The sequence below is a fragment of the Acanthopagrus latus genome, chromosome 17 (genome assembly GCF_904848185.1).
Source record: "Acanthopagrus latus isolate v.2019 chromosome 17, fAcaLat1.1, whole genome shotgun sequence".
In the NCBI taxonomy this organism is placed as follows: Eukaryota; Metazoa; Chordata; class Actinopteri; order Spariformes; family Sparidae; genus Acanthopagrus; species Acanthopagrus latus.
This window is the reverse complement of record NC_051055.1, coordinates 30,009,882-30,070,829: the sequence shown is the minus strand read 5'-3', so window position 1 is coordinate 30,070,829 and position 60,948 is coordinate 30,009,882. Positions and strand designations below refer to the sequence as shown.

Below are 60,948 nucleotides of genomic sequence, written 5' to 3'. Positions count from 1 at the left end.
TAGAGCCTAAATAAAAGAACATTAATGAGTTTTCAACGCAGCTCATCAGATTTTTCATTTGTTCTCATAAAACTGTCGACTGCGTCTCATCAGAGGACCATGATTGCGTCTTTTCCATTTGATCTGATAAGATTACGAAGCTTTTAATGTGTGTTCTGACAGCTCATCACTTCATTAACTTCAGCGGTTCAGAGGTCAGAGGTCACAGAAACATTACCTGAGGTGTAATTACACACTGAGCAGCAGCAGCAGTTGGTTTGAATCTACACCTGTGGACTTTAGTCTGACCACAGTTTGAAGTGGCTCTGTGTGAGAACGCCGTTTTTTCTCGAAGGCTTGTTGTTTTAGGTGAAACCTGTAACTCTAACTGACGAGATGAAGCGATGAGGAGCGAGAACAGTTCAGTGGAAATGACAGGATGAGACTTGCAGACGTGTGTGAACAGGTGAAGATGTTCCAGGTTCCTGTGATCAGCCCAGAACATAAGTGACATGAGCTAATGGGTTTCATCCAAAAGACAAGACTGCGCCTGCATGAGTCGACTCCTCCCCTTCAGAGTACAATAGATCGATTCATTATAATTTTTAGGGTCATACTTTTTTATGCAAAGTTGAAACAAAAGAATACGACCTTCTGAAAACTGGCCCCTCTTCAAAAGGAGCGCAAGAGAACTTTTATTAGTAAACTTCATGCAGACTAAAGTCTGAACTCCTCTGAATGGAAACAGAAGGTTGTTTTTTTACTTCACGTTAAAGTTATTAATCTTTTCAACCAGACCGACAATATTTATTATTTTAGCTTCTAGTCACAGCTACAGTAAAGTAAAGTAAACAATAAGACATCTAAAGGATGACGTAGTAATATTTACACCGCTGATGATAAACAGCTCAGCAGGAGAGAGTCGGTGCAGATCCAGACCTTCTGGAGGAATAAACACCTGGAGCCTCATCAGGTTCTGCTCTGATCCGACAGGATGAGAGCTCAGAGATTATTTTATAACTTCTGGGATTAACAGGGTGATTTATCACTTCTGGGTTTTTCTGTTCTGTAAAGTCGACTGCTGACTGGAGCTGGAGGTGAAATGGACTTTACTTCATGAATGTAGCGTTACAGAGAGAGACAGAAAACCAGAACCAGAACCAGAGTCTCTGTTGAGTAAGTATTCAAACACTTGCTATTTTGAAGTTAAGGGACGGTAAAGCAATCCGGCTGTTTGAGGTGAATAAACACAACTAATCTTTGCCAACTTCCTTCCTTAAATCTCTGACTCTCTCCTGGAAGTTCTAGCGAATGAAATGCACTAAATAACAACATTTGACATTTGAAAACATGAGTGAAAAAGAAAGCACATCATTTTCAAATCAGAGTTTAAGGCCTCATATTTCTGTGTTTTTGTCCTGTGTCCCGACACTAATGAATCAAAAAATCATGACAGTTTATTTCACAACAAAAATCCTGAAACATAGACGCTGACGTCCTCATGAGGTGAATAAAACACATTTTAGTATGAAAACAGTTCTTCAAAAAACAAAAATCAGAAGCCTCCAAATGCCAAAGAATTGATTTATAACCAATAATGACACTTTTGGTTGGTGGACGTTGACATCTACCAACCCAGAGCGTCAGTATTTGATAAGTTGAGAATGAGACATCAACTTTCTAACAAATTGGACCTTTCTAAAGGAAAAGTGTGATGTCACTATATTTTTGTAATTGTAGACAGATCCTGCAGGAAAGAAGATGTGTCAGTACTTGGTGTGACTTCTCTAACCTGTCTGTTGCTAACGCTGAGCTAATGCTCCCTAAATCTTTAAGAACCTCTCACAAATGTATGGTTTCACTTTTTAAGAAGGTCGGCAAATTTCCATTGTAGAATTTATCAAGAGAACAGGAGGAAAAAGTGCATTTGTTGGTGACTCAGTAGCAGATTAATCCACATCTCTTGACAGTAACAACAAATGATAGAATATGTGGTTTTTTTTATCCTTTTTTACTGGTGACAGGTGGTGAAGCAGACTTGAAGACCTTCGTTCATGTCTTCTCTGTGACGCCTCTGGTTTCAAGTGCGAATAGTTAAAATTCTCTAAAATCAAAACAACATTCCTTCCAGTTCCTTCACCTCTCAGTTAAAAGCCGTTGCTGTCGATGGAGGATGCAGATACAGGTGTGAGTGACGCGTCTTATCAGAGTTTACAGCAGGAAGAGGAGGAGCAAAGAAAAAGTGGACCTCAGCTTTAACCCAAACACCCAGACCCAGCGGTTATAATACGCTTCTGATATTTTTACATCAGCGATGGGGTGAAGCAGTTTCAACTGAACTGAATGAGGACCAGAACGAAGACACACACATGGGAGGCAGGAGTGGGAGAACAAAACACAAGCTTTGATAAACGCAAAGATGAAATACATAAAAAAAAAAACAACAGGGAAACTAGACAAACCAAACAAACACAAGGACCACAAACAAAGCATCAACTAAATGCTAAAACAAAGTGCAAAGTACAAATCAAACGAGAAACAAGAAGCCAAAATCACAAACATACCAAGTGGATTAACAGGAAACATCTCAGAGATGAAACAAACGAGGGCATGGTTTCAAAATAAATCCGAAATACAACAACGAAACCAACCAAGGATCATGACAAAAGCGTTAGCTGGTAATATGTGTTATATTGGTTATGACCCATATTTGCGTTTCTTGTCAGACGACGACCTCAGGTTGAAGTCAGTCAGTCAAACAGGCACACAGGTGTTGATTTATCACCTGCAGCTGGATCCAGGTAATTAACAGAGAACAAAGAAAAACTCCTCTGACTGACAGAAATAACTGCTGCTGCCAAACAGTGAAGCAATCACACACGTGACACTGTGGTCTTGGTACAACTGACAACACACTCACGTATTTAAAACTAAAGACTTCCTATCATACAGTAATGGACTATGACTGATTATTGATCTGTCAGGTGAGCTGCAGCACCTCAGACCACCTTAAAAAAGTACAGTATCAGAGGGGGCGGGGCTAAAAGTGAGCCTGCATTATTCATGGGGGAGGCAGATCCGGTAGGTGTGACCCAGCAGAAGAAAAACACACATGAACAGCAGCTCGTCTGTCTCCCACCCTCACACACACTCACACACACACACCAGCCTCCTGTCTCCCCCCTCGGGTGTGTGTGAGAGAGGCAGAGTGTGTCCAACTTATCTGTGCTGGACCTTTAATCCCTTTTCCACCCTCAGCTCCACGAGAGAGAGCCTCATTCATCCTCCCCTCTGCTCGTCTCACTGTGGGAAGACAACATGACGGACGCGGCCACCAACATGCGGCTGAAGCTGCCGATCACCTGCTTCATCCTGGAGATCATCCTCATCATCCTCTTCGGCACGTTGGTGCAGTACGACCGCGAGACGGATGCAAAGCAGTGGCATAACCAGAGTCATGAAGACTATGAGAACGACTTCTATTTCCGCTACCCAAGTGAGTGTCAGAGGTTACGCCGAGGGTCAGGGGTCAGGATGCACTGGATCCTGATCTGTAGCCTGTTTAGATGAAACATCAGGGGGGTTTCTCAGTCACACTTCGCTCACAATGCATTTTCTTGTCAGAATGTATTTGATTGCTTCTGTAGATTACTTTCTTGTTTTATTGGAGGAAAAAAGAAGCTGACTACAATCCCCACGATGCCGTTCTGCCTCTACCTTCTTCAGGACATGCAGTGACTGTCAGGATTAGGAATACAGGAACATAATCAAGACAAAAAAATGTAAATACAGTTTGAAAAGTCAGAATTGTTTTGAAATGATTTGGTCGCCATAAACATAACTGGAGATATCCCAAGGTTTCTTGTAAAAAGAGAAAAAGAAAAAATCCAATGATGTCGTGTTTACAAATGTTGAGACGCAGACTTGAACAGTGGTCAGTGGTTTGCCAGCTCTCTGGCCTGTAACTCCACCACTGTCACCTCCACCTCTTGACGTGCACATTTTTGCAACTTGGCTGAAATTTTCTGAAATTGAAACTCATCGAAACAAATAAACACTTTTCCTCAGTATTTAGACGCTTTCTTTGAAACAGAGCGCACTAATTTCAGGCTGATGTGTCTCGTAACTGAATTCTGACAAAAATCTCCAAAGCCGCCGAACTTAAACCTTTTATTTAATGTTTTAACTCTCTTCGATGTTTTAAACTGAGAGCCCAGTCATAGTAAGACAGCAATTAACAGTTTTTAAGATACCGCTTCTAAGAATAAACAAGTTTATTTGAAAAAGCAATGTTTAAAATCCAGAGATAATTAACTTTTTTCATGCCTGAAGCTTGAATTCTTTGCGTGTCATAAAACAGTATTAACTTTTGTCCTTCAGGTTTGGACTCTTGACTTTCTAATGCTGCCTAACGTTTCTCTTTCTATCTTATCTTATATGCTTCCTCAGTGACTTTTACACACCTGTAAGTAATGCGCCAGTATTTGCACGATACATCTTCATTATATTTGTGTCTTTGGTCAAACTGAGTTGTCTAATTAATCTCTTCAGGGACACGTTATGTATTCTGTGTGACGTGATGTGAAGCTGCTGAGTCCTCTGGTTTTCTCCCTAATTGGACGGGTCTCATTCTTTCTGAGGGGACCCGTTTGTAGAGATGTGTTCCACTCCGCTGCTGATCCATGCAGGCAGATCCATTGATCGCTAATTTCCTAATTTAGATGGATTGATGGTGTAGAATAAAAGCTCTCTTCCTTTTCACAGACTGAAGAGAAAACACAGGCTGCTGATTACAGACTGTAAAATGCTCATTACTTTAAAAAAAACCCAAAAAACAACACATTTTCTGAGTCTTTCAGCATTGATTTATCTTTTCAAGTCTACAGTTTAATGTGAATAAGTGGTTGGTTTACAAATTTGTGTTTGAATTCCAGACATCAGAAAAGTATTTAGGGGACAACATCAGTAAACCCTGCTCTTTAAAAAATTATGGTTTATGTACGAAATAGAAAATACCTGCCACAGAAAGTCATTAGCAGTAAGAAAATTAGTTATAAGAAGAATTCACAAATAGCATGAATAAGAAAAAAACAGAGACAACACGAAACATCAGATTTCATAACTGAATAATGGAATTCAAAATTTTAACGTGCAGTTTTCTTTCTCTTTGCATTTCCATTTTCATGCTGGTTTGTCATTTAGTTTCCCTTTAGCCTTTCTGAGACACTTCAGGCCTTGTGCTTGTAATGAGATGTACCGAGCTCTCTGATTGGTGAGAGGGACACGCCTCTAGAGTTATCTCTTGGATAAATTTAATGTATCATGGAAGGCTCGACAGGGAATCTAAAAAGAGAAGCTAACAGAAAATTAATTAAATACTTCATTAGTTTCGTGATGCCTCTCGTCCTCCATATTTTTTTGTTTTCCATTTTGATTTGCAGTTGCTGCAGAAACTTTACAGTCTGCTCCAATCATCGTCCTCACAGTTCCACCTTAACAAATGAACCTTAAGTAACATGACTGAGGGCTGGTGGGCGGGTCTTAACAAGTCAGACACGTTCTCGCTCAGGTGTGTGATTTACGTCCTGGGGCAGAGCAGAGTGATGAGATTGCCATCTTCCCACTTAAAGCTTTTTAAATCTCCACATATGTATCCTTCGTCCTGCAGGCAGCTGACAGTACAGGTAACTCCACCCTCCTCCCGTCAGTCACTGAACTGTTCACCTGAAACTTCAGCGTCCGGCCTGAGGCTGGTCTCACCCAGCACTGGGAAACTGACGCAGCTCACGGCCAATATTTTGTGCCAACTCTCATTGTGTTTATGTGTGATTGTTTTGGATTCGGGCCCTTTCCTGCAAACATGAACTTATTTGTTTGATACCAGGAAATATCAGTGATGTGAACTCTGGATGTGAAGTGTGTTATCTTCAACATGTTAGCTTCAACATCAGATCGATTATCAGGTATGGGTACCATCTCACAGTGAAAATCCAGTTTGTAATTGAATAAGGGTCGTCAAGGTTAACATGAGAAGTCATTTGAAGCCTCTCATGTTGGTATGCAGACTGCTGAAGTGCCCTTGAGCAAATGCACTTGAGGTGATGCTGGTCTGTGCCTGAGCGTGAGCTGAACAAAGCATGCAAAATGTTACAGACTGAACTAAAGCAGCAGCTTCTGTTGTGAGTTCAAACTCCTTCAAAGTGTTTGATTTTGTTCAGTGCTGTTATGGGAAATAGTGAGACATTGTTAAAATCTTCTGTCCCACAAACTGCCTGACTTTCACCTTGGAGAGTTTAACTGTGTGACGGATCAGAAAATGTTCTTTAGCTGTTTTTGGAGGCGAGTTTGATGCTTCTATTGATTGTCTTTACATTACAAAACTGTAAATTGTTGTTTACAGCAACTAAAACTTGGTCAAGGTTAGAGAGGGACGATTGTCACGGTTAAAAGAAACCAATGTCAGTTTGTCAAAGACAGGATTTGACCTGCCGCTGGTCCAATATTTACTTAAACTCTCCATGCCAGCCCTTTACATATGGACCCTGACAGACTGGGACAAGGTCTGCTGTTGGTCAATGTTGGGGCCATCTGTGAGCATCTGTGGCCCCTGGCTTTTGCAGTGAGTCAACCCTTATCAGCAGCAGAGCCTGATGGGGAGATACGTCACTGTGGTTGGCTGTTCTGCTGCCATTTAGTGTGTTTTTTCCCTCATTTTTTTTTCTTTTACCTCCGTCTCCTCACCGGTGCCCTTTGCATCCTTGAATCAAACAAGTTCTCGATCAGTCCAGAGTCGTCCTGTGTCCTTGTTTGAGCGATGAATACAGACTACTGCCACCTGGTGGTATGGAGAGTTATTTCCTCTCACACAGGTGCATAATGTATGAGTTGTCCGCTGTAGTCTCTGTGGTGTGTTCAGGTCCAGTTTTTTGGCACTTGTCGATGCTGGTCCTTATATTCAGTTAGGTGTGTCTATACCCAAAGTCGTGGTGCTACTTCTGCCTTTACTGTTACATGGGAAAACACAATGGATATTGATCTATTGTCTCCACAGGTGTATATTAAAACCAGACAAGGTGTCTGAGGTTAGAGAGTAAAGGTCCATTAGATTTAATGGCTTCAGATAATCTTTAACCTGACACCTTCAAACTGAAGTTCACCGTCATGTTTCAGTGCTGTGTGTACACAAACTTCATCCTCCCTCCTTCATGCATCAGAACAATAAACAGCCAAGTTCACACCTGCAGGTTAGACACAGGACACACACCTGACCGTTGTGTAACCTAAAGCAGGATCAAGCAGCAGCTTGTAAATCCATCATGTGTTGGTGGTCTTACAGTTGACGCGTCGTCTGTTCTATACGGTCTTGAGAGATAAGGATGGTATGTAAACTGAAGATATGCCTCAGGAGTCTGTCTGTTGTGCAACAGATCACCTGAATGGGAACGAGGCAGAAGAGTGATGAGAAAGTTCTCAGAAGTCACAGGTTTGATCCCTACAGCGAAAAATGTACCTGTTTAGGTTTAACTGATTGAGAAGTCGACAGGAAGATCTTCTGGTGTTGAAAATGGCTTTATGAACAATAAATAGCTATAGTTATTCTCTGTGTGCTGCTCAATAACATCAGCTGTATTTGGATTGGATTACTGTCAAATTATCTTTATGACTCACACTAAGATGAGAGGGGCGAGGACGTTAGCAGCCTGGCTACTGTTTAAAGCAAAAAACATCCCTAACAAGCCCAGTTTGACCTAGAAACCTTGATCCTAGTGCTGTGGAAAGACCGAGTAGAACCGGTTGTATTAATGAGTAGGCAAGTTTTGTTTAGTCACTGTTCTAGTAAACAGAACGGCGGTTTTTAAAGCGTCTCAAGTCCCAGTGGTAAGAAGAAACCCTCATCAACAGACAAGACGTTGACAAAACACCAGAGCGCCCGCGAGCCAGTGAATGTCCGTCCGTTCACTCTTGTTTGACCTCTTTGCCTCCTCCATCAGTTCCATCGTCTCTTGTTCTTCTGCAGTGTAGCAATGCTGCAGTTATTCCAGTTGCTCCACTGTTACCTGGGGATGATGACCAGGGAAAACGGAAAATGGGAAAATGTCTCCTCCTGTTTCGATGCACTACTTTTGTGTGTTAAGTGAGACTTAAGGGCCAAACACACAAAAAGCATCACAGTTCGCAGTACACTTATTGTTTTAAATGGCTGAATGTGCACCAGAAGCATTATCAGGTGTGTCAAACTGTCATGATGCCTGTTCCCTGACCTCCACCTCCAAATTCTTAGTTGCAAGAAGTGTATACCTCTGTCCCAAAGTGGTGTCCAGCTGTGCTTTTCAGCTTTATTAGCTAATTTCAACTTTATTAGCTGACTTTTTAAGTGTTTTTAAAACCCACAGCTGTTTTTGAGATTTAGTTTAATTTTTTATTTACTTTTTTCAAAGAGATTCACCTCCTTGATGGTATTAATGAGCTTAGAGTATTTTTTTCTCTGAAAATACATGAAAAAACAATAGCGTCTGTGGATCAGCAGGTTGAGTGACTTGGCGACTGAGGTTCGATCCCCACCGCCTCTTGTCCACCTGTTGAAGTGTCGTTGGACGAGACACTGAACCCCAAATTCCTCCCACATCTACTTGAATTCTTTGCAAAAAACATTTTTAAAGCACATTCTACAGGTAGCGATTCATGATGTGTCTAGACCTTGTAAAATTGTAAATAACGGATCTTCTAAAATTGTCTATAACCTCTGGAGAAAGTATAAATTTAGCTTCAACAGAAGTGAGACGAATTCTACCCAGCAGAACCTCCTGTCACTGCTTTGATTGTATGGTGTCCTCCTGGATGTCTGTTTGTGTATCTGGGCCAAAATGCCAACGGGGACACTGGCAACACCTCCGCCCAGCAATGCCAATGGACCGTCACCATGGCAACAGTAGACACAGCACAGTACAATATTGTGTGTATGTGTGTGTGTGAGTCTGGGACAAATAAAGAGTTAGAAAGCGGCGCTCACAAAGTGTGTGTGAACCGAGACAATGAAGGTCGGAAGGACACAACCGGCTGCGAGTTGAGAGAGTTCATTATCCTGAGAGATCTTCTTCTTTTTACACAGTGGAGAGTCATATTAAAAGTTTTAAAGTATTGAGTTTTCTAAACATGATAATCACTGAAGAAGACCACTTTACTGAATGGCCTGAGTCACAACCGGATCTAAAGTCCCTGTTAACTAAAGCTTATGTAACCGTGCTCGTTCACAGGGTGATTTCCATGACAAAGCCCTCAAGTTGTTGGCAGTGATTGGTTGTTTTTGTTGAGGCTTTTTGAGGAGCAGATGTGACGTTGATCTAAACGACTGGTTGTCCTCGCTGAAGAGCTTTTAGCACGATCATACGAGGCTCTTCACTGACGAGGTATAAACGAAACATTAGGGAAAAAAAAAGACACAGATGGAGGAAGAAAAAGTTTTACACCTGTTGCTAAAAAGGTGATAATTGTGTACAATTATTACTTGACAAATTGTTAAATGTTACTTTTTTATTTGTAACTGAAAGGTTACATGAGATTAGATGTGTAATGACCAGTTGAAATTAACCAAAATGATCAACAAAACATTGAGGGATAACAGTTTTGACCTTGTGACATTGTTGGATGTATCCAACAAAGTTTGCTAACCAGCTAGCACCCATATTTTGTTTAACCTATCAAGAACCCTGACAACTGAAGTAACAGAAGGAACAACATTTTTTATCACTGCAGTTTGATCTCTGTACATTGCTCAGAAAGCACGTAACTTTTCAATTAATAATGTTTTGTATAACAAGTCTGTCTACCTTCTTTGTCTGCTGTAGACCATTCAACCATCTCCTTCCATTTAAGCTCTCCACCACATAAAACAAAAGACGCCACAAAAGATTGTTTTCTCCAAGCTCATAATCTCTGGTGCTCTTTAAAGCCAATCTTCTCTAAATTATGCAGGTTTCCAGGATGTTCACGTGATGATCTTCATCGGTTTCGGCTTCCTCATGACCTTCCTGCAGCGCTATGGCTTCAGCAGCGTGGGCTTCAACTTCTTGATCGCCGCCTTCGCCCTGCAGTGGGCCACGCTCATGCAGGGCTTCTTCCACGGTCTGCATGGAGGCAAGATCCACATCGGAGTGGAGAGGTATGTGCTAAACATACTGTGCATGTACAGCAACAGATAAATCATTTGGCGAACATACAAAATCTAAAAACCTGTTTGTGTGAAGGTCTCAACACTCTCACTTGATTGTTTTGTCCAAGTCCAGACCAAACTACTGCACTAATGACCTTCATCAAACTGTTTTCTTTCAGTATGATCAATGCTGATTTCTGCACCGGCTCCGTGCTCATCTCATTTGGAGCGGTTCTGGGTAAAACCAGCCCGGTCCAGCTGCTGATCATGGCGATGTTCGAGGTCACACTGTTTGCAGTCAACGAGTTCATCCTGCTGTCTATTCTGGGGGTGAGTCACAAAAAACACTCATCTTATCTGAAGATCTCCATTCAACAATACATGAGCCATCTCTGAAAGTCATGAGTAGCAGCACAGCAATGATGACGTTAACTCAACTTTATTAAATCAGGTTGTGGTTAATTTTGTTTCAGACCAGGGATGCTGGAGGCTCCATGACCATCCACACGTTTGGAGCCTATTTCGGACTCATGGTGACCCGAGTCCTGTACCGACCCAACCTGGACAAGAGCAAACACAAGAACTGCTCCGTGTACCACTCTGACCTCTTTGCTATGATCGGTAAACATCTTTCAGTGCTGGAGCATTATTGTTTTCAGAAGAGTAACTTATTTTCAGTTTAAAGGGAATTTATTATTAACCTATGCAAAAGTTAGCATTGTATAAAGTTTGCTAGTTTTTACAGACTGATGACACAATTCTGTTCATTGCCAATAACAACAGTGACGCCTGTATGAGCCCAGATCTCACTGATGGGTGTGGTGTGTGATTGACAGGTAGAGGCAGCGCTGTAATCTCAAACACAGCGATTCTTATTTTAAAATGTAATATATTTAGCTGATGACTAACAGCTTTATATCAAAGATAAATCGTTATCATTGTTTCAACTTCCCATGAAAAGGCTGGAAGTCATTTTTGTTGTCTAAATAATTGCAGAACAGTGACTTTGGATCAGCTCTGTTATCAAATACAAATACAAAAATCTCAGACTGGGATTTGCCTAAATCAAGTCCCAATTTCTTCTGTAAACCTGTGAAAAACAAGTTTTCTACCTGAACAGCAGCATGTTCTCCATCCTGACACGACTGGATTCCCTGTATTCGCCCTTTACTCATCCCAGTAACTGTTGTTCTTCTCAGGTACCATCTACCTGTGGATGTTCTGGCCCAGCTTCAACTCTGCCATCACGGCACACGGAGACGACCAGCACCGCACAGCCATGAACACCTACTACTCCCTGGCAGCCTGCACTCTGTCCACCTACGGCATGTCGGCCCTCACCGCACACGACGGCAAGCTGGACATGGTGAGGACACTGGAGCGACCTTTGAATCAAAAATCAATTCTTCAGAAAGTGATTCACAGCTGCAGATTCAACAGCTGAACAGCGGGTGCTATAAATTTTGTCGCTGGCTCACAAGTGTTCAAGTAAAGACAAGACTCCAAGAGAACGTTTTGCAACTTCTTGAATTCCTGTCAGCACGGAGGATCTCAAACTCACGACAGAGTCACTCAAAAGATAAAAGCTGATGAATGTGTCACCTGGAGACACACACACACACACACACACACACACACACACACACACACACACACACACACACACACACACCTCCCACCAAAAAAATGTGAGTTGTGCTTCAGTCACATGACAGTCAAACACAGTATCGTCGCTGTCAGGCTCAGCTGTCAGCTGTAAATCACGCTGAAATCAAGATGGGACATTCCTGTGCTGATATAGATCAAACTGTAGAGAGAATCAGGGGGGTGGACATAGCACAGAGCCTGTTCATAGTAAAGACATGCTAATCAGCTGATGGAGTCAGCTTGTCACTGATGCATTGTTGTAACTTATCTCCTTCACACTATATGCAGGCGTGACAGCAAATAGACTCATTGTTGCGTCTCATCTGTTCATTTTCTAAACTCACTCCCTCTACAGCTGTGCAGATCCATTCATGTCACATGGTGGTCTCCTGCAGATTTAGAAATGTAAAGTTTTCGAAGTGTTAGAAGAGTTAGACCAGTTAACTGGAGACAAAGCTCTTCCCCCATTTAAGACAACAACTGTGTCCACAAACGGAAATAAGCTGATTTGTGTGTCAGTGATTGAGGTTAGGGTAAGTCTCCGAGAAATTAATGTAAGTCCATAAAGTGTGAGGACATATATTTACTCATTTTATGGAGACAGAAATCTGTGTACACAGTCACGTTGTGGGGACCCTCCGTCCTTATGGGGACAACATGTTTGCACAGTCACGTTGTGGGGACCCTCCGTCCTTATGGGGACAAAATGTCAAGATGCAAGTCTCTATAACATCGTCATTACATTTTAGGGTGAAAACTTGTTTAAGGGTTAGGGTAAGAATATGTTTACGTTAAGTTCAGTGTATCCAAGGGGAAATTTGATTTCAGTTTTACACCTTGGGACTGGGGACATCGAGACTCATCCTCACTTTTGGATTGACCTTTTATATGTGATATTATATGTGTATGAGGGCTGTCATGGCATCAGATGTTTAATCCTAGCAATCAAGTCTTTCTTTAACTCAGTGTATTGTGTGTTTTGTCTTATATCTGACCAATAAATTCCCCTCAAAATACAAAAGAGTAGGGAGGTGAAGAGAGTCTGTACCCACAAGAGTTAATAAAATAACCTGAAACAACATTCAGCATTCATTAAAAATAAGTCTCGCACCTTTCCCTCCTCTTTTAGGTCCACATCCAAAACGCTGCTCTGGCTGGTGGAGTCGCTGTGGGAACCGCGGGCGAAATGATGCTGACTCCTTTCGGCTCCATGATTGTTGGTTTCCTGGCCGGCATCATCTCCGTGCTGGGCTTCAAGTACCTCTCAGTAAGGATGAGCATTTAATATTTTTAAGACTGAGCCAGTGAAGATTTTGTACTTATTAGGAGCTTTCTAATCCATTATAAGTAAAAAAAACAAACAAACAACAAAAACACGTCTGCAAGTGTTTTTAACTGTTCCCGATGTCAAATAGCTGTGAAATGATCAAACAGCACCTGGAGAGCCTGTTTATGTGAACAGATGTGGGATATTTTAGAGAGCAGATGTGATCATATGTTTCATTTCTTCTGTAATCAAACCAAACACAATCTATTACATTGAACCATCTCAGAGAAGACAGTTACGTGGGTATAATGTGGCATTTGATTTCCACTGAGAGTCACCTTTTTATAAATAATATCAGTGTTCATGAAACTGTATAAATTAAGCGGGTAGACAATTCTCTTTTAATCAGAACAAAACCACATGATCTGTTCCTTCTTTCAGCCAATCTTGGAGGAAAAACTGAAGATCCAAGACACCTGCGGGGTTCACAACCTGCACGGCATGCCTGGCGTCCTGGGTGCTATTGTTGGAGCGGTGACTGCTGCCTTGGCATCCGCGGATGTTTATGGAGGAGGGTAAGCACTTTAATACATGCTACTGTGGCCACAAACACCTGATGCGTGCATAATTACCCCAGAGACGAGGTTAGAAGAACTCAAACCCAGACAGAAAAAAATCCATGAAGGTTGTCTGTAAGCAAGGCACTAGTTTATCACACCAAAATGTGGATTTGTGTATTAATATGACTGCAAGAGAAGCAGTTATAATCAGTAAAACATGAAGATACATGTAAAGTGAATTCAACAAGCTGTAACTTGACTGTTTTTCAGCTGACAGACCGTAAACATCAGCACTGGTTTGTCCTGAATTTCGACATTTCTCATCTGTGTGAGGGTTGGACTGCAGGAGTGTGTTGTGCTTACAGATAACAGCACTGACAGATATCAGCTTTCCTCACAGTCCTCATTAAGTGCAAAGTCAGCTTGCAAAGACAATGTTAACAGGACGAATCCTGAATCATGTGTTTTTTGTTTTGTGTGTTTCAGTTTGGAAGACGTCTTCCCCGATGTGGCGAGCGGAGATGTTACGGCTACTAAACAGGGCGGTATTCAGGCCGCTTCCCTCGCCGTCACCCTCGGCATCGCCCTGCTGGGAGGCCTTATTGTCGGTATGTGTCACGTCCTCCTCAGTTGTTCTGATAAAGCACTCGCTGCACTCTCAAACTGGACCAGTCGGTTCAGCAACGAAGAAGATGTATTGATGAAAAATGGGGCTTAAACTAGTGTGAAGTTTGAGAAATCTTTGGGACATTAGAAGTAAGAAATGTTACACAAGAGGGCGTGTTTATGCAGCTTTACTACCAAAATACAATCTACAATCACAGTGTTTTTGAGCAAAAAAAAAAACAACAACTTTAGCATTATGTCACTTTTAATAGAAATGGGGTCTGACTAATAACTGGAAAACAATCGATCATGTCTATTGATACCTAAATGTTATAAAATGCACTTCCTACAGTACCAGAGCAATTAAGCTGATCCTTAATAACGACCTAGCAACACAGACTTGATCCAGCCTCTGTTGAGTTAGTCAGCCTATATTGAGTTGGTTTGATAAAATTTAAATTGATGAATCACTGACATAAATACATGTTTTCTACATTACCCTTAAAATACAAGGGGTCTGACGTAAAACTGGGAAACAATCAGTCACGTCAGAAAACTCGTCAGTGTGGAAACCGTATTTATCGAGTTGGGCAACAACAACTGAGCAACACAAATGTATCTAGAAGTGTAAAATGAGACTCTCTCTTTGTTGTCTTCACAAGCCTGTGGATGATTTGTTGTAGCTGCTTGACTCTGCTGGATTCTTTGTGAAGTACTCGGGTCAGAATTTCTGCGACAGTCAGTCAGTCCAGTTCATCTCAGTGCCTCGTCTCTCCGCTCTGCTAACAGAAAGCTAGCAGAGCTCCACAGAGCAGAAAGTTGATTTAATCACAAAAATAAGAAAAGTTAATTTATTCTTGTTTGTTTGAACAGCATTGCAATAGCTGTATTTCACTGCGTAGCCGATAACGACACCACATTTAGATAAAGTCCCTGACATGATGTCCACAAGACTCAAAAACTTTCCTTTTCAAAACAAGTATAATTAACTAGGACGTCCAGACAAATTACTGCTCCCTGAGACGACTCATTAAAAGTGGATAAAAAGTAAGATTTTTTCCTGCCCTTCATCATATAATGAGCATGCAGGTGCTGGGTGGGTTAATTATAAACACCAGTGACTGACTCAATAATTAACGTTCTCAGCTGCTTGGAAACTCAACAAACTGTGTTGTTGAAAGTTACAGAAGCACATTTTTGTGTGGTTAGGTGTGTAATTATCATTTCTTGTACCAGAGTGATCTTAAAACCCAGTTTGGTTTCTGAACTGTTGACTCAGTTTCTCTAGTCAAGCTTCAGCACTAGAAGATTTTCAGAGATTGCAGATGTAACTCGAGGTGAAGAAACACCTGCAGCACAGAGAATGAACAGCAATGATTTATGTTTTCTGTATATACATATTTTTCCCTATGATTAATGTCTCTGATGATTCTGAATGCATACATCAGTAACAAGGTGTCTTCTCTTGCGGCAGGATTCATTTTGAAGCTGCCCATCTTCGGCGCTCCTCCCGACACCATCTGCTTTGAGGACAGCATCTACTGGGAGGTGAGTTGTGAAATAATTCTTTTTTTCAGTCCGACGGTAAAATGTTAAGTATGCACATTAGAACAATTCCTATTTATTTTTGAATACCACAGAAACTTGAATTTATCCCTACGAATAAAACCGAACATACATATTTCTTTCTGAAAATGCACTATTTCACAGGTCTATGTTTTTCTAATATTTGAATTAAATGGAAGGTAGGAACAGTTTTCAATCGATTCCAATTAAATGTAACACAACTGAGAAAGTCTTTTTGTCTCAGCAGTTCGGAGGATTGTGCCAAAATGCAGACAAATGTAGAAAACAACATATAGAAACTTTCTAATCATAAATCAAAGAGGAATTAATATTTATTTGGGTTCAATCGGAGCAAGGAAACCCACATCTACCTTCTGAGGAGTAATTAAATTACATAGTTTTCCAGGAAACTTCTCAGAAAAATGAACATTATGGCCCCCCAAAATAAATCTATCACTAAGACATTTTCTATACATGACCACAAGATGGCGACGTCTCACCTGTAGTCACATAATCAGCAGCTGTGACGCTGCTGCGGTCTGACCACCAGGTGGAGCAAATGCACCATCACACCCAGTTATCAATCAGGTGGATTAAAACAAAATGATGTCACACCTTTTAACTTTGGGCTGACGTCATTCATATTTCTCCCACAATGCACTGTGGCTCATCACCCTTTTGTTTCATGTGTATGTGAGAGCAGGTTTATAAATGCAAATGTTATTAAGTACTTGTAGTAGAATTACTCACAGATTTGTGCCTCTTCTTGTGGTTTATTTTATCATTTTACAAACAAAAAATATGTTTTGTATATTTTATTAGATTAAAAACATTTAACAAATTGTTCTTTAAGTTGTAATTCACAAATGCAGTGTGAGCGTCATTTTAGACATTAAAGATGCAAAATGTTTTATAGTTTCATAACCCCTTGAAGTATTTTTTTGAAACTGATATTTGATTATCTCTCCTCTTTGCGCACAAATGACATCCAATAATAACTAATTTGCTGCTGTTTTTCAGTCATAACTCCATACAGCCATTTTAATCTGCATCTATTTTTCTTTCTATCTTTTCAAAATAAATCTGAGGTGGAATGAAAAGACAAATGCACACATCACGCCGAGCCTGCTGCAGGACGGTGACATTTAACAGACACATTAATGATATAAAAACCAGGACGCAGCTCCTTAATGTGCACCTCAAAAAGCAACAATTAGACTGTGTTTAGTCAGCAGAACGGAGGGTGTTTGAAACCAGACGAGGTCAGAAAAGTCTAGAAACTCAATCATCTCGTTCTCTTTTCTTTCTTTCCCTGTCCGTGTGCGTCAGGTGCCTGGAGAGGAGGAACACCACGACGGCCAGCTGACCGCAGTGAGGACGGAGGAGTCGGAGAAGCTCAACAGTTAGACACCGAGACAGAACACACACACACACACACACACACACACACACACACACACACTGAGGTTTTAACGTCCTAGCACTTGAGTATTACACCCTTTTAGGTCTTAAGAAAATAAAAATGTACGTGCATCGTGCTCATGTCAGCTGCCAAATGTTTGTGAATGAATAAACACATAAATACATAAAATGATAAATAAATGAATAAAAAAAATTTTATTCTGCACAAATTAAAATAAAATCCGCCCCCTCCCTTTTTTTCACATGTTATTGACGACTGTGCCCACTAGAGGTCGATCTCGAGCTGTGTCGCTCTGTGCTAGAGGCCCGTGAGAACACTGCATTGGGAAATGATGTGTCTATTTGATGAAAGATGCTGTCTAATTGTCCCCTAAAACCGAGCCAAGACACGGCTACAGAATTTAATTTCAGCAGCCGCCACCGAACCAAAGACGAACACGACTCCTTTCAGAGCCAGAAACCTCCATCCAACACCAAGAGGCCTCAGTGAGTCCTGGGAAATATATTGAAATGAAAAAAAAAGATCACATTTTCACAAGCAACACTTTTTTTTTTTTTTTTTTTTCGTTTTTACCGTTTTCTTTATTTGAATAAAGGATTTTCATGCAAAACAATGCAGAGACGTAAGGATTTTTATACGTGTGTGTTATCTCCTGATACTTTAGCTTTGGGATTTTACGTGATTTTTATTTTTCATATCAAAATGATTAGTTAGAATAGAGATATCACTGTTATGTACCTTTTTTTTTATATATTAACTGTATATTTCAGATCAGGCTTAAATCCATTTGGTAAAACGATGACAGCTGCATTCAGTGTTGGAAGCAATTCGATGTGAACTGGAAGTATTTTAAATACTATTGGATTAGTTTTTTTGGCAAATAAATTGTTCAAGTGTGTGTGTGTGTGTGTGTCTCATTTAACATGTTTTATTGAACTTTATTTATTGTGTTAGAAGGAAACATCAACATAGAAGCAAAGAAATGACATTTTCAAGAAATAATTAATCGACTTTTTGTTGTTTCTTTCTATTTTTTCTTTCTTAATGATTTAATTATTTTATAAAATATGTGAGAGGCATTCAGGTGTGCTTGTTATGATGAAGGACAGTCATCATTAGTCCTTATTTTTAATGACTGTGTAGCAACCACAGCAGAAAGGGTTCAGTCCAGATGGGGTTTGTCTCTCTATCAGTGTAATTTATACACTTTTACTTTTGAGGATCAAACGGCAGAAGAAAGAAGAGCGTCCTTCTTAGATATGGTCTCCTCAGGGCCCGAGTACAAGGGGTGATTACTGCCACTGAGGAAGAGGAGGAGGAGGAAGAGGATTAAGCATCATCAACATGACCAAATTGATGGACTGAATTTCTGCAGACTGAGGATTGGCATAACGTTACATTTCTTTACATTACAACTTTACGTTTCTACAAAATCACTTAGTGAGGGATGGAAAACATCATACTTTCTGTTCTGTTGCCACAAAAATGACTTAAAAACATCCCAACTTCAAAACTCTGTCTAGGAGACCAGTTTTCTGTCACTCCACCACCATCCCCCGAAATGATATGATGCAAATGATCCAAACAAATTTGAATGAATCTTTGCAGAAATGAAAAATGCCAATATTTTAATGGATCCAGAAGAAAAAACAAAACAAAAAAACACCTCCAGTTGATCACTTCATCTTACCTTACCTGGTGGGAGGAGCCATCCTTCTCTCTCTGTTGTTCCACTGCTTGATCTCCACACTTTACTGAGATGCCGATAAACAATTTCATATCCTTAGTTCATGTATGTTGTGTAGATTTACGTAAATACAAGTTCACCTGTGTGCATTTGCCACGGAAAGCAGGCTGAAATATTTTATTCCCTCACACACCTCTGATCATCAAAGCTGACAGGTAACAAATCACCAGTTGCAGATCAGAGAGAAGTGCAGCCTGTGGTCCGGACAGGGAGCCTGGAGCATCATGGTTCTGTTGGTGTTGAGCACAGGAGCTTTGGACCTGGATATATTAAGTAGATATCTCTGCAGCACAGTACATGAGAACTCACAGTTGGTCATCTAGTGGATCAGCAGGTCTGTTACGTCCTCCCGCCCTCTTTTTCTGGTGTTCCCTCCTCTCTCAGGTGCTCCTGATCAGGTGATTAGGTCCTGCCCATATTTAAGGGCGGTTGGAGGAGAAGGGTTAGTATTTCTGTCTTTGAGGTCTGGTGGTGCTGTTTTTGTGTTAGCATGCTGTTTTCAGAAATTCTGGCCCAAACTTCCCCCATTATTTTCTTCATTTTTACAGATTTTTAATGTTATTATCTCTCTCTCTTTTTTTTTTGTTCTTGGCAAAGATTACATGATTCTGATGTGAGACTGGGCTGAACGGACCAGAACCAAGCACCGTGTGGCACCGTACTGGACCAGGTGCAGCACAGTGCATTCTGATTGTTGCAGGTTTTCTACCATCTCTGTTTTCTCCACTCACGTTACACCAGTTTAAAAAATATCTCCGTCTGTCAGTTTGATTTTTGCAAGATAAATTATTATTATTATTATTATTATTATTATTATTATTATTATTATTATTATTATTATTTTATCATCATCTTAAACATCATTATTACATCTTTACAAGTGCAATAGGAATTTAAATCTGGCATTCTCCATACAAGTATTGTTAATAAAAGGCCAGCACATTTGTTTTTCCTCGTGTAGTTTCCACAGATGATTCATTTTAATCTGTTTTCCATTAATTTATTTACGTTTTAACTCTGGTGGCTATTAGCATACTTAATGACGTCCTTCCTCTCCACGGCATTGATCGCCCCTCATGCTGAGGGCCCCTTGCAGGCTGCAGGGGCCTCCTCTGACCCCCCCTCCACCCGGTTTGGTGATGGTACCTCGGCGTGAACAGGCTCCGCAGCCTTTTCCCAGGAACCAGAAGACAGGTGGACAGCTGTTTAGTGAATAGGCGCTCGTACTGAAGAGCTTAATTGAGCTTCATAGGGCTAATTAAAATGCAAAAAATAATCATGATTATGGTAATTATTCTTTTGTCTAATACGTCTTCCGGAGATGTGCCTGTTTGTCACCATACCTGCAATATGTCGGTGGATAAAAATAGAAAGTCTTTTCTGTGGTCCGAGCCACAGCTATCATTATATTAGAAGGAATTTTTAATTGTTTTGATTTTTCATTGTTTAGGATATGAAGTGAGGGGAGTATAATAACTGCATAATAACATGTAATTAAAAGCTGCAGAGCTAATTGTCTCTGAGTTTGACCTAAATTATCACTCAGTGTGGAGCTTTTACTATAAGTTAACTGTACTTAAAGCAACAATATGTAACTATTACCTTAATCATTATCATGGTACAGTGACATGTAATGTGCGTGTGTGTGTTGTCTTTGTCTCATGCATGCCCTACAGCTCTGTTAATTACAGAGTTTCCTGAAAGCATCATGTAACTGCTGTAGCTGCCCGTTAGCTCTGTTAGCTGACTCTGCTAGCTCTGTGTTTACAGCGCTATCACAGCAGCTTTGGACAGCCAGGAGGAGGAGGCGGTTCTCCGGACCAGGTCTCAGACCAGATTTTTGTCGCTGCTGCTCGCTTTTATGTCTTTTCATGTCTCATTTCCACAGCCAGGTGTTGTCGTCTCCGGTTCAGGTGACGTTCGCCTGCCGTGCTGCTGCTGCTGTGTGCAGCGCCTGTGCAAACTTCGACTGCCGCACAGCAAGTTTTCAAGACATACAGCTGTTACGACGTGCTGAGTTCTGTTTGTGTTTCTGACAAACGGTTACAGAAACCTGCAATTTTATTATTTTGTGACAGCTGTGTCGCACTCTGAAAACCTTGGGGCCGCCAAAGCACACAAAATACATATTACACAGTGTCTTTGTTGTTCTGACTTTGTCACAGCATGTGGAGGTTATGCATGATGTTTTGTGTCTCATCCGCAGCTCATCAAATACTGACGCTTTGAGATTGTAGGTCACATCAGCTGCCATCCCAGAGCGTCAGACTTTGATGAGTTGTGAATTATTACAAGGCCATAAAACAGCTAAAGTAATTTAGTAGTTCTTTTTGTACACTTTTATACAGTTATCGTTACACCCTCTCTCCACCTCCACACACTTGTGTTATCAGATAAAACACACAATAAAGAAATTCAGAGAAGGATTTGTCTGGGCATTTTTTTTCCTGACACTTACTTTTATAAAAGAAGCCTGAAAATTACTGTCATTTGTAGAAAATCCTGGCTGTGACCCTGCTTGATTACACTGTTATTATACATGATTTCCTTCCTTTTCTTCAATGGAATATGAAATGTAAATCCAAGAGGCCATATTACACTCTTGACCTCATCACCTAACGTCTCTACATGTGGCCCTTGAGCAACAACACGGCATGGGAATGGTGCTGATCGGCGCCTCGGGCTACACGGGGTTGTTCTCAGCAGCTGTAGCCGCCTGTGGCTCAGCCTCCAGCTTGTATGTGATTGTTGTCCGTAACACTGCTCTGGAGGTGGACATAATGGGTTAATAGGCTCCCTCAGGACCTCCCGGGCCCCCGTGGGACCTCTCAGCCGGCTCACTGCAAAGTGGAGGCCATAATGGGTCGCAGCTAAAACCACCGTGGGGATCTGATACGCTGACAGGACGTCAGAGTCTGATAAGATTGATATTGTGTAAAAAATTCATCTTTTTATTGCTACATGTGGCGATTATTGTGATCCGCGTGGACTAAAGTGATGATTAGCCTTAAGTCTGACCACTAAAGTATCGTTGAATCATCACCATAAAGCCATGAAATAGATGTTTATATCTAAATATAGTGGAGTAAACTGTAAAAATCCCCAATAGTTGAGAGTCTTACAAAACCTACATAAATAAGAACTAAACTTTGAGAAAAATATCCTTCGTGACTTTACATCTTTGCATCCATAAAATAATCTTTTGATTGTGTAATTATACCGTATGCTCCTGTTTTTGCGCCCAGTATGTAAATATCAACACTTTGGCTTCTCATCTGGAAGCACACAACTCCTCAGAGTTAATTTAACACTCGTTATAGTTTCCAACAATCATCCCAACTCTCCAATCAACTCTGAATCATCATCACTGACATAATATAAATCTGGAGCTGCTGCTGCTGCTGATGTCTGTTCAGGTAGCAGATCTGCACAGGAAACAGAATACGAGAACTTAAAGCTGCATTTTGAGCTCTGATTTTCAGATTTGATCCCAGAATGTGGTCACAATCGCACCGGAGCAGCGACCCTGCTGAGACGTCGAGACTCGATGCCACCCGAGCAGGGCGATGATGATGGGGTGGGGGGTGTCGGATTCGGGGGGACGCTGACTAAATGCAGGAAGTTGTTCAGCTGGAGAGGGTTTCAGCCACTTGACTGAGGGGAAATTGCCTTCAGTGTTGCATGAGTACTTGGGAGTGCTTCACTTGAATTTCCTCCCTGGTAAAAAATGGCATGCCGTGTGAATGGCAAATCAACAAAAGTAGCGGCAGTGTTCATGTTCGGGCCTCTTTCACTGCTACAAATCCTTCGTGTGAAAGCAGAGTGTGACCCGACGGGCCTGGACCTCCCCTCATGAGCAGCATGGGAGAATACGGATTATTATGATGTGATGCTTATTACAAACCTTTAATCTCCTCAGAACGTGCTGTCCAAAATCATAAACAGAGGTGTGTAGAAAATGATCACTTTTAGGAGGTTTTGAGCAAATCATATTTACATAATTTGTTGTCAGGGACTGTATGAAAATGAATAGGAGAGGAGAAGGTGTAAACAAGCGGGGGAAGGTTTTGTTAAAGAGAGACACCAGGGAAGGTCCTTTAAAATGTCTCGCAGCCCAGATTTATATTTTATTTCCACCTTCCTTTGAGCTGCAAAGAGCTGAGAAATTATTGTTCCGTCTACACATTTACACACTTTAAATGTTTAAGATTGATTTGAGTCAACACATTTGTATTTTGAGGAAGGAGGATGCAAGTCCAAGGAAAGGTCAATTAAACTTTAACAGAACATTTAGTAAAATCCTGAAGCAGGAACATTTTTTTGTTACTGAATTAGGTGCAGAAATATTGAAAGTTGCTTGTTTTTTTTCATCTGTGTTTTGTGGCTGAAAAATGCCACACCTGAATTAACTTCTCCTGATTGGCACACCTGATATAAGAGGGCTGATTAACTCCCTCTGTGTTTCTTTGTTTCCTGAGCTCCTGACCAGCAGGGTTTTAGTTTGGTTGTGTTTGATTTAGTTACTCATGTGGCTCATCTTGATTTTATCAAATATTCTTTGAAATGTTTTTAGTTTTTGCCTTCTTGTTTTGTAGTCCACAAAACATTTTGTTTAGCATAATCCAAGTCTCCAGAAGTCTTGAGATCACAAATTAATTTTGAAAGACCTTATTTATAATCTTTTCTAAGCTGAAATCTTCACTGCAGCTGCTGAGCTAAAAGTGTTAGCATGTACCCCTTCTGAAGTGGCTGTACGAGCTCAACCGCTGGTTTAGGGTTTAGATATCATGTTTTCATTTTCAATTATGGATCTCAGGGTTTCTGGATTTTACACTGGACGAGAGAACTGAAGTTAATTTTTCCTTATTTAAAGTTTCGAGGCAAAAACACAGCCAACATCTCATCGTGCATCCAAAGACACGTCAAGTCTCGTTCCTCCACTTTCTTCATTAAGCAGCTTTCCTCAGAATCCCTCTGTGGTTCTCTGTTGCTTTAATTCCTTCTGGTCATTATATCAGTGATGTGCCACTTTCTCTCTTTATCCTCACTCACACTGCATCCTGGGCCTTTAACTCTGCTTTTGATGACTAAGCAAACCCAAATTTAAGACCCCTTACATAGAAAAACAACAACAACAAGAAAAGCTTTGCAATTAGGAAGATCTGAGGAATTTTTTTTTTTTTTTTTTTTTTTTATCCGCTGGCTGAATGTCCATTGTGACAGCAGAGGATCACAGTTAGGGCCGAATGGGGCAGCCTCTAATCCCAGAGTTCCTGCGAGGTCCCCTGGCTTAGCACCCCGCGCACTAACAAGGCCTCCCACTGGACCCATTACAAGAGGGAAAACCAACAAAGGCAGTTATTACACACTCCTTATGAAAGCCACCAGGGGTGAGGGGGGGCACGCTGGTCACCACCGGAACAAAAGAGCACTGACCGACCCCCCTCTTCACAACCACCACCACCACCACCGCCACCGCTTGTCCCCTCACACCCTCACCTCCACCCAGAATAACCCCCGCCTCAGACCCAGCCACACGCATGCCTCCGTGGTGCGTGACTCAAGGGGGTCGGTGGAGGTCGGGGGGCTTCATGGCCTGTTAATTGAGTGAGTCCATTGAAGGAGCATGTGGCGCAGCGGGGCCTCACCGGGGGCCGAGGCTGAGCTGCGAGCAGCCAGGAAGTCACGCAAGGCTCGCCGGGAGGACGCAGGAAGAGCTCAGAGAGACGCTTTGAAGACGTTTCCTTCACTTATACAGAGACGAGTTTACAGTCGCTGCTGCTCAGGTTCCAACATAGACACAAAAAACCTGAACACATCACAGTGTCAGGCCTCTTCTCAGAGTCAGTCGGCCTCTGCAGTAATCTAGCTGAACACCAAGCTAAAGACAGCTCATTTATTGATCTAACAAAGTGTAAAATGTGCATCTGCAATATTCTTCTCCGTGTGTTTAATCTATATATTCACTGTTCACTGGATGCAGACTGTGTCGTCCCAAATTATCCAGCGAGATGTGAAGAATCTGATTATTTTTTGGACGTTCTGATTTTATTCTGCTGTAGGCACATCATATCTTTAACATTTTTTTTTCTTTGCTGATGCTGTTAATTAGCCTAAGAGACTGTATGAAAATCATTAGGAGAGGAGGGTTGTGGATTTGTTTTATTTTGCTTCAGGGAGAGGCCGGAGAGGTTCTTAAATTTCTTTCACCCCAAACATATATTTCTGTTTTTCCCTCGAGCTGCAAAATGTTTTGTTACATTTACACATTTATGCACTTTAATAATGTGCTTCTTTGGCTCTGAATGTAATCCGCAAAGTAACCAGTAAGTAAGTTATCACGTAAATGTAGTCAAGTAGAAAATATAATATTTGCATCTACAAAATGTAGTGAAATATAAAGAGGCAAAAAAAAAATGGAAACATTCAAGTAAAGCACAACATCCTCACGTATGTTTAGTGCTTGAGTAACTGTAACTCACATCACTGGTTACTAACATTAATTATCATCATCTTTTTTCAAATTAGGCGTTAAAAATCATCAATATTTAGTGCTGAAACAGTTGAAATGTTCACTGAGCTTCTGAATATAGTGTAAACATTAAATATACATCAGCTTTCTGCTGCTACATATGTTGGCCTTCACAACCCTCCACACATTGATTTGTAATATGACTTTGTTGTGTGTGTTTTTCATTAAGTTACTTAAATTTTATGGCCTAAATTGTTTGTGTTTTTTTTCAGAAACTCCAAGTGAAATGTCAAGTTCCTGAAGTAATAAGTCAGCAAGATAACTCTGCTTCTGTCTGAGTATGAAAGGAAAGCAAAGTGTTTTGCTGCAAACACGAAGAGCGAGTTAAATACTTTGATTTTTCAACAGTCGGTTGAAGACACGTGACCAGAAACAGGAAGCAGTTTGACTTTTTACTTAGTGGCTAAATTGTGTAATTACATCATCAGGTGACACAAACAGAACAAAAGGCTAAACAGATGTTCTTTGTGTTGAGAGTCACAACAAAATGACTTCATCCACCATCAGAGTTTGATTCATCCAGTCCGATAACTTCTGAGAAGTCTAGTGGAGCCACGTGATGAATAACTGAACTAAATTGAAATTCTTAGTTGGGGGCTGAACCAGAAGTTCCCCGGAGCAAGTCGAACTTTTCAGGCTTCATGCATCACTGAGAGACGTTTTCTGATTGGTTCAGAGGTTCCGGTTCTGTGGATGAGGAGTAAACTTCGACCAGGAACCTTTCGGCACAGTGGGAGAGCCTTTCCTTCAGAAGTTAATCTCAGCCTCAGAAAGCTGTATTATCTGCATAAAGCTAAACATATTAGCCAGCTTGTTCATACTTTGAGCGTTTTGTTAAAAATATTGAGATGAGCACAAAGAAGACACCACCTAACCGTGAAGAGTCTGATCCAGGAGCCCCTGCAGGAGTCGGATCCACAACACACACCGTTGTTCAACTCAAGTAATTAAACTTGAATCGTCCCTCGGCTCCATTTCACTAAACCATGAAGAAATAACAAAGATTAATCAGAGTTGGTGAGCGCCGCCGCAGAAAGAATCAACTGGATTCAAACTGTCAAGATTGTGAAACTACGAGAAGTCAACCGCTCTGAAATCAGACCGAGGATGTTTGGACGAGATCTAAAACGAGCATTTTTCTGAATCTAGATCTCGACTTTGCACATGGCTTAGAATTATGAATTCAGTCGACTGTTCAGAGCGTCGTCTTCAGTCGTTAAGCCGTCGCTATCTGAGTTTGAAAAAAGGTTCCCCGAGGAAATCGAATGGGGGGGGCAACCCAATCCTCCTCTCTTACTCCCCTCGCACTGCACATTACCTCATTCTCATCAGCCAGAAAGACAGAAAAGAAGGCTACTGATAAAAAGACCGAGGAGGAAAAAAAAATAAAAAGCCAGAATCCGATACAATCGAAAGAGAAAGAGAAGGCGAGAGGAAAAAAAGATGGGGGGGGTGAGCTAGGCGGGCATGCGTTAATTAACGAGCGACTAATCTCAACCAAATTAATAACCGGGTCATGGATGTGAGGAAGAGAGGGATGAAAAGAAGGGGAGAGGAAAGAGGGGAGAAGAAAAAAACAGAAAAAAGGAGAGAGGAGGAATGTAACATGATGGCTGTGAGGACGCCGATGGGAATTTTGTCCCTGTCTTTTCCCCATAACCCCTCCTAACCTCTCCCATTCTCCTCAGCGCTCCGATCACAAACCCTCTTTGTGGCTCTCCCCCCAAAAAAACCTTCATCGGATGCCAATTTGCATAAAGGCAACAAGCAACAACACTTTTTTTTTTTTCCTCCTCCTCCCTCCTCTCTCCTGTGGGATAGGACAGCAGTGGCTCCGCCCCCTCGCAATGGCAACGCAATTCTTCTTGTTTTAGGACACACATGCACACACACAACCGCACACACACACACACACACACACACACACACACACACACACACACAACCGCACACACACACACACACACATACAGGAGAGCATACGTGCAGGATGACATGACGATCAATGTGCTTGTTTTATGATTCCCTCAGTGCACATATCGTACGTTTGTGTACAGTGCAGACACACACACACACACACACAAAGTCATTGCTCATGCATTCAGAAATGCTGCACACACACACACACACACACACACACACACACACACACACACACACACAACCCCTCACACGTCTCCCTTTTGAGCATAATTAAAACAGGAGGTGCTCACACAATACGCTTTTGTCTTAGGGCATGGCGAGGGAGGCGGGGCGCTGCATATTAATTAGGAGGCGACGGTGTGAAAGCCAATCAGGCGTGTTAAACAGATGACATACTGGGACAAATATGGCACTACTTTCTCGCCGCTCTCCCACAGTGGCGCATGGATACAGGCGGTGCCACGCTGCAACTTCCGGCCATGGCACGCTGCCAGTGGTTGGAAAATTAGCAGCAGTGGCTGCCGGGATGAATTAGCGGCCTGAACAATGCAGGAGGCTGTGTGCGACGCAGCAGGGGGAAGACGAGAGGTGGCTGACGGCTTGAATGTCAAACCGGTAGGTGGCGACGTTGAGTCGAGCACAAGCTCAGACCTGCACAACAGCTCCTTTTTTATTTTTTCTTCTTCCCACGAGCCTCAGAATTGAAACCTGAGGTGTAATTAAATGAACGTGATCAGAAAAAAAAGGTATGTTTTGAGGTTTGTGATGAAGCCTTTTCACAGCCAACAATGACGAGAAGAAGGGACGTCACCTGGAAAGCACGGGCGCCAGGAAACAGACTTTTCATTTAGCGTGAATGAGAACAACGTGACACACAATGAGCCCCGCGTCTCTATTGAGCGGCCCGGCTGCCAGCGTACAGTATTTCCCTGACAACAAAAACCGTTAGCCCAGATTTAGCGTCAGATGTTCATTCCAAACTGGACACATCTGTTTGGTTATCAATAACGTCGGGACTGTTTGGCATGCGGGCAGCTCCCCTCTTTTTCTCCCATTCACAACTCTGTTAAAGGAGAACAATTCAGGTGTTATAAATCACCGAAAGGGGAGCGAGCCAGCGAGCGGCTGACAGGCAGTACAGTGGCAGAGGGAGACCTCCAGCACCCTGCCACCGTTTTTTGTTTTTTTTATCCTCCAGGGCCACCCAGCTTCATTGACGTGGGCGATCCCAACCTCCGTTTCTTTGTTTTTCCTGCTCAATTTCCCTTTTCTCCGGGGTTTCTTTTCTCTGGCGCTCTGTGTTTGGTTGCGAGGTTTGTACCCCATTTCCTTCACGTCCTTTTTTTTTTTTTTTTCGCTCCTCCTCTGCGCCAATTGAATTTGTCTTATTCGGTTAATCTCTCCTGCTCTTTCTCGGCCTTTCTTTTCGCTGTGGCCTATCCCCACCTATCCCTTCCTCTTTGCTATCCCCCTCTCTGCCAACTCACCCCTCTGTCGTTTTCACCCTCCCTCTCTCGTTCTCACCAACCCTCCCCCCCTCCCTCCCTCAGTTCTACCCATCTCTCTCTGCCATTTCCCCGGTAAGGGGGCACTTTGCTGCTCCTGTCTTTCGATCTCCGCTGTTGGCACTCAGTTCTGAGCGGCCGGCCCAGTGTGTGCGGAGGGGAAGCTGTGTGTGAGCAAACGGGTGCCCACGCCTGCCCCCGGCGCCACAAAGGAGCCTTTCTTCGCCCATCAATGGCTTCCATTAACGCCGGGCCCTCTGCCTCTGGAGGGGATGTCAGGCTTCCCGAGATGGCACACAGAGACGGCCATTAGAGGCAGGAAGCCGGGGGCAGGGGCATCATGGGAGAGCTGCCAGGGCAGAGGAGGAGGGGGGACAAAGAGGGCATGAGGCGGCGTTTTGTGTTCTGAACTCAGCCCGGCGCATATACAGACACAAACTCTGTAAAGGACACATTTATACTCCCGCACACACACAAAGTGATGCACGTGAGTGTGTGCACGCCAGCGTTCAGCTGCTGCAGCCGTTTGAAATCATTTTAGGGTTGAATTTGAAGATAAATTACCTCTGATAATTATTGTTCTGCATGTGTATGTTCTGGTTTCTATGTTCAGCACAGGAGCGTAAACAGCTCGGACATTCAGATAATTTCCTCTCCAGGACTGAACCGTTTTAAACCCGTCACACACAATGAGAGTCTGTTGATTCATCAACAGCAAGTGTATCAAGTGGAACCCCAAACACAGAATGTCACAGGACCACTTCTAATAATACAAGAGTAAAAACACATTCAGGTTCAGGTTACTTCATTTGTACCCGGCGGTAGATTTGGACAGCCATCGATCTCGACTCAACTCGAGACAATTAACTGTACAAAAACAAACACAGCACTAAAATACATTTCCTCTAGAATAAACTACAGAAGTCATTCTGCAGATCATGTAGCCTCAAATACAAGTGTACAGATTCACACCTATTGAAAAAATAAACATGGTGATATTCTGCGTTTCTGTTGCTGTCAATGTGTGAAATAAAAAAACAAAATCAGCGCAAAACAAATCATATGCTCATTATTATAATTTGAATGAGATATGACGATTGCGAAATGATTCATAATTAGAGGGAACAATCGTTTTTGCATCACAATCATGACATTTGTTGGGCTCCGTCCCAAATCTTGGAGAACAAATGCTTCATCGCTTCAGTATAATGTTGTTTTGTTACATTTTTTTTTTTAATTAAAAAAGTTGCAGCATCGACAATATTTAATCTAAGTGTGCAGCTGTCGATGAAACCAACAAATCTGTCCTTTTATATACGACTGAAGATTTAAGTCTTTACAGATTAGTCATGTGTGTAAATATTAGTGTCGACACGATACTGAAATCCGTAAATTTGGAAAAAAAAAGCCATGAAAATATTGATATTTTTACAAAAAGATAAATATAATGAGGTTTGTGTTCTGTGTTTTAAGCTCAACGGCAACTAAGTTAATTTACTTCTGAAGGAGGCGGGGTGATGTGGGCACTGCAGCGGTGTGTGTGTGTGTGTGTGTGTGTGTGTGTGTGTGTGTGTGTGTGTGTGTGTGTGTGTGTGTGTGTGAAATCGCCGTCGGAGAGGAGAGCAATAAAAGCTCAGCTGGTATCAATACTGCAGGAAATGACTCAAACTGTTTCAGATATATAGAAGCGATATGTGTTACTATGTTTTGACACTAACAAATGTAATATTTTTTAAAAGGCAAACTAATTTTCTAAAAACAGCAGCTCACGGTATTTTTTTTTTAACAAATATTACACAAACACAGGGAAATAATGCATTTATTGGGGCCTATTTTCTCAGGCGGATGAATCTACATTTGGTGCTCTTTGAGTGTTTATAGCTGCATGGACGGTGTGTGTTTAAAATGATCTACAGTGTGTGTGTGTGTGTGTGTGTGTGTGTGTGTGTGTGTGTGTGTGTTCACCCAGTACTAGTTAGTATAGGATTAATTTATTGTTAGTTTTGGTATTTTGGGGGGATTTGTTGACAATAAAAATAAAAATGTGTGAATGTGAAAGAATCTGAAAACATTTCAGACCTCACACGGGCACCATAACACTTTATTTAATAACATCCTTGGTTTTTTTTGCGGGGGATTCTGTTGGCAGGATTACAGCCTGAATCTGCTCCAGCTCTCACCTTTCTCTCTACAACACTTCCAATATTTACAAAAATATCACAAATAAGCACATTTTAAATGTTATCAGTCAAACCTGATGAACACAGAAACGAGAATACGAACCAAAAAAAGAAAACACAAGTGGAAACGCTTGTTGGCACACACATGTGATACATGTGTTTACATGCACGGAGGGCTCACACACACACACACACACACACACACACACACACACACACACACACACACACACACACACACACACACACACACCAGAAGCCTCTTGGCAGTCGGTGTTGTTGTGCCACTGCTCCTGTTGCAGCCCGGTCACCTGAGAAGAGGGGAGATGTTCTCTCAATCCGCCTTTTTTCATCATTTTCTCAGTTTGTCTTCATCTCGGGCCTGTTTCAGAACCGATGCTGCTGTGGGTCAGCAGTCCAACGGGACGTCACGAAGAGAAAAAATAATCTGCACGTTATCCAGTGAACTTTCATCCTTTAAATCCTTTAGTTCATGTTGATTTTGAACAGGTTAAAAACATCTTCTGCAGCGAGATCATTTCAATCTGTTGCCATAATGGAATTAATTCATTTTGTCTGATTTCTGATGGAAACATATTAAATTGTTTTTTTTTCATGTAATTGCAGAGAACTGCCTATAACTAATCACTGTGTAAACTTAATTTACACAGATTGAAAATAATTTAAACTTTTTTTTTCAGCCTTTTGCCAGTTTTAGTCTATTTTAAACTGGAATGTCACCATGCTATGACCAAACACATTCAATTCATGTCAAATTCTGTAACATTTACACCACAATGCAGGGAACAAATATATAATTCCTTAATTTAATTTTTTTTACAGTTTTCTGTATCCATCAGTTAGACAGATATTGTGATTTATAGTTTGATGATCATGTTTCAATGGGTTGAAATGCTCTATACCTCTACACTTTAATTTACATACCATGAATTGTATCATAAATGAATCTGTTGTTATCAGCCCTTGAAAAATATCAAGTCTCTCCATAAGTAGAATTGATATAGTATTTTTCGCTTCCATAAGTTTCTTTAATTTCCATTCTTCTGTTAACATGTGTTGTGGTTAGGGTTTGGGCACAAAAACTTCTTGGTCAGGGTTCGAAAAACATCTTGGTTTAACTTAAAATGTCATTTTTTTGTTGCCACAAACATGACTGGAGATGTGCCAACTGTCTGGAAATTCTCCCGAGAGCTACTTTAAAAATATCCAGTGGTTTCAAACCAGAATCCGACTGAGGTCCACAGCTTCCTTCCAACTCCACCTTCCTGTCCTCCACCTCCAGACATGAAGGTCAGGTAATAAACACACATTGTCAGTATGATACGTAGCCTACGAGATGTACAAATTTGAATGTATCTGCGGTTTGCCGAGATGTTAACTACTAACATTTGAATCCTGGCCATTGGACTGGATTTTGAGCTCCCACAGGAAGATGCAGACACACATCGCTTTTCAAAATGTGCACATTCCCTGGACAAAATAAGAAAAAGTACTTTGTTACTACTTGGCCGCATGTGTGCATAATCATCATCATCCTATCCGCCTTTCTTTAGAGAAGCAACAAGTCGATATTTATGAGAAACTGACATCTCACCGCGCTGACAGTGGTCTGAACTTATCTAAGGAGAATGAAGCTTTTAAGAACATGAGAGTATTTTGCAGCGAACGTACTGGGAGATCTAACAACACAACCTTAAATGATGCGAGCAGACGCTGTATGCTAGCATCGAGGTGAAGACAAAACACAGTTGCAGCGCGAGGACTGCCTCGATGTATCTAGTCGGAGTGAGATCACAGGGCCATCTGAGGCGTAGACGTGAAAGGAGGCAGGTCGGCCTTCTCAAGACCTTCTGAGAAGAGAAGAAACGGGTCGGTGAAAGGGAGGGTCCGCTCTGTAGGAGGGGGGCGTGCTGTGAGAGCAGGTGGGGCGGTGAAAAAGATGGGGAGAGTGTGCAGATCAGAGGGGTGTATACGAGCCGGGGACGGTCAGCATCCACTGATCTAATGACGGGCCGACTTCAGAGCGACGCTGGCTCCCTTTGCACAGCGCCAATTAACTCCGAGGGTGGGGACAGTTGATGGACAAGTCTATTATTAGCATGTGAGGAGTGCCGCAGTGCCTCAAAGAAATCAAAGAAAGAAAAGTCTTGAAGGAAGTGGCAAATGCAAAGTGAATGCACGTGATATGCTTCATTGGCCCAATTGTGGATGTATTGCTTTCTTCTCCACACCCCCCCCCACCACCACCACCTCCACCGCCACGTCGTCTCATGTGCAGAAAATACAACACAACTCTGCAAAATGATGTCATTGGTGGTATAGCACTCTGGGAAACAAAAAAGGAAAAATACACCCCTTCATTCAAAGAATATCAAAGGTAGCTCGAATGCTTAAATCCTTCCAGCTGAGCAGAGCGCGGCCCGCCGCCCCTCCCCGCTCATCCCACCTATCATTGTCTCCGAGCAGGAGGGGGTCGCTCGTTGATTGGGCTCCATTTCAAACACGTTTTTCTCGTGTCCACCAATAAGCTTCTCCAAGGACGATCAGCGGACAGCAAAACACAGCGTTTCTACCAACAATTATAATGTTCAAAAAAAAAAATCACTCAACACTTTAATCTTTAGTGATCACGGAACTGGATCCAGACTGTAATCAATCATCGTTTTGCACCGTCACTGACAGGTGTAGAGTTTCATGATGATGGGTAACATCCAGCTAAAGTTAAGCACTGAAGTCTGAGGTTTGTAGCGAATAATGATGCTATGAACAGTTGATTTTAAGACCTGGATGTCTTTACTGCTGAACAAAATTGAGAAAAAGCTCCAAATGCACCTTGTGATCTTTTTGTCAGGTGTCGTTTCCACGGTCAACAATTAACTTTCAAGATTTTTAAGCCGACCTGAACGAAGGCGAAGGCCTCGAGGTGTTCAGACAAAATGGAAATTTGAACATCAAATATCCAACAGGCGACTCCATCTGCTGAGGAAGGTTGTGCAACACGATCAAAAGCTCCTGAGCAGCTACTAAGTGACATTTTTCACCAAGAAACTGAAGGAAAGTCAAAACATCATCTGGCTGCTGTAGCGCCACATTTTATGAGATTATTACATTTATACACAAATACACTTTTCTGCTCCACGTCGGCACATTTACTCTGGTACATGTATATCAAATCCAATGTACAATAGTGTATTATGTACATATGAATATAAGGATTTTTGCTTTTGTTACTCATGTACATTAAATATCAGATAATTTAAGACTTACTTACTCAAGTGTTGGTCATACGGGAAACTTTCACCTTTACCAAACTAATATTTTAACCAAATACTTTTATTTTTAATATTACTCAAGTGTGACTGTTGGGTGCTTGTAACAACACTGGTTAATAATATGATATCAATATAAGTATAATATAAATATAAAAATACTTTTGTAACAAGACTTTTACTTGTAACAGAGTATTTTTCTACACTGTGGTGTTGCTATTTGTAGTTAAGTAAATGATCTGACGAAAGTATTTAATTTAGTGACCCTCTCACCTCTTTTCTGTCTCTTTCTATAACAGAGGAAGAACCGAAGCGACAGTCTGAACCGGTAAAGTTCTGTAAAGTTTCTCCGTGTTCTGTTGATCCGCTCTGTGAACTCGGGCTCTGCCTCCATGTTTGTTCGGCCTCATCAGAGCTGATCTCACACGGTGGAGACGATCATCTGCTTTTTTATTTTTTCTACATTTATGTTTTACTTCGCCCACGAGAGGAGACGTGAAACTTCAAAAGATTTAATTAATTCTCATTTTTTTAATCAGGTCTTAATCTTAATGTCTGCTCAGCTCTATACGGAGGTCTGATGCAACATACGCAGGGATTAAAATGCTGAAAATTAAATGCTAATAAGATTGTAATCAGGAGGAAGAAGGGCTAACAGAGGTTCATGCTAACTGACGAACGGCTTGTTTCAGAGTTGTGTCACATACGTACAGTTGACACATGGAGACATGAGAAGAATTTATACATGTTCTTTATGAGGTATTTTAACTTAAAGGAACAGTTCGCCAAAAAATAAACTTTAGTCGTCATCTTCGGCTCGTACATCTCGTCAGTTGTGATCCAAGTGTGCAGGAACTGATTTTGGAAGATGTTGCTTACACACTCGCACATCAGACGAGCTGCATGCTAACAAAGTTTAGCTAAACAGCTGCAATGATCAGTTTAGCTTTAAAAATTGTGTTTTTCAAACAGTTTGTGATCTCGAGGCTTCTGGAGAGATTGATCACACTGGACGAGCTGTATGGAGTTGTTTTGGTTGTTATTTTATGTTTTTAAATCAAGTCTCCAGCTACTTCAGGTGTTCAGCAGAACGCTGCAACTCTGTTTTACTGTGAAGCTCCAGAAATGTTCTGTGGACTACGACACTTCACCTGACTTTATATCATCAGGAGGAGGAGAGGAGGACTTTATATCATCAGGAGGAGGAGAGGAGGACTTTATATCATCAGGAGGAGGAGAGGAGGACTTTATATCATCAGGTGGAGGAGAGGAGGACTTTATATCATCAGGTGGAGGAGAGGAGGACTTTATATCATCAGGTGGAGGAGAGGAGGACTTTATATCATCAGGTGGAGGAGAGGAGGACTTTATATCATCAGGAGGAGGAGAGGAGGACTTTATATCATCAGGAGGAGGAGAGGAGGACTTTATATCATCAGGTGGAGGAGAGGAGGACTTTATATCATCAGGTGGAGGAGAGGAGGACTCAATGAATCTGGTTAGAAATCCTCAAAAAAGTCTCTCCTCACATGTGCAGAACTTGCCTGAGAGACATCACGTTTTTAAGTTCTCTTCAGTATCACAGTGATGCAGTGACGGCTGTCTGAACATCCACAGGTTCACTGCTAACAGGAAGTGCTAACAGCTAATTCTGCAAAGTTTTAATTAAGTTTTGGAGTATTTTGGAGTATAACTACGTCAGGTGTTTAGCAGAATGCTGCAACTCTGTTTTACTGTGAAATGTTCTTTAGACTGTGAAACTTCACCTGACTTTATATCATCAGGAGGAGGAGAGCGTGACTGAATTTACATTTTTGGGTGAACAGTTCCTTTAAATCATAAACCAATCACTGAAAACACAGTAAATCTTCACCAATAAATATGATAAAAAAGCAATATCAGCTGTAAAAATCCCCTTTTCCTTAAATGCATCAAAAAACAGTGAAAAGTCCAAAACTGAACTGATTCAACAGGTTTAGTTTGTATCACTGCCTGATGCATCTTCTTCCTGCGCGCCCTAGAACTCCATCATATGTGGATTAATCCGCCGCTGGAAATAGTTCCTGATATTTCCTCCCTTTTTTTGTTTGATTAGATGCAAACAGTGTAAAATAATCCAGTGAGCAGCTTTCAGGCAGATATTTCTTCATCTTTACTCCTCGGTGACCTCATCGCTGCTCTGTTGGACTGGGTATTAAAAGCTGGAGTTAGATTTTAATTTTTAATGGAACAACAGCAACAAAAAGGAGTGTAATGTTAACTCATGCGTCCCCTCGGGTCCTGTATTAAACTGCAGGAATATTAAAAGTGGTAATGGCACCAGGAGAGATAAAAACCAGGAGCATCCCCACAGATTTTCTTCATATTGTACAGAAAAAAGAAAAAGAAACGTGTGATTATTACTGAGATTTTCTTCTTTCTTCTTCTCCCTCCTGCATGTAGAGAGGGATAATCACATGCTGCAGCTTATCTTTGGAAATGTGTTCTCCTTTATGTGAAGAGCATTTCGTCTGTTGTTCAGGAGGTATATGTCTGTGTGCTCCCATCACTTGGAGGAGGTGGAGGGCGGATTAAAGTGAGGCTAATCTCCAATCCAGGGCCTCCTCCTCCTCCTCCTCCTCCTCTCGTTCCTTCAGTTCAGCCTCCCTGCAGCTGCCAGGTTGCTGTTCCACTTGTCCGCGGCGGCTTTATTCATGAGGACGAGGGACGATGGGGGGAGAAAACAAGCAAAATGAAAATGGCAGCTGTTTGTTTACGCGTTCCCACGACTCCATGCCAATTAAGCATCGTCATTCCGTCAGCCGCTTGTCTTCCCTGATTAGACACCCCTCAGCAGACAAGGCGAGAGAGGGAGCGAGAGGGAGCGAGGGGCCCGGAGGGAGGAGGAGCAGGAGGCCCGGAGAGGAGCGCTCCTGCCCGGGCACCGCCGCGCAGCGAGGCCCGCTCCTCTGGTTCTTATCTGACATCATCATTTTATTTTAAGGATCTTTTTTATTTGTATATCACAAATAATATACAGGATGATTTAAAACACATGTATCAAGATAAACAGGGAGATTTCTACATGTAGAATCATCATGAAGTCATTTTTTTTATTGTATCCGCTCCTCTGTGACGATATTAAAGATTTAAAACGCTGTTTTTTAAATAATAATTTACAGGATTACATCATGTGATTTTCATTGTGTATAATAAAGAACAAAAATACATCATCTACCTTGACATTTTTTTTTTTATATATATATTTTTGAATTTTCAAAAAGTTTTAAAGGCCATAAAATCAAACCTTAAAATCATTTTGGAAAATAAAAGCACACAAACGTTTTATTTCTTTATTTTTTTGTGCAGAAAATACGAGATTTAAGTTTTTTAATTCAAATAATCTTTAACTTTCTGCTTAAAATCTAAACGTCGAGTTTGGCCTTCAGCTTGCAATGATGTTCAAAATGTATAATGACTGAAGGATTTTAGTAATTAAAATGATTTTAAAAGATAAAATCACATTTTTCCAAACTACCAGGCCCACTTTCACTTTAATTCAACGCTGTTAAATCATCGAGCTGCAGCGTTTTTATCTGAGGTGTAATTAGCTGCTTTAGTTTATTTTTGGTTCTGAAATTAGTTTGAATAAATGAAACAGAAAGAAAAGAGTATTTTCTGGAGGTTACTGGTATCGAAAAATGAAGTTTGGTGGATAATTTCGATTTTTTTAGAAAATGTTTTTGTGGTTGTGACGTGTCGACAGAAATCCGATCCTTGTGCCACGTCCAACAATTATATATCTAAACCGGCCTGTGGGAGCTTTAGGCATCAAATCTGAAATAATAAAATGCAACGAACTGCTGCTGCATGAATGATGAGCTGCAGATGATGATTCACAGGCCTGTGAAGGAGCAGCAGAGTCTGATTTACTCGCTGCAGCTAAAACTCAGCGTTTCTGTGTCGTTTTTAACTGAACACACATGTGCATCTACACCAGACTCCTAACAAAAAACACTCGATTTAAAGGCAGGTTTCTTCTCCTCCTCCTCCAGCAGCAGCAGCATGACGGATGTGTGTTTCTGGTTATTATTGGATTACTTCACGCTTTAAATTGCAATTAGGCTCAAATGAGTCACCAGATATGAATAATATGAATCCATGGCACCAGAGTTCTGCAAGACCTGGAAATGTTCTGCTGCGTGCTCTTTAAAATGGGATAACAATAACAACAACAATAATAATAATAATAATGATGATAATAATTTTATTTCTCTGCATGTCATTAAATAAATACAGGTCATATAATGAAATCCTAAGATTTGACTCTGCTCAGTCAGTTATTACATTAATGTAGTGGAGTAAAGAGGAAAATGGAAATACTCAATTAAAGTACAATTACCTCATATTGTACTTGATTGTAATTTAGTTGAGTAAATGTATTTGGTTACATTCCATCACTGGAAAAGGCCTGAAATTCAGATCAGTCAACTTTATGGATTTTAAAGGAACAAACTGCACTTTTACTCATCACATACATGTAAATATATAAAATAAATATCAGCTTATCCAGCTTCTTCTTCTTCTTCTTCTTTATAGTATTGCTAAATTTATTGTAAGACAATTATCACTCATGCTGCTGTTTCCTCCATCTCCCCATCACTGTCCAGTCTTTGCAGATTTATAAGAAAAACTCTGGTGACAGTAGAAGTTCTGATCCAGCTTGTTTCCTCCAGTACAGTAACAGAGTTCAGGCTCTGACATGGACTCAGAGTATCAGAGTAAAAAGTCTCCCTCTGAAGGACATTTGTGCTCAAAGCTAACTGAAGCTCACGTCATATTAATAGAATTCAAAGACTATTAAAGTTAAAGGTAGAATCAGTAGGATTTGTCCCAGCTGTTCCTGAACGCACCACAAAGACAGTTGATTGTTGAGTCTCATTCCCAGGACGTCAAATAGACACATGTTGGGTTGGTAAAGCGTCCCGAGCAGCAACAAAGAGAGAAAATCAGAAACTCTCTGCAGATACGAGACACTAACACGCCTTTTCTCCACATTCCAGCCTCCCTCTCTGTCTGTAAAGAGTAAAGTACAGATACATGAACAAAAATACTGCAGGAGAGAAATGAAGTGTTTGTACTTTGTTACTGCCCACCTGTGGAATTCGCCCTCCAGGCCAGCAGGGGGCAGTGTGACAGATCAGGTGGAGGCTGTCGGTGTTACACAGTTTAGATTGTTTAGACAGTTCGAAGAAACAACAAGCTCAGACTTTCTGATCTGTTGGCGCTTTGTTCCAGTTTCCACCTCCTTTCATGAACACACCTGCAGTCACAGCGAGCACTCAGGTGTTTGGACAACAGGTAACCAGCCGGTCGATATCTCAGACGACCTCAGTTCCGTCTCTCCTCCTTCTCAACAGCAAGAACGAGCAGCCTGCAGACAGACTGCTTCATGTGGAGGCGCCTCTCCTTCTCTCTGTGGAAGGAGGTGCTGCAGACGGATCCCACGGCCTCCTCCTGAGGAAAAGGTGGATGTGTTGGTAGAAACTTGACTTCTTTGTGCTTTTTCTGTGGACTCGTGATGATCAATAACCAGGAAGTTTGACACGATGATTTCTACATGTATAATCTCAGGAGATCCATTAATGTAGACGTACAAAACAACAAAACAACAACAGTCATCAAAGCATCCTGTCAGTTTACTGCACGATGGGATGTTGGAGAGAGAAACATGCAGAAGAAGAAGATTCCTCCACTGACTCCATGTTTGTTTAATATGTCGTCATGGAAACGGTCAGATTACCTCCACCTGCAGACTCTGTTTCATCCCATAATCCACTGCAAATCATTGGACACTTCAGAGCCAGAAGTCATGCGCAGTGATCTGGTGTTAGAAGCAGAAACTCAAGATTTCCATGATGACATGGAGCTGCTGTTACACTGTGGGATTGTGGGTACTGTAGTATCTCTCCATGACATCATAGTCCTGCTTCAGAATATGGTTTTTCACTTCTCACCTCACTGTTGAGCTCTTTACGACTTTAATTTAAAAAATGAGAAACAGATGTTAACAGGTGTTGAAAAGTGACTCCTGTAAAACTCTGTGGCAGATTTAATCCACAACAAACTGGTTCGCTCCGTTTCCTGTTTGCTTTGTTCATTTATTAAAAGATGGAGTCAAACTTCAAAATATACTCATAGATCTGCTTTCACGTTCGAATCATTGTTGGCTCAGAAATCTGATTCACAGAAGTGTTTAATTTTGATTATCTGCAGGATCCACAGTTGTTTGTCGCTGTCCTTACGCTTCCTGTGAGTCTTCATGGATCCTCTCAAAGGTTGTCAATCATTAGATTTAGATCATATTCATAAAACGCCTCCATCCGGTGCGTCTCGCTCTCCTGGAATGACGCAGACTTGTTTGTGACGGCATTACCATGAGAAAGCAGCTCCTCCTCACTGCACTTATTTGACCTCTGACCTCCCCTTTGTGCCACCCAGACAGCAAATTGCCGCGGCGGTGGTGACGGGGGTCCCTCCTCTCGCTGCTCTGCTGCCGCTGCCGTCCTCTCGCCGTGGGAGGGGGGAGAGAGAGGAGCGGGTGGGTGTCTCTCAATCAGGTCGTTTAATACCAAAGTCAATTCCCATACACCCCCTTCTCCACAAACACACACCGTCACACACGCTCCCACACTCGTAACCAGACAGGCTGGAGGACTCCGTCTCAGCAGCCTTTCTTTGCCGCCCTGCTCCCGTCTGCACCCCCTTTTCTTGTCTGAGTTTTAATGAAGAGAGGGGGACCCGTGGAAGGAACATGATTAGGGGGGAACCCTGAGACCGCGAGGCCGCTCACTCTGCATGTGTGTATATCTGTGTGTGTGTGTGTGTGTGTGTGTGTGAGTCTGGCTTCGGAGGCTTAATCCCATAGAAGTTGCAACGGGATGAGAAGCATATGCAGCATATTACGGCTGCATCGTATTCACGGCAGCATCAATGGCGTCCTCTGTCTTACCATCAAAGCCCTGGGAACGTCTTTGTGCGTGCTGCTGTTACCATATGGTAACCGCCGCGCCCGCCTTCAACACTGAAAGCGGTTTCTGATTACAACAATGTTGTTTTCAGGTTTTGCCGTAGCGCTACATGTATGCGTTTGTGTTGTTTTTTTTTTGTTAATGCTAAACTCGATTAACATAAAGACAAAGAGGTGAGGATGTTTCACGGCTGATGTTTTTTAATCGTCTGTGGGCGTCTTGTTTCAGCGTTTTACACGACGAAACGTATCGCGTAATCTACCTCCAGTCCATCGCTGTGCTGATGTCACACCTGCATCATCGTCCTTTTTCTCATCACGCATAAAATTATTTCTTGAATCCAGATTTCAGAGGAAAGTTTTAGCATCCCATGACGGCAAATAGATTCCGAGGCTTTCCAAAGTAAAAGTGAAGGAGTTGAAAACAACAACAACAACAACATCTCGAAATATTTAAGGTGTCCTCAGAAATCTCCACCGGTGTGACTTCAGTCGTGGTCGGCTGTTTGGCAGCCATGTTGGCTGTGATAACACCTCCTCCCTCCTCTCCACCGGCTAATGTCAAAGTCAGGTACTGATCACATAATGTGAACGTTTAGTACAAATGTCAACCTCTGTGTTTGCAGAAACGTTAAGAGACTGGACTGTTTAATTGAAGAAATAATTAAGCTAAAATGAGTTGAAGTAAAGATGTAAAATGTAAGTTTGCTTTCACACAATCATCTAATATCTCAGTTCTGCCTCGTGATAGAGATCCAGCTTCAGTTTCAGAGGAGGCCGATGTTATCATGAAGGTTCAGAAGGTTCACAGGAGACCTGGTCTGCTCTGAGTGTCCCCCCCTAATCACCAACACTTACTCCTGATTGCTCATTGTCCTGGACGAGACCGGAGTCGGCTGTAGGAGGCCATCAAGGAGCCTCCGTCCTCCGCCGTCCTCGTTCCCAGGAGGACAGTCAGTCGCACACGTGGAGGTCAAGTGGCGAGCTGCGACTTCTTGGAGGATGTGATTCGCAGCAGCAAACACCTTTTCTCGTCCAGCCGTCTCTCTCCGAGGTCAGAGAGCGTTTGTGCCGACCGTGACCTGTCCTGTTGTCTTCAGCCAGGAGGACGAATGAACATAACACACACTCGGAGGTCCAGCTCTCTTTGTGTGTGTCGGCCCTGATGTGTTTTCAGGAGGTAATGGGGGGGTTTAGAGTAAAATGGTTGCCATGACTCCCGCAGCGAAATGTCACTTAAGACCTTCCGGCTGATTTGAAGGTGAAGACGCAGAGTAAAGGCTGAAAATAGGAGCAGCGACCTCGTGGGTCCTACATTCCCGACCTGCATCCTCCTGATCAAAGCTACGTAAACCTGTGGTGCCGTAAACGTGATGTTTGTCAGGAAACATGATGTCAGGCCGCCGTTGAACATCCAAATTGTTTTTAAATAACAAAACTCTTTATTTGATTCCTGCACCAAAGTGTCCTAAAACCACTCGACCGTTGTTTTATGTTCTGTTGAGTTGTGAACTTAAATGATCCAAAATGTTTCCAGCGATTGTTCAGACTGGAGGGATCCACTCAGAGCGACGGTGTGTTTCAATAAGTCGCCTGTTGCTTTACCGTCCATTAGAGAGTCGCAGAAGGAGAGAGTGAGATTAAATGTCTCCTTCTTGGACTTCGATGGCTGAGTCACTTCAGACACATGCTGATGCATCTTTGACTGCAGGATCATTTGTGTTCATTCGAACAAGTGAATTTAACTGAGCACTTAGCAGAGACACTGGTTCTGGTTCTGGTTCTCTGTCTGCTCTCTATAACGTTAGTTCATGAAGTAGCTCCAAGTCACCAGTCGACTTTACAGATCAGAAACATCTGATGATGGAGGTCACCTGCGGATCACTGCTGCAGTCAGGCTGATAAACAGCAGTGAAGATAAATCCACTCGTCTCTGAGCTCTCCTCCCGTCGGTAAACGTACCCGGGTCAGAGCAGAATCTGATGAGACTCGTCTGGATCTGAACCCGACAGTCTCCTCCTGAGTGGGCCGGCTCAGACCGTTCCTGCAACACATGCACGTGTTTTGGTGAAAGTTTTGTCAAATACCAATGTTAAAAACCTATTTAGCGTATTTGCATCATTAAAATTGACTCATATTTGCATCACACACACTAAAAAGTTCCTGTGCAGGTGTTTTCACAAGCCTGTGCACAACTTTCACAGATCAAAGTTCAGTTTCACACACAACACAAAGCGTTGTTCACTAACACTTCTCCATTCAGAGTGTAAACGTGCTGCAGGAGACAGAACCCAACAGAACTCAGGTCTGAGTCCAGCAGGTGGAGCGGCTGCTGGTTCTGTCGTGGTCGCCTCGTTGCTTTATGTTGTTCACTGTTGACTATTTTTGGTGGTGCTTTCAGTAAATTGCATTCAGAACTACTTTCTGCATATTTGTGATACTTTCTTGGGATATATCACCTTTGCAGTACTTTAAGAAGTAATAATGATAATAATAATAAAAAAATATTTTAGTAAAGAAAATCTATTTGACAGCTGTGTTGAATGAAAATGAGTGGTGTGAATGCAGAATGTCTTTCTGCACTGTAAAAAGGAAACTCTGATATTCACACAGTTTCTCATGAGCGCTAAATAGATTTGGCTTTTGAAATGAAATGAAATTGTTTTATTTTAGACCTTCAGTGAAGGTGGGTCATTATTGACCCGGAGGACAAGAGGGCCTGTGCAGAATGTGACGGCAGCAGGAGGGTTAGACGGCTTGTAAACTCTTTTTTTCCTCATGAATTAGAACGACTGGAATTTGTTTGATTTGAAAGAGGATTCACAGAAACACAAATGTTGTCACGGCTGGTTTAATGAGGGCGGTGAGAGTTCAGAGGTCACAGCCGGAGCAGCCTGACGAGAAACATCGAGTGCAGAGAGAAAACTAGCTGCCTCGCAGCGTCGTGTGCTGCTTTGTGTGAGGAGACAACATTTCCTACATCTGATTCAGATGAAATCACAGACTGTAGAGCACTTTGTGTTTTGCTGCTTTGTAAAGAACAATGCATCTGACAACCTATTCACTTATATTTTCACAGAGGAGAGCTGCACTGTGGTCCTCACAGTCGTTTCCTTTCCTTCGGTTGAATCTCATCACCAGGCAACCACGTGCAGCAATTCAGCTGTGCGAGCCATCCGAGAGCTTCCCGCTGAAGAAACGCTCGCGGACTCTGAAACTGGATACACAGCCAAACTCTGTACAGAGCTGCTTTAATGCAGGTGGACGAGGTTAACGTGCATCAGTCTCTCCTCAGCCGGCTGTTTTCACCTCGTTCTGTCAAACGTGATCTCTGCAGGGACACAATATCTGCTGTCCAGCCTCGTAACGCTCTCCTGAAGCGTCAAGGTGATTCAGCAGCATCGCTGAAATGTTTTACTGCCACCTTTTATATTAAAAAAAGGATTTTAAAATGCCATTATTCAAATCTCAGCTTTGTTCAGTTCACAGTCATGATGTTCACGGCTCACATGACCTCCTGACTGATGACATCATCACCCCGCCGCTGTGTATACAAGTTAATGCAGATGGAGAAACACGGTCGTTCATCATTCTGCACCCTTTTATCTGGAAAACACTTCCGATTATTCCAAATTTTTCTGCAACTTCTTTCTTCACAGTGGTTTTATTTCTACCACGGTTCAGTCTGGAGGTGATGAAATGTGTTCTGAGGTTAATTAAAATCTTGCTTTAAGAAAAAAAAAATGTGCTGTTGAAGAGATTTTTACTTTTATGGTTAGAAGCATTTTATTTGATTCATTTATTTATTTAGCAGTTTATTTGACAGCAACAATACATGCAGGAATTTGCAGTCAGAGTTTGTAGACGACGTTTGAGAAATAAAATACATAATGCAGGCTATTAAACAGACACAGACAAGCAGCTACGTTCAGTTCTGCTCCCTTCACAGTGTCCTGGAAGACCACTGTATAAATACTTTCATATGTTTAATATTCAGTATTAAAGATCGAAAATCATCCATTCATTTGTTTCTGATAACAGGAAGAAGATGGTGCAGCTGACACATATGTTTTGTCATGTAAAGCGACATGTGAAAGTTTTATTGTCATTATTATTATCAAACAAACTGCAGGTTTGAATCTTTATTAAAGACGCTGTCAGGTGGTGTTTGAGCTGTTTCAACAGCATACAGAACAAGTATGTATTTATTTTGTTTCGTTTTGTGTTTTGCATTATGGGTAATTTTTTCAATTTGTCATATAAGTCTGTGTGAAGACAGACGCCTCGTTATTGGACAGAACTGGGTCAAAAATGTTTTTCTCTGTGAACTCAAATCACAAACTTTATTTTGGTTTGTAGAAGCTGTAAGGTTTTAGATTCATGAAATAACTTCAGCAGCTGAAGACGAAGCCAGGAAACAGAGAAAGTGGAGATGAAGGATGTGTGAATACAGCTTACACACACACACACACACGCACACACACACACACACACACACACACACACACACACACACACACACACACACACACACACACACACACACACACACACACGTTTGGGCTGAGCTGTGGTGTAATCCAATCACAGCCCCTGAATGAAAGAGGGAGGAGACGTGCATGTGGATTAAGGTGTTCAATAACGAACCTTATGCGGAACGGGGCCTCAGCACGGAGGCCACGCAGGGCCCCACGGTGGAGGCCACGCAGGGCCCCACGGTGGAGGCCACGCAGGGCCCCACGGTGGAGGCCACGCAGGGCCCCACGGTGGAGGCCAGGCTATTTTCAAAAAAACACGTCTGTTAACTCCATATCTTTTGTTTAAAGATCAGACTGTTAAAGTATTAAATGTGCTTAAGATCGTCAATTTATGGTGTTTTGAAAGAGTTGAAGTGTTTTCATTTTTATTTCTCGCTCAGATTTCCCAGAATGCAATGCAGATTGATTGTTTTTGTAGTTGTTTTTGCAACGCTGTGTAGAAAACTCTGTCTCTTGCAGACTAATAATATATATTTATTGCAAACGACAAAGATTATAACTCGCAGAGATTCAGAATCCCTTTCTTTGAGGAAACATGGTGGTTCAGTTAAACATGTTGTGTTTTGTGCTCTGAATCTTTCCCTGACTTTAAATAAGCTGTGAGTCCTGAAACAGAACCATGAAAAACCCCAAATTACTTTCTTTAATCACCAACCAGCTCCAGACATCTCTCGCCATGTTCATGTCGACCAAAACAGATCTTCTACGTGGAACTGTCATATTTTCTTCACGCTAACCAAGTGGTTTTTCTGCCTCAACACAACCAGAATATAAACACGTCTTTCTCACAACGTAACATTAAAACTGAACCGAAGGAAACTAAAAAGTTGCAGCTTAAAGAAATGTAGAAATGTACGTTACCACCAGTTTATCACAACTAACACACTAACATTTTTTTGGTATGGTTAAAGGAGCGAGGAGTTAAGTTATAGTTAATGTAGGAGAAAGATTGTGGATACAGTGTGTGTTTGTGTGTGTGTGTTTGTTAAAAGAAGAGGGACGTATAAACACTCCATCCTCACATCAGCATGGTGGACGTTGCGTGACACGATGCTTTAGAGGACAGAACGTCTCAATACTCCATTGCTGAGTCTCAGTTCAGTGTCTGCATCCGTCAGAGGAGCATCTGAAGTCTGTCCCCGTCTGAAGGCTCCTCCAGAGGCTCCTTCTGCTCCCTGTTTCTGGAGGATGCACCGCTACGATCCTTCGTGGCCTCACATATCCCAAGATTCTTTCCCGAAAAAGAAGAAAGAGAGAAAATGGTGACATCGCGTGACGCAGATGGTCACCTTCGATCGGCAGAAATCGTGACGTAAGGGTAAAACATCTGGTGACGCAACCAGGAAATGCTGTAAAGACAAGACCGTCACATTTAACAACGGCTGGCGAGGTTAACAAGGTCTCTGAAGGACTCGACTTCAAAGACCGCAAAGGCCGAGTCCTTCAGAGGACGCAGACCCTGAACTGAGAATATTTCTCTGTGTTCGCACTGATGTGAGTCTCCTTGCATCCTCAGTTAAAAGACTTGGGATGTATTTAAAGGAAGAGTCGCCAGAGATCCACACACAGTATTTTTAATGACACAGAAATGCCTGGAAAGGAAGTTTGTCATTCAAGGAAATTAAACCCATATTTGATATAAATATCTACAGTATCTTAAGCTTGTTGTGACTCTGCCTTCTTTCCCACAGGATGTGAATAAAGCAGCAACACTTTCAGGTCAAACTCAACAACAGATTTCACACAATAATAGACTGAATGTATGTATGTAGGTCAGTGGACCTTCACACCGGTCATAAGGCTGCAGAGCCCTGCTGCTTTTCATTCCAACCCTCTAATTAGAGACTGATTCACACCGGGGCCAGCAGGTGAATGCAATTAACTGCAATTAGCTGGTGAGACAGAAAAACAGCAGCTTTGTGGCTGCAGAGCTGCAGGTCTGCTGGCGTCTGTGGACGGAGTGACAGCGATAGGGAACGCATGGGGTGATTTTACTGATGGAGGAAAGAGAAAGAAGTCAGTGGTGGTCAAACGGCCATGAATGGAAACAGGCTCGTCGTGCTGCACGTTGTGTTGTGCTTCATGAGTTTGTGTTGCAGGTGCAGAAGCTGCTCTCTCTGCCCTCTGCAGCAGATACAACCACATGATTCTGGAGCTGCCACCCATGAAATAACCAGTTTTTAGTCTGACTCAAACGTCTGCATCATTAGCACATGTCATGGTGTTTAAAGTGTTCGTCGTCAAAGATCTGATAAACATGTGGCCAGAATATTTCCCCCTTTAGACTTTCCTGCTTCCATGCAAAGATCCAAAATGCATCAAGTTAACAGAGTGAAGCTGCTCTGCACCATCTTTTACTTTCTGCTCTCTGGTTTTATTTGCAGACACGTCCAAATACATGTAGTCCTGATATCATCACTGAACAATGAAACTGGTCACCAGCAAGACCAGCATATGTTGTGTTTTGGTTTGTTTTTCCTGCAGGACAGTCTGTAGCCCTGTACAAACCATACGTAGGATTTCCAGCATGATATCCTGATCTGATAATCTAGATATTGTCTGGAGTTCATATGTGAAAGAGTTTTTAAAGCTGCCCTCATAACCAAGACTCTGCGTCTGTGTTTACCTTTGTATCTTCAGTCCCTTTGAACGTTTCGGTTCAGTCAACCCCGTCCAGCATCTTCTGGGATAAACTGGAGCCAGAACCTGATCATCAAACATCAGTGACGTGGCTGAGCAGGAGTGAAACCTGCAGCAGGTTCAACATCTGGTCAACCTGAACCTGACAGTTATAATACAACACACACACACACACACACACGCTGGTGGTATAGCTAAAATACATTCCATGCGTATGATTTTTACATAACGATATTCACACATTACACAACAGAACCTCCATAAATTACAGGAGGCACTTAACAGACAGCAGCAGTCAATTACACTCTATTACCACCTTTTAAATCACCACTGATTGTGCATTTCCTGTTATTTCATAATTTCTGGCAGCTTTTTATTTATTTAAAAAAAAAACTCTGTGCTTTTTTTTTTTTTTTTTTTACAAAAACAAGGCTTTTATTCAGAAAGGGCTCCGACACGTCCTGGTGTGGACGATGTGGTTTCTGTGGTCTGTTTCGCCATCAGGCCACATGAAGTGGATGTGTAGTAACACCAGGCATAATGCTAATCCTGCACTTCTCACATCTCCATAAATTAATTTGTGTGTGTGTGTGTGTGTGTGTGTGTGTGTGTCTCCTGACCACGTTTTTGTGTATTGGTGTATGCGTTTGTGTGTGTGTGTGTGTTTGTGTGTGTGTGTGTGTGTTTGTGTGTGTGTGTGTGTGTATCTGCATCCGCCGCTCTCTGTGCCCTCCCTTTCTCTCTTCACGTTGTACTCGACACAGTGCCAACACACACACACACACACACACACACACACACACACACACACACACACACACACACACACACACACACACACACACACACACACACACAGCCAGTTGCCAAGGCAACCAGGAGCTAGCATGAAAGCTGTGAGGAGAGGTGGAGCATGGCACCAGTCTGACAAGCAACTGCCACCATGTTCATGTTCGTGTGTGTGTGTGTGTGTGTGTGTGTGAAGGTGATGCAGTAATGTGTGTTTTTTGTGCATATTCCTGTGTTGACCCATAATGAGGCAGGGGAGGCGGGGGTGGAGGTGGGTGGAGGTGGGGGACGGCGACATTAACAGCCAGAAAGAGTAAATAACAAAAAGATGCTGTGTCCATTAACGTCGTCCACTTTCCCTCCGTTACATTCGGCTGTTAAATTGAATAATTAGATGTCGCTTCATGGCTGGATAAACATTTTCACCCCCTCACGAGTTTACATCCAGCCTTTAGTGTATACGTGTTAAAAACCCGAGCGTGATAAAGGCTTTATTGTCGTGTTCAGGTGAAGGCCACACGGGACGATTCCGCTGCTGATTTGAGCCCCACGTCGATTATTTTTCATTAAAGATGTTTGATTTGTTTGGCTGAATTCACGTGAGGCGCTGGAAGTCTCACCGAGCAGCAGTCAAAGGCCGGAGAGTAGAAAACACTTCTTCTGCTGGAGTTTTTTTAAATGCTCGCAGTGTTTTTTGCGATTGTCAGGATTGTAGCATCAACGCTTCGGGTCAAAGCGGCTCAGTAAATCAAGGTTACACGGCTGGAAGACATCAACGTGCTCTCTCTCCCATCTCAACATCACGAAGACTCGACTGTTTCAGATCCACCACTGATGAACTCTCTGCTGTGGATGCGTCAGACGAGACAGGAGGAGACATCTTTGAACTGCGGCTCAGGCTGCAACACACTCAACCTGACTGTAGCTTCTGAAACTTCATATCATTTACGTTCAGTTTTGTGTTTTGATGCTGGTCTCTGGTTCACGTTAGTAAAAAAAGAAAAAGGAAACGCTGAACAAATTACAGATTTAATTTTACGTAACTGTTTGTGCTCCTTAAACGTGTTTTATGAGTGTTTGGTGTTTGGGTGAGTTCAGCAAGAACGATCAAAACTAACTATGTTATTAGTCTTTCACTTAAAACTATCTGAAAACTACCTGACTAATTCTTAGATGTTCATAAATTGATTCCACTGCAGCTGACATCACCATGAACACACACATTGACTCAGTCCCACACACACACACACACACACACACACACACACACACACACACACTTCAGTTGAGATATTTATCTCCTCGCTGAGACGTCCCGTGGATCTCGGGGGTTGTGAGGCCGGCGGGCTGAAGGGGGTCGGGGGTCGACTTGTGGACACGTCTTGGTTTGTTTAGTCCGTTCGGGGGCAACAAAGAGACCCGGGACACAGATTTCCTGCCCGCTGACCTCCCATTGTGCGGAGGTTGGAGAAGTGACGAGGGGGTCAGACCTGATGGGGTGTTTTATGGGGTGACGGTGCTGCTCTGCCCGACCTCTGACCTCCTGCCTGGTCACAGAGGAGAAAACAAACATATGCGCTCTTTTTTTTTTTTTCCAGCGGGGCTCTAAATCACTGGGGACAACTTGCTCTGTTCCAGTTCATTAAATGGATTTGAACTTTTGCTCTGTGGTCAAGATTAGTCAGCACTCGTGTGATGTCACACCCCTCCCAGACGGACGCAACAAGTGAGGAAACGAACCGCCGTGAACGAGGGAGACGCAAAGTTTCTGACTCTGCTTTCTGTTGGGAACTGTTTGGTTAAAACAGAGGGATTATAACTCTAATATATAGACGTAGGTTTAATTTTGGGGTCAGATTGGTAGATGTGAGGATATCAGGGCGGCAGTGACTCTTTGCCGGAGCTTGTTTTGTCCTTCGTGTGCTTCCTCTTCACACCAGCCGGACCACAGCATCTCCACTGAGCGGCCACGATTCGTACAATACGTGATGACACACGCGACGTATCCCAAGGTTGCGGGCAGATTACATCTCCTCCGTCCGCGCTGAATTGTTTTGGCAATCCTAATGTAGCCTCTGACACGAGAGAGAGGCAGAAAGAATCCACATAATTGACTTTAAGAATGTCATTAGGCTGTTTGTTCTGCACATCCAGCAGAATCCTGTCTGCAGCGCTCACCGTCTGGATTATTTAAAAGTGTGTCTTTAAATTCTCTTTCTGTCAGATTTTACCTTTAAATGACAAACTAAACAACTTCATGTTTCTTTAGGTGTTATTTCCAATTTAAACTCTGTTCTTGTCCGTTTATGTATGCGCACATAAATCTCTTGGTTAGGGTTCAGAAAACATCATGTTTTGTCTTGAAAAGCTTTGTTTTGTCACCACAAATGTCCCGACTTCTCGTTTAAAACACCTGATTTGTCAGCACTGTAGGAAAATGTCCCAAAGTCTCGTCAAAAATATGATTATATGTCTTGACGTCTCATTAAAAACATCACACCTCCAAATGTTGAAACTCAATGTTGAACAGTGAGCAGCTTCCTCTCTAACTCCATCACCTCCACCTCTATGACAGTCAGCTCACGAGGAATAAAACCTCCAAATTTTGAATCTATCTGTGGTTTTTGCAGAAACTTAAAGTGCAAATATTTTATGCTGACGACTACAGAGGAAACAAAAAGTGAGGAACGTAACATTTCAGGCCTCAACAGGAGGATCTGACAGTGTTTCCCAGCCTCTGACTTCACCTCTTGATTTGATGTTTTTAAAAAAAAGTTACACAAACCCTCTGAACACCAGACTAACACATCTCTGACTGAATAAAACACATTTCATGCGAGTCACTGAGCATTTCCTGTTCTTCACCAACAAAACCACCCACAGCCTCCAAACACACACACATACACAAAAAACCCAGACGGCGACTCCTGAAAGAAAAAGAAATGTCACACACATTATCATGTTTCCTCCCAGACGAAGCTCAGCCGGCCTGTTGCTTCTGCCTTTTTGCCTCTGATGTGTGTGAGACAATGTGTAGTTTGTGTTGTGGACTCTCGGAGATGGAGACGTGGGGGTGTAGCTGTTGTTTGGGATGGAGGTGGAGGCGCTCGGAGGGCGTGTCGCGGCTGTTAAAATGCAGACGCTGACAGTCGCCTTGAACTTGAACCCCCTGAGGTCCCCTTGACCTTCGCTCTTTTCCCGTGCTCCTCTCTGCCCTCGGCGGCGGTGGCGGCCTTTGTTGAGCTGTCGGCATTAACTCTTCGCGCCCAGCCTCCCCCTCTCTTCCTTCAACACCCTCTCCTCCATCTTCCCCGGGGGCCGAGCCTCTTCTTCTTCTTCTTCTTCTTCTTCTTCTTCTTCTTCTTCTTCTTCTTCTTCAGCCACTTCCCCCTGCGTGGCTGATTTTTTCGGGGTACACCCATCTGGTCTGTAGCAAACGCCCCAGTGGGGAATTTTGTTTTTCCCAGAATGCTAATCTGACCCGAGGGGGCTTCATTCCCACATTCTGGGATCTGGGATTTATTCTTTTGTTTTTTTGAAGGGAGAAGCTCTGTTGGATTCCTGTCATCCTGTGATAAGTGAAGCTAGGTGCAACCTCTGGAGCCCGTTACAGGATTAAGACCGGGATTTATGTTCGTGGCGCGACTTCAGTGACTAAAACATTCACATGATTAATTATCTTTAATAATTAAGCTTCTAATCTCAGGAATAATGCTGGTATTGTATGTTTCTGAGAACTACAGATATGTTGAAACTTTACATTTGAAATGTTAATGTGTGACTGAAGACGAGCGAGCGCCTGAAACAACATGTAGAAGAAATAAAAGTTTACGAGAGTGTTACCAGGATGATTTTTCTCTTTTTCACAGGGCAGTTTTAGGCACATGAACCACTGAGCTGAGGAAAAGATCATGTTGTGGTTCACCTGGTTCTGTTACACCTAAACACAGCTGGAATCAGTTGGCTTGTTATCACTAACACGGCTGCAAAACATCCACATTTCTCATCAAAAATATCTGTCAGATAAGTTAAAACATGTGTCAGAAACATCATAAAATGTCCCGTCGTCTGGTCAAAAATATCCAGCTTTGCTGACACAAACAGCTGGAAAATGTTCTCAGGTTTTGTTTGCACCAACACGGCTGGAAATTGTCCTGACGTCTCTTTAAAGATATCCGGATTGTTACCACTGATGTTGCAGCAAACTTCTCACCAGAAACATCAGGTTACTGCAGTGGTTTCACGCTCACAGATGTTGAAACACAGTCCTGAACAGTGGTCTTTAGCTGTCACTGCACCTTCTTCTCCACCTGCACACATGAAAATCTGCTGGTAAACTGTAGAAACGGTGATAAGAGACGTATGAGACGTACAAATTGAATGTTTCTGCTGCTCCAGTATTTCATTCTGGTGACTGCGCCGGAGAAAACACGTCTGAACCCTCTCCGACATTCGACCTTTCCCCCCGACTGCATCAATAAACACGTACAATAACTCTGAGTGCTGTTGTGTGATTTCATTCTACAAGACTGTAAAACCACAGTTAACTCCCCGTTTGGCCTCGTTTATTGGCTCTCGCCTCCCAGCGACTCGTCTTTTTGTTTTTTTTTCCCAGGAGTCCTGCTGCCCCGATTGTGTCGCCCGCCATTATCATTGTTTTTATTTTCATTTTATTTTTTTTATCTTTTTGGAGAGATTTGTCGCCAAAATTAGGACCTGTCACCGATCACACACTGACGCGTCTTTCAGAGGAGATGCATTACAGTTTTTATTTTTTTATTTTTGTCACAACACCTCGGTGGTGGATGCTCGCCGGGGAGAGGAGGAGGAGGAGGAGGAGGAGGAGGAGGAGGAGAGGAGGAGAGGAGGAGGAGGAGCAGGAGGAGGAGGAGGAGCAGGAGGAGGAGGAGAGGAGGAGGAGGAGCAGGAGGAGGAGAGGAGGAGGAGGAGTAGAGGAGAGGAGGAGGAGGAGAGGAGGAGGAGGAGTAGAGGAGAGGAGGAGAGGAGGAGGAGTAGAGGAGGAGAGGAGGAGAGGAGGAGGAGGAGGAGGAGGAGAGGAGGAGGAGAGGAGGAGGAGAGGAGGAGGAGGAGGAGAGGAGGAGGAGAGGAGGAGGAGGAGAGGAGGAGGAGAGGAGGAGGAGGAGGAGGAGAGGAGGAGGAGAGGAGGAGGAGGAGGAGAGGAGCCGAGTGATTTAATCTGCTAATTTTTCTCAGGTCTTTTGGCTGTTGACAGGCAAGTGTAATGGTCCTTCAAGTAATGGAATCAGCCACTCAAGCAACACATGCACACACACACACACACACACACACTCACTCGCTCACAGACGCATGCACACACACATTCACCCCGCTGAAAGCACGCCTGTTTTGCATATGAATGACATCACCGTAAAGTTTTCTGGGGAGGTTTTTTTTTTTTTTTTTGGCGGTTGGGGAGGACGGAGGCGGGGGAGGACGAGGTGGAGAGGAGCGCTATGAAAGGAGAAAACATTAGTCAAATCACTTCCCGCTTCAGTCACCCGCCCGGACAAACTACTTGACATTCCACAACAGGGCTCGCTCGCTCGCTCTCTCTCGCATCCTCAGTGATCCGGACGTCGAACTCATCAGGCCGATCGAGCCACAAGTTTTCCTTTAACCTCCTGCGAGTACTTCTCCTCCATTTATATAAAATGCATAAGCTCTGAGAAATTGCTTCAGGGTGTGAGTGGATTTTAAGCTTAGCGTTAGTCGCAGGAGCTACATGCTAACTGTGCAAATGACAAGAAAAACTTTGACTTGTGAGGCGTCGGCGCTGTCGACCGTCTCGCTCGTGTTTTAACTTCAGCTGAAGGTCCTGGAGCGCTGCAGACGATCCCGGTACTCGTCCAGGTCCATTAAATAAAAATCAGTTTCTGTTAAAACGACACTTTAAAGAATAATTTCCTCCAGACAGAAGTGTAATTATGAAAACACTCGCAGGAGGAAACAGCAGACTGAATCTTCTCTGGTTCAGTTTCACCTGCATGTTCTCAGATATTTAATATTTTATCTATTTTCTGATCCGACTGTTCTCCTTCATCATCCGTCCCGTCATGGACGTCTGATCCTTTGAATGACTTACCTCGACCATGTTGTCTGATGAACACTGTCACCTGTGTTTTTACTGACTTTTAAACTGTACAGAGGCTCTCTGGGTGTCGTGTTCTTCAAATAAACTGAAGTGGAAGTTGAAATATTTTAGCAGTTTCTGACGGTTTTGCCACATGTTCCCGTGAGCACTGATGTGGAGGTTAAAACAGGGACAGATTTGGGCTCGTGGCTCGCTGAGTGTCGCTGATGTCACCTCCTGTTCTTTCTATACAAAGTCTTATAAAAACACACAACGGGGCTACATTTGATGACATCTTGGTGTTTCACACATCTGTGATTGCTGCTTCAACAAGCCAGGCTGGACATGACTACATGTTGTTAAAACCTGCAGTAAAGGTAACTCAGAATATATTATAGGCCAAAGAAAGTATGAAAGTCTTGGTGTTAATTAAGCAGAATGGAAAACATCAATGTTGTGTTATTCAATAACTTTAATTTATTAGAATCCATCGTTTCATCACATTAAAAGCACTTTTTTAAAAATGTTTTTCGACTGTTAATTTAGTCAGTTTGTGCAAAAACAGACCAATAAAGTTGTTTCACATGAACGTGGCGTCCAATCAGCTGACAGGTGCTGTATGACAGAAGCTAAGCGGTTAGCTCGCTCGCTAATGCAGCAGGTGAGCACGATGTCACGTGAAGAGTAAAACATGAGGACGCCAACGAGTAAAAATATCAGTTTATTTTACCAACTTTTATGTCTGTTTGGTAGTTTAATCGTTGATGTTCAGATCTGATTCTGACTGTCATCACACAACACACGGCTGCAAAACGAAATGAAAGTTTGTTGTTGATGCTACACAGACATCTGATATCTCCCTCTGAGCTGTAGCAGAAGTGGAAGTTTTATTAAATGAAAGTAGTTCCCTGCGAGTGTTGTCTCATCTACGTGGAGCGTGCGACTTGAAAAGTCGGAAGAACTTCACAGGTCACTGTTGCATTTTCTGTGAAACGTGGCGCTCCATCGGCGCCGTCACTGTGAGGACGGATCGAGTCTATAGAACCCGTCGATAGTCTTCAGCCAAGACAGTCCAGTCCAGCCCAACACACACACACACACACACACACACACACACACACACACACACACACACACACACACACACACTCTCTTTATTCATCATTTATATTTATTATAATTGGAGCGTTTCACAGGACGACGTACCCTTCAAAGCATCTGAAGCCATTTTGTCTTTGCTCACTGAACAGAACTGCCGGGCAGCACCGCTGGGAGGCGGCTCACAAAGGTGGACAGATCTGGACGGACGCCCACTTTTTTCTTGGCACTGACCATGGTCGGATCCAAAGACACACACACACACACACACACACACACACACACACACACACACACACACACACACACACACACATCCTCTGTCCTAGCGACCGGTTGCAAACACGTTTCCCTCCAAAATCTCACAGAATGGCCTGCGAGGGGCGCATTCCTGCATACCAATGACGATTCTGAGGAACTTGTGAAAGGAGCAGCACCCGAGCTCCTGGACCTTGGACGTGCACCAAAACCCGCCATTTCCCTCTTTCGGACGCCCTCCTGCCACCGGCTCTTGTGTAGTTGTCTATCAAACCGTTGAGCTGGAAGTGCGGCCTTTTACATTTTTTTTTAAATTATCTAAACGGATCTTAAAAAAAAAAAAGAAAAACATTAATGTCACTGCGGCGCCATCTTGAAATCTGTTCCCCCCTCGGTCTCAAGATGGGATGTAGCGAACAGCCATTTTGTGCTTTATGTCAAACGGAGGCCACGCCCTCCTCGCGCTCCTCGCGCTCTACACTTCCTGTCCTCTCGGAGGCTAAACACATCGAGCGTGATAAAGAGCGGAGGGTTTCCTTTTCTCTCTCTCAGAGACCTGACAAACGTTCGAGCGCGAACAGCTATAACTTAAGACTTTGATCCAACATGGCTGCAAATGACAGCCTGGTTGTACGCCGTCACTCCAGCTTGCTCTAGTGTGCTTAACACTGACACTCAGTTCATTAAGGCCTATAGTGCTTGGCTAATGCAGCTTGCCTCTTGGCAGCATGACAAAAACTGTGAATCAGATTATGAGGGCCATAACGCCGCCAAGAAACACTGAGGGCGAGGGGAGTTGTCACAGAGGAGCGGCGCTCGCTCTCTGGATGTTAACGCCAGGGACATAATGTAATTGCAGGCTGCCCTGGTTAATAAGGGCACTGTAATATTTGCATGGAGCTGCTGTTTATGTGTACTACGGCTCATTTCGACGCGCGGCGCAGCTGTAAACACGAGGAGAGCGGCTTGTAAAGCCTCTCGCTGCTGTACGCGGCGAGGATGCAGACACCCAAGGGGGTGCGTTAAAAACCTCTTTCATTGAATTACACCAGACTCCATAAAAGAGGAGAATGAGTGAAAAGAGCAGCGTGATCCACCTGTACTGTAAGGGGTTACATTTCATTTGTTTTACAGTGGGATTACCCCTCGTTTACATGACAATGCTAATCAATTGTGAGGGGCCCATATGTCGGTGTTGGCGCATTTGCCATATGTGGCTTCAGACAGCAAATCACGCCGGGGGAAGTGTTCCTGCACAGCACACGACGGCCCGCAACACAATCCAGTCGCAGCGCGCCGCTGTGTCTTTGTTTTACTCAAATCTGGAATAACAGCACGTTAACGGCGAGGTCAGGGTCGTCTTTACCACCGAGAGCCTCCTCGCTCGGATGAGCTGTACGTTAAAGGAGGACGGAGCTCGATGCCAAACACTACGGAAGATAAACCAACATCCCTCATGGTGTTTTGAAAACGGTGCGATCTCGGGGGAAACTGTCATGATGTTTTTCATTCTGGCTGTAACATCACGTCGGAAGTCAACTGCAGTTTATCTCTCTGCAGACGTGACAAAAAACATTTAAGGGAAGCTGCCAGCTGTTGGGTGTATTTAGATTCACGTCCCGTTTGCCTGGATCGACAGTTGTCTGCATCGCTCCTGCCGGATGAATCCAGCTCAGCGATTTGCTCAAGGACCCTCCAGCAGCACACGTGGCTGCAGAGAGCACAACCACCTCTGCAACATCAGGTCGACAAAATCACGCAACGAGAGCCATTTTGTTTTTCCATTGTTTTCAATGTAAACCTTTATTAGTATTCCAACATTTTTCCATACAAAAGGCACATGTGGTGAACACTCAATCACAGCCAGTAGATTGTGTAACACAAACATCGCTGCTGCTGCTTCTATAACACAATAAGCTACACGAAGGCGTAGCTGAACAGATATGTTTGATCTGCAGTTAAGGAAGAGTAAAAAAAAGAAAAGGAGATTTAGCACGAGCGATTTAATTATTTTAGACCACAATTCACAGGCTTCATGCCTCTGGACTGATATCAGAAGAGTCACTTTTTTTTTTTTTTCTTGTGCTAAAGATTAAAAACATAATTTCAAGCTTATCCAGGCAGATAAGTAATTGTCTTGAGCACTGGGATGTGCATGATTATCAAAAGAATACATTTTCTAAATTAGGGCCAAGATAGTCTCCCTTTTGAATCAATTGCAAAAAGCACTGCATAGACATAGATTGTTTAAAGTAATATTTAAAAGATTTGCATAGATTATCAATCGTAATAAAAAAAAAATTTGCCACTTCCCGAAAATTAATATAGAATGAATTAGGCTGCGATAGTACTCGCTTTATTGCATTTGGATGTGTGTGTGTGTGTGTGTGTGTGTGTGTTAATGTCAAGGACAGGAAATTAAGCCAGTGTTTGAAGCCAATGTATTTGTCATGTCTCACCCAAAGATGTGTCATTACAGCCGAGCAGGTGACTGCAACCGACCAAAACGGCTCAAAGCCTGCTGGGAAAAAAAAAAAAAAGGTTTTAATAGCCGCGGCGTGTGTTGTGTGTAGACGCAGCCGCGAAAAAGCTCCACCGCCGCCTCGCCACTTCCCCGCTGATCAAACACACTCCTGCCATCGGGAATATTAAAAACCTGAGAATCCACATTTAACTCAGGCTGAGGTTTTTTTTTTTTGTTTTTTTTTCCTGTGGCTGCAAATCAAAGTCTGTTAAGGCTGAAAAAAAAAATATATGAGACTCAATACATCTGAACACTGAGCTGCATTCTGTCATCTGTCACACACTCCGACTGTAATCTGTGTCGGTATATTAACAAACAGGAGGCGAGAGAGAGACGAGCGTCCCTCCAGAAAACACATCACGTCTGGAGGAACGTCTGAAAACTGGGAGCCCAAAAAAATAATACAAATAAAATCAGGACTAAGAATGAAAAGAGGCCGGGTTTAAAATAAAAATAAAAATAATAAAAAAAACAGAATAAAACAAAGACAAAACAGTTGCATAGAGTATAAAGACAACAGCTCACTCCTTCGCCATTGTGTCAGCCGACACATGGAGCTGTCCAATCGCAGTGCAGTATTATTCACTGCTGCCGTGGGTCGTCACATTCTCACGTCTTTGAGTCCTAGCAACTATAACGAAACAGGAAATCCAAACTAAACGTGGGCTACGACTCGTCAAATACGGCCTAATGTTAGTCGAAGACGCTTTATACCGCTTCATCTCTAAGATATATTGTTTTATAGACAAATATTAGGGCTGGGAAATAAATTAATTTCATATTGTTGCATCATGATAGTTTTGTTTTAAGACTTTTCTTCTATGTGTTCATTGTTTTAATATTTAGTGAAAGAACTAACAGTCATCTCTACAGTTATTGTTGCACATATGAAGAACTTATTCTGGAGAGATATGTAACGTATACAGCACAGTCCACATCTCCCAGCCCTAGAAAATATATAAGAAGAAAAAAAAAAACACGATCGAGTGTCAAACCCTTAAAAATATGAAAACAAGAGTCACAATTCAGGACCAGTTCTTCGACACCTCAAGCTGCTGATCTTCTGTCTGAGTGTCCGACAGTCCACCGTGATGTTTGAGGATCTGATGAAACACTGACGTCGTTCACAATGAGTCCAGCTCGACTGTCAGCCGGTGTCGTGCATGACGCAGCAGCACTGAAGAAGTGCGGCGACGCTCCACAGTCTTGGCAGGAATCGCCACTGAGTCACGTGTGGCGGCGTCCATGTTTAGTCCTGACAAACAGCCTCCGCAGGACGAATCCTGCCGTCAGTCCGCTGCACGCTCCGGCCGCTCTGGATCTCCTCCTCCTCCTCCTCCTCCTCCCCGGCATCGACAACCTGCGAAGAGAAAAAGATGACATTAAGATACAGCGTCAACACGCAGCGGGGCCGATCATGTGAATGTCAAAACAATTATTTGAGACGCCGGACTGTGAATGCCAATTTAGGTGAATCAAACGAAGGCTTGTCCTCGTTGTGCTTTACACGTGAAAAATAACTTTTCTTTTTCTTGTGTGTCCTAAATCTGACCACGGTGAGCGCAGCTCCGCGTACCGGCTGAAGGGATTGGGGCTGAAGTTGAAAGGCCTTAGCAGGAGCCTGGT

At 42.7% G+C, this 60,948-nt stretch overlaps 1 protein-coding gene and 2 long non-coding RNA genes across 4 annotated transcripts in view; 1 reads left to right on the top strand and 2 right to left on the bottom strand.

Moving 5' to 3' along the window:
- Positions 1-3,106: 3,106 nt before the first annotated feature.
- Positions 3,107-18,096, top strand: rhbg (Rh family B glycoprotein). 2 transcript variants are annotated; one of them, XM_037075910.1, is made up of 10 exons: positions 3,107-3,475; positions 9,952-10,138; positions 10,309-10,459; positions 10,603-10,750; positions 11,329-11,495; positions 12,906-13,043; positions 13,485-13,618; positions 14,090-14,211; positions 15,684-15,757; positions 17,105-18,096. In XM_037075910.1, the coding sequence occupies exons 1-10, from the start codon at positions 3,298-3,300 to the stop codon at positions 17,180-17,182; spliced, it is 1,377 nt and encodes a 458-aa protein (XP_036931805.1). In that variant the 5' UTR covers positions 3,107-3,297; the 3' UTR covers positions 17,183-18,096. The 2 variants fall into 2 exon arrangements, with proteins under 2 accessions (XP_036931805.1, XP_036931806.1); XM_037075911.1 differs by lacking the exon at positions 3,107-3,475 and adding an exon at positions 5,537-5,663.
- Positions 18,097-18,168: 72 nt separating this feature from the next.
- Positions 18,169-19,254, bottom strand: LOC119006808. Its single transcript, XR_005070897.1, has 3 exons — positions 19,079-19,254; positions 18,894-18,952; positions 18,169-18,499 (listed from the first exon to the last, which is right to left on the bottom strand). It is a non-coding gene; the product is annotated as an uncharacterized LOC119006808 (long non-coding RNA).
- Positions 19,255-59,168: 39,914 nt separating this feature from the next.
- The window catches only part of LOC119006814, a 19,831-nt gene continuing 18,051 nt past the window's right edge, over positions 59,169-60,948 (bottom strand). The window contains exon 4 of the long non-coding RNA XR_005070898.1: positions 59,169-60,682. This is a non-coding gene — a long non-coding RNA (uncharacterized LOC119006814). The remainder of the gene's footprint in view (positions 60,683-60,948) is intronic.

What these genes read in the sequence shown, in the direction of transcription:
- rhbg (XM_037075910.1), top strand. Translation starts at nt 3,298, where the DNA reads ATGACGGACGCGGCCACCAACATGCGGCTGAAGCTGCCGATCACCTGC. An exon ending in ATCCACATCGGAGTGGAGAG is followed by an intron (nt 10,139 to 10,308) that starts GTATGTGCTAAA and finishes GTTTTCTTTCAG; the next exon opens with TATGATCAATGCTGATTTCT. An exon ending in AGGACAGCATCTACTGGGAG is followed by an intron (nt 15,758 to 17,104) that starts GTGAGTTGTGAA and finishes CGTGTGCGTCAG; the next exon opens with GTGCCTGGAGAGGAGGAACA.